Consider the following 71,188-nt stretch of genomic DNA (forward strand, 5'->3'; position numbering starts at 1 on the left):
CTGAACACCCTCAACACCCTCAAACCAGAATTTCCCTGGTTGGGATCAATAAAGTCTATCTATCTATCTATCTATCTATCTATCTATCTATCTATCTATCTATCTATCTATCTATCTATCAACTTGTATAAGAAGAAACATGCTGGTAACAGAAAAGATTCAAGTGAAGTGTAATAATGCTTTACATGTTTGAGTTGGACATACTGTGTATACAACAAACAAATTCAGAGGGCTAGTCATTGCCAAGTACAATAAATGTATAAAAATGTTGTCTTGGGGTCATAACATATCATAAGTGCTGTAACACTTCTCTCCATTTTGATATGAAACAATTGGTTGGACTGGATCTTGTCAGTGCCTCCAGAATGAGGCGATTAAGAAAACACGCCTCTGTCATTTGAAAAACAAAACTGGTCCATATCGATCAATTGGATTTTGCCTTTGTTCAGTCCACAAGGCTTTGTTGTGCATTTCTGAGTAAAGATGTAATCTAGTCTGGAAGATTCTCTCTATTCTCTGAAGCATGAATACTTCAAGCTGGGCATTGGGACAAGCCAGCAAGGAAGGGCTTACACATCAATAATTTATGCAGGGACTTCACACTACATGAGAAACACATCAGATAGGCAGGCATCCATCTGTAGATGACGCACGGAGGCAATCCATTACCAAGATCTCAGCTGCAGTATTCATCTAACTCTGTTTTTGTCTCAACGTGCTGGCAGGCTATGAAATGTTTTGCTCCTACCCTTCAATCAGCTGATGTGGACACCATGTCAAAGGCGTCCGACGACAATTACAGAAATTATTTCCGTGCAAAAAGGTTTCCTGATGCGGCGAAGTGATCTCAGACATCTTTGTAAAACATACCAAGTCAAAGCATGTGCTCTGAACATACATGTAGTTAAACACACACAATTTTCACATAAATATACTGCTGTAATGCTAAGAGCTAAAGCATGTATGAGTCAAGAGTGACATGCTCTCCGTGTTCTTTCCTTCCCTTTGCCATTTTTCTGTCTTTCATACACACAGCAGACTGATAAAACACACTTATATTCCCCTCCTACCCTTCCAGTGTGTGGGTGGTGCATGAGTCTGAATTTCTTCTGTGTGGGTGGACTGCTCAAAGTGTGAACTCAAGAGTGTGTCCTTGTGCGTGCCTGCATGTGTGTGTGCATATTGCATGCATTTCATATGCAGGTGCAAATGCATATACACTCGCTGCATGTGTGTTTGAATGTCTGCACTTACTGCACTCAGTAAATGTGTGTACGCGTGTATTCAAGTTACTTCAAGCATGTTAGTCTTGCTGTGCTTGAGAATGTTGTTTTGGAGTGTGTTTGTTCTTACGGTAGGACTAACGGTGTGTTGCTGTGGTAGCAAACAACATTATATAATGGCTGCATTGCAGATTGGTCCAGCTTTATTGATGTGTGAGAGTAAGGTGGGTGGGCTGGAAGAGGGACAGGGAGGGCTCCGTAACCCCACAGAATAGGAGGCCTGTCAAGCCCACCCTGTAAGTGGTGAGTTTAATATAAACTGGCTGTAGCAGTCACCCTGAGGCTGGCAGGGTAATCATTAGGAGCTCTGTTCAACTCTGCACAGGGAAATACAATTTTAACACTACTCATCGTCAGCCTAAAGTGCAGGTTGGCTTATTCTGCTGGGGTGTTTTCTCTCAAAACACCAAGTCACATAAAATGTTGTATCCAGTATAGCTTCATTTATGATGGTGTTCTTGTAGAAAATGTCAATTTCACTGATTATTTTTAAATTATTTGAAAAGAATGTGAAGACTTATTCTGTCAGAACCTTATGTGATATCAGTTTTAGGTGATATAGGCAAAGTTATCATAAATGGAAAAAAAAATCTTATCAAATCATATTGAAATGATATTGGAAATGTAGCCAGCATCTGATGGCAATGCTGATTTCTACAGCCTTTTATTAATTTATCAGCCCACTGGAACACAACTGAGGCACCACTGTGTTGTTTGATTTATAATTCAGCAGACTGTTCAATGTCTTTACTGGCCTAATTTCCTCAACACCTTTTTTTTTTTTTTTTTTTTTTTCCAATTTCAGTTTCTATGAAGTTAGCACTCTTGATAAATCTATTCATACATGGAATAAACATATCAGGCACAGGGGTGATTCCCTGCAAGATTAATTATTGAAATATTTGACTATTTAAAAAAAAAAATACTGAGAAATAAAACAATAAACCACTGTTTGCCTACTTCACATGCACACTCTCTCTGACAGAGGTCTTTTCCCTTTTGTTTTTGTGTGTTCGTGTCACTTAAGCATTCTGTTAAACTGATTTATTTCGACATTTCCTGCTGTGATGAAAAAGTCTACTGTAGGGTTGCCAGTGAATATTTCCTTGACGTTACAAATCCTCTCTGTGTGTGTATGTGTGTGTGCGCGCGTGCGTGCGTGCGTGCATGTGTGCGTGCATGCGCGCGAGTGTGTTGTAGAAGTCTTGTTTCCAAGGTAACCAGGAGGTTGATTCCTTTCGCATATGTAGCTGTTGGGGATGCTCCCGTTGTTACTTCAACACTCCGCTCCATCTCCTCAAACAAGGGATGGTTTGCTCTCAGTGAGATTACCCATCATCCACAATCTGATCTCCCATTGTCCATACATGCGTGATTAAATATAAAGAATGCGCATTACTCTGTGAATTAGTCACGGTTGATAAGTGATGCTGTCTCAGGCCAAGACAGGCATCGTCTACTTGTGTCGAGGTGTGTCGCCAACGCATGATTGAAGAGGCTGAAACAACGGATGGCACTGACATGGCTGAGTGATTAATTAGCTGTCTAGAGGTACAGGGGCGCTACACAACATGTCAGACCTCCAGAGTGGTAGAAAATAATTTACATCAAGGCCTGTGCCTGGTTCAGCCATGACCTGCGACCCAATAGAGCGGAATGAACAGCCAACCCCATCTGCTGTTTTCTTTACTGTAATTATTTGGGGGGGAAGTTGCACAGCGCCGTCTGGGTCACAGTGTTGTTTCTCATTCCAGCACACACATGCACACGAAAGAAGAAGAAAAAAATACCCATACATTCATGTGAATTTATTTTGTAGCCTGTATTCTCTTTGTTTTGATAACTATACCCTTTTCTTGTAGCACGTCTCGCTCTGACTTGCGCGTCTTTGTCTCCAGCACTGCTCTCCTTGATCCTGTCTTTCGCCTCCTATTATGAATGACATCGCTCTGGGGGTATTTTGAACAAGTCGGCATTTATTTTTTAAACGATCAGCTCCTTTCCTTCTGCCCCAGCAGCGGCAGAAACACGCCAACGCGCAAACCTGGGTAAAGACGGCGGGTGCGCGCAATCGCCGCGGCGCGCATGCACAGCTGTCAGCACCAAGGACAGCAGCCGCTCAGCCCGGAGCAACCAGCGACGCATCAGTGTGATCGTTTCGCGCAGAGCCCACGGAGGAGCGAGGGAGCGACACACACCGCAGAGGGGAAGCTGCCTTAAAGCTTGGATTATGCTTTAACCGCTCGCTTAAAACAGTGGAAGAAATCTGCTTGGGGCGATTATGATACAGTAGCAGAAAAAGTGGATAGAGTGCAGCTCGGGCAATCCATACGGCTGTGCATGCATGCTGCAGTTGGTGTCCTAATATGATCATGTACATTCCTCCGCATTGCACGTAAAAGCCACCGTCAGTGTTTCTGCACCCCCGCACCGTCCACTTGGATTGTGGCTGCAGTCGTGCACCAACTGGGTGAGCCGTGCTGTCCAGAGGCTGGTCGAGCCGACCCGCCACCAGGGTGAGAAGCGACCGGGCTGCACTGTGCTGTTTGGTGGTTCACACGATGCGTCTGTTTCTGCTGGCGGTGCTCTTCTCGTGCTCCTGTGCGCGGGCCGGCTGTGAGCCAAAGATTGTGAACATCGGGGCCGTCCTGAGCCAGAAGAGGTACGAGCAGGTTTTCAAAGATGCCGTGACTCAAGCCAACCAGATCTACGGGAGGGATAAGTTCAAGCTGACCGCCATCTCCGTAACGCATAAACCCAACGCCATTCAAATGGCCCTTTCTGTCTGCGAGGACCTCATCTCCAGCCAGGTAATTTGCCGTTACCTCTGCATGGGCGCTAAACGAGCAATTGCCTCTTACCATTGAATCATCATATAGTCTAATTCACAAGCTCCATGCCCACCACCACCTGCCATCTAAGGATCGTAGCCCTCTGCAAAATTCATTTGCTGTTAGACAAACCATATTAGTAATACAATCGAGAGATATCTATCAAAACTTGGGGCGTTCAGGAGCCTTTTCTCTGTTGTCATGATCAGATCTCCCGTGTGTAACAAAAAAAAAAAAAAAAAAAAAAAGTCTCTGGAATGGGTAATAGTGCATCTGTGATCATGTCATTTGCCAAAATCATCAGTCATGAACTCTGAATCACAGGCTACTCAGTGTGTAATTCTCTGTGTTGTCTAGTGTGTCCGAAGCCTTGGACTGTATCATTTTCCCTTTCTATAGCACAAACATGGGCACTATTTCCAAGAAAGACTGAACACTTTGCAAGAGCATGCATCATTAAAATATAGCCCTGCCAGTTGTCCAACTTGAAAATCCTGTTTTCATTTTCGGGCAATTCTCCTGACCACGAGTGCCCGAACAGACATGGTGCACATGTTACATGTTTGTAGAATTTCATAAATCTAAATCCCATAAACCAGTGTGCTTTATGGATATCCAGCAGGCTTTAGTTTTGGGGCATATGTCGGATGAGAGGGCAACTGTACAGTTCAGAGTGCACAGCTGCAGATCTGCTCAGCTGCAAAGGAGCCAATGAAGAGTGAAATGACTGAAGCATCCTTCAGAATTAGTGACTTGGCTATGGTTCTGCTTTCTCTGTGTGTGCGACTGCATAAAATCCAAAATCGAAAAAGAGGCTATGGCTGGACTGTTTATGCAGACATTTTCTGTTGGCTATATTATCTTCCAGGAGAGGATCACTCTCTCAATAGGATCAGTCAGTCACTGTATATGATGCAATGATGTAAAAATAGCATAGTATATATAGTGCAGAAGTGTGCAAGAACTGGGTTTTGTAATCAGGACTATATGCAGTTTTTCATGGCACAGAAGCTAATTTGTAATTCTACAACGCAAAAGGCCTGAAGATTCATACCATATGTGCTGCCGATCTGACGAACAAAACATATTTCATAAGTTATGCATAGTGTGAGCGCACATACCCCTCTGAGAGTTGTTTAAACACTGAGGCACGCTGAAACGCATAGACCATCCACTCATGTAATGCTCAACATAGCTTTTAAAAAGCACCAACATTGTGTCGCAGAGTGTTGAGGCGTGAAGTGTTTCTTTCTCTCTCTCTCTCCTATAATTACATGCCCACAAAGAAATACACACACTGCCCTCCCACTGCTTTAGTGCTGCTCTCACGTCCTTGGCCCTCTGCTTAGTGTAATGACTCTAATTGATGGAGGCTTGTAGCATATTATTGTAGCACACAGTATCTTGTCACATGCTCGCCTAATGCATTAGTGTGTAATCCAACCATCAGGCCCCAGAGATTACAACCACAACGGCTCAGTGTGTTTTACACATACACGCACATTTTTTACTTACCACCTTTACACTGTGTAAAGAAGCAATCGGTCTACGTCTGTCGAGGCATGGAAGACTTAATTAGATGAGACTGGCTCTTTGGTGATGACAGTCACTGAGAAGGAAAGTCCATGGCAGATGGAAGAGTAGATGCCTGGGAGCAGGCCTTGGATGAAAGACCTCGTTTTCGGCCCAACCATACGGGCTGCTCATACCGAACAATCCATATCTGCAAAGTCATGCCAGCTTTCATCCCTCTCATTTGGACCTGAGAGGCTTTTCCCAAGAGCTTTAAGAAAGAAATTTATGCCATCTTGTCACACAGAGAATCTTTTTTTTTTTTTTTTCCCCACAGTACTTGGCTCACATTGGTCTGCCTCATATAGGGATAAGAATAAACCAACTGGGCAGAAAATGAATATTAGTCTGCCAGCCCACACAGTTAAGAAATTTTTTGCAAGGGATAAAGATGCCTTTGCTCTTGTACTTCTATCACAGATTATTCCCCTTTTACAGACTTGCTCCTTACAAACTTGTTATTTTTAGTCTATTATACATAAATACTCTGGCAGACAGGACTATTTCTTACATTTCTTAGTCCTTACCTTATAAAACCCCGTCAAAAGGTTAATAAATTCACCACTGGGTGCATTATTCTGGTGTGCAGACTCAATGGCTCTCAGCAGATGGATGTGTGTGTGTGTGTGTGTGCACTATTGCTGATTTTTTTTTTTTTTTTTGGACAATCTAGGAATTTAATCCTGTTAAACTGTTCCACTTATTGTTAGTCATCCTGGATTAAGACAAGGAATATCACTAAGAGCAGTAATGATGCACACAGACCATCCAGTTTTTATGAGGTAACCCAGCTTTTTCTATAAGAATTAGAAAGTCATTAATTCTTAGTGTGTCGCAGTCTGTTTAAACAGCCAAACCAATAAAATATTAATATTATGATTCGTGACTGACTAACAAATCTGAAAATGCATGCTTAGATGTGGCTCTCTGATGACCTAAAAAAAAACATGGTGTGGGTGAGCATCTTTTCCTCTCCCTGTGTACCTGCATGTGTGAGGGCATCTGATCAACTCCCCCTTTCCTCTGCAGGTCTACGCTATCCTGGTGAGTCACCCTCCCCAGTCCAACGACCACCTCACTCCGACGCCTGTGTCTTACACAGCGGGTTTCTATCGCATTCCTGTGGTGGGGCTCACCACCCGCATGTCCATCTACTCAGACAAGGTGAGTGATGGATGGAGTGATGGACAGAGAGATGTAGTGAGAGAGAGAGAGAGAGAGAAAAGGAGGGGGAGTAAAAGGAAAATGAGGGAGTGAGGAATTCCCTTGGGGGGGTTTCAAAAGCTTCCTAGATTAAACAACCCATCAGCGTCCATTAGGATCGCTGTGATTAAATGGCTTTGCAGCTGGAAAGTGAAAGGACATCATTAATAATGGCTCTGACCTGCGTAATGTTTTTTTTATATTATAGCAGAGCATTCATGAGGCATTATGAATGAAACTTTACGGCAACCACAAACGTAAAACAGCAGCCAGTAAAACCGTAGAGACTCACTCCGTCGCCTGCCTGCCTTGTTCCCGTCAGAGTATCCATCTGTCCTTTCTGCGGACAGTGCCTCCCTACTCCCACCAGGCTCACGTGTGGTTCGACATGATGCGCGAGTTCCGCTGGAACCACATCATCCTGATCGTGAGCGACGACCACGAGGGGCGGGCTGCCCAAAAGAGGCTTGAGACCCTCTTGGAGGAGAGAGAAACAAAGGTGAGACACTCCACCTCTCTGGGACCCCTCCCACCCAAACCCCCACCCCACCCAGAGTGTGTGTGCGCGCGCGTGCGAGTGTAAAGGCTTGAGCATAGCCTCTGTTTTTAACCTCAAAGGTCTTCTATGTATGTAACTGTTTTCCTTTCTGTTGTGTGGCCACATCTCTTTCTCACCATTGTGTAAACACTGGCTAACATTCCTAGAGACATCGACAGCGTCTAATGTGGTCTAATCTGACAGAAGTTTGTATGTTTATTTACTCATCTTCACGTTGCTTTTCGCCATAGTCCAAATTATCCTGTGTCTATCCATATTGGGAGCCAAATAGTGGACTTTAACCTGGGGCTTTGCAAACCATCACCGACTCTTGTGTAAGGGGATTGTGTTTGTGGGGGCCATGGTGGTAGTCAGGTGTTCCTTGCCTCTCCTGGAGGCACAACATGTAATGGATGGCTGGGTTCATTATGGTACATGGAGGCTTTGTGCTTTTTGTACCCTGTTAGGTCATGTTCGTAAGATATGGGAGTTGTTTTTTCCCCTAAGAGATGCCACCACTGACGCATCCATTTTAAGTTTAGCTTTGAGCAGTGTATGTGGGTCAGCAAAATGCCGATCTACCTTGAGCCAAAACATACTTGAGACTGCGGTTATGTACACCCTTTAGGAAAGAGAAAACAATTATTATCCATTTAATAAGATGAGATATGAAGGGAGTCTTTTTTTTTTTTTTTTTTTTTTTTAACTCTGAGATGCACGTCCCTCTCTAGGGCTCTCTGCTGTAATTGTGTGGCAGGGTGAAATGAGTCCCGATTTAGAGATGTAATTAAATCAGAAGCTGATGAAAAATTTAGTATGACACACACCCATGGTAATCCACAGCAGGCTGCGTGAATAACAGCCAAGGCTGCTCTAAATTAATTAATTAGGATCAATACTGATCAGAAGTCGACAGCAGCTTTTAAAGAAAGAGGAGCATTTGAATTGACTGCATGGGATTTTTTCAATCCTGTCGACGCAATATAATCATTGATACTGAAAGGCATGTCATCTGGCAGTGACTCACGTCCTGTGCCAGATAAAAAAAACAAACTTGTATACGGAAAGTCCTTCAAATAGATGAGAGTATGGGGAGTCTTCTATGAGGCTGAATAATCAAAAATAAATAATGACTCCAGTGATGCCAAGAGAAGTTGCAATCACGCTGTCGCCTGTGAGGCTGTAATGATGACACACACTTATATATATATATATATTCATACAGAAGTCACGGCGCTCTAGACTGTCCCATAACCACAGTGTCACGACTTTGATTCACACAGTAGCCCGTGTGCGTCAAGAGCCATGTGTCGTGACACACTGTTCACTAGCAACAAAACAAAAACCTGACCTGTGCACTCAATGTTAGTGTTTTTGGATAAGGCTGCCAGATAATGCAAAGTTTTCGACTGTTTTCACTCATCTGCCACCAGTGTAACAGTAGTAGGCTAAATCACAGCTTTGTTACATTAAGCTCAAATTGAAAATCAGAGGTGTGTTTTTTCCAGCTCATTATCACATTCCATTGCATAAACACCGAATATTTTTTACTTTTTTTTTTTTTTTTTGACTCGTGGAAAATGATGAGTGAGGCCAGACACAAGACGCAGTGACAGTCACACAGGGATCACTGTCACTACCAGCCAAGAGGTTCCGGACGCAATGGACTTAGTCAGAGTGCAAACATGAGCAACGCAACATGCAATATTCATGGCTGAGTGAGGATGCAAAAATAGAGCATTCGGAGGAACTCTTGGGGAAAAAAATAACAAACCCAGGTTTCTGCAACACTGCTGGAACGTTGCTCATGAGGAGAATTTCCATTTGCCGGAGACTCATGAAAAATAGATTCTCGTTGAAGGATAAAAAAAAAAAAAGGATTTGCAACGCACCAAACGTGGTAGCTCAAGTCTTATGCGTAACTAATTAACATGAACAGACAGTTTATATTATCATGATGATGAATTAAGTACGACTCCCGCAAAAATATCAAAGTTAAATGCAGCTGTGTATTAAAATACCACTTTTCTCCTGTCAGCTGCTGGTGAATTATTTTGTCTCCAGCGCTTTTTCACTTCTTGGGCAGCGCAGTTTCACAGAATCGTCTTTTGTCATGCGACATTATACTTTAATATTTTGATTGATCTTCCTAATTTCAAAATAAAATCCCTTAAATCAAGACAGTTTGCTACACTAATGAGCCGTTCTTGAAAATAGTGGAATCATGCAACCCCCGCTAATGTTTTTCCACTTGTTTTTACCTCAATAAGACTAATTTACAGTGTTTTTGACATTATACATGTCTTGCTTAAGTGACTTGGATGAATTCAAGATTTACTATATCTTGATGACGATTTAAGATTTTGCTTTTTACCTCAACATGTCAATGCCAAACAGCCACAGAGAGCCACGATTCAGGCAAAGACCACAACAGAATAAACAGCATGACAGGTTTTCTTATCCCTGTCAGCCGATGTGAATGGAGTAGTTGTGAACGGGATTTGTTTTGAATTTGCCTGTCAGCCGGTATAATGAACCCCTGCAGAATCAGCGTCAACTTGGTGAAGGGAAGGAAACAGAGCCAGAGTGCACCGAGGTGTGTGAGCGGTGAAGCCAGGCAGCTGTGCAGGGAAGCCTGTGAGGCAGAAAGATGCTGATATTTCACTGCAAAATGGCTCCCCGTCTCAGGCAAGGCTCCCCTGTGCCTCCTCTCACAATACATAGGAGCTGACCGGAATTCAAAATGGTGACGCCTGAGGGCCTTTAGTGTGAGGCGCCTGAATGAAGTTTCGAATCGCCAGGGCAGTTAGAGAATCGCTGGGTTGCCACGTCGGCTGAGTTGTGCGGTGGGATTATGAATGACATCGTTAGACGGCACACAGGACTCCTTTAGCTGCATCGGTAGCCAGTTCTCACCTTTGATGTTCTTTGCAAGCCCCACAGTTAAAGATCCCAATTTGAAGCAGAAAAGTGGAGATTTGTTGGAATGCTTTACTGCCCTCCATTTTCAACTGTTTATAATATTTTTCTGTGTCTGCATATTTTCTCTGTGCACATTACTCATCAGAATAAAAAAAGGAACTATGAAAACCTCGACCAACTGTCCTATGACAACAAGCGAGGACCTAAGGTATATTTGCATGGTCAATGCACGCCGCCCACCAACTTTCCAAACGTAGCAACTAGAAACCAGCCCAACCAGTCACCAGCCGACCCAGAAATGTCCCACTCTTGGTAGCACGTGTTTTCTTTAATTTTTTACTTTGAGACATTTCCCTATGATTTAAATGACGAATGATTTTGTTATGAAAAAAGCTATAATTTTCGGTTATTTGAAAAAAAGAAAAAAAAAATCAGTCAACAGCGCCCGGCTTTTATCATTTTCATTTTCTCCTTCAATAAAGGAATGCATGTACTCAGAACATACACACACACACACACATACACACTCAAACACACACACTCAAACACATACACACACACACACACATACACACAGACACGCACAAAAAGAGTTTGCAAGTCCATTCCTTTGTGGAGAACCGGTAGTGTGGGACAAAGCCGTTTCCCAGATGCTACTTCCTCCTGTTCTGTAGCACTTTCCCTAGTTTTCAGCAGTTTTTTTGTTGGGGGAAAAAGTCCTCCTCACTCCCCTTCACCCGTTTTTAGTTACTGGTTGCATTGACCTTCTTCTTCCCCCTACCTAACATGCACGTCCTTCTTTGGAGCCTTGATAACCCTCAGTTTGCATGCAACAAATGCAAAAGTTTTTTTCCCTCCAAGCTTTTTCTTTTTCTTTTTTTTTCTTTTTTTTTTTTTTTTTTTAGTTCAGCCGATTCCCCTGGATCGCTTTCTTTTTTTTCTCTGTCTCTCGTTTTCAAACAAAATCAACCAAACTCAAAGCAAAGCAGGTAAAGAGGCAGCATGGTGTCTGTACGGTAGGGATAAGTAGCTGGCTTGACCTTTGCTGTGCCCCAATCACAGGCAGAGAAAGTCCTCCAGTTCAGCCAGGAGACTAACTTAACTGCCCTGCTGCTGGAGGCTAAAGAGCTGGAGGCCCGTGTCATCATCCTCTCCGCCAGGTGAGACCGCCTCAACCGGAGATTTTGTTCAGAACAAGCTCTCACATCCCGCTGCTGTCCAACCAAAACCTTGCATCTCCGTATTATCGACTCCTAAGAAGAAAAACAGTCTTGTCTTTAGGCTTGACGAATGTACATTTTTCAGTTTATATAATTACTTTTGTAAAAGGTTACATAAATCCTTGGGGTGTAGAACTCTCTGAACCCATAAAGGAGCATGAAAATACTACAATTTATTCTTACACAATGATTAATCGCAAATTATTAAAGCAATTTACAGGTTTTTGTTTTACACATAGTGTTTAGGCAGTAAAAAACACAGAGAGTTGTAAACAATATACCGAGTCCTTGACATTTTGAATTTGTTGACTGATAAAGTTAAAGAAACCCAAAATACAAAAGGAGGAAAAATATTTTTCCACTTGTCCCTGCAATCTATCAGTTTAGATCCGGTGTTTCATTTCAGTTTCAGCTTCACAGGGAACTATTTCTTGCTGAAGAACACCAACAAAATATCAAAATATCTGTCTCTCTAATTCATACTTGTTGTGGCCAGGTAGATGCAGTTTGCTGGTGTTGTTTGGCAGGAAATAGTTCTCAGGCACAGAAAGTGGGAAAATATCTTTTTTGCATTTTGGGCGAACTCCCCCCCATCGACTATATACTGCTTTTAAATGAGTTCTAAGAATAAAAATCAAAGTAAGACACAATCATTATTTCTTCTATTCTGACATATTAATAGTCCTTTGAGATTTTTACTCAGTTTTTCTAAGGATCATTTAATTTTATCATGTTTTCCTCGTACCTGCTTGAGGCTCCCTCTGAGCCCGTTCCAGATGGCTACATTTTTCAGCTTTTATTCACACCTAATGATGAATTTGCATAAAATTGCACTGGGTTAAAGAAGGCGCAAAAGATAAAGAGCATGCAGATGAGGCTGAGCCCCGCTGTGTTTAATTGAAAGCGCTCACTTTCACAATGATGCCAGCGCGCATCGTTAATGACGTGACGGACAGCATGCATGCACAAATCCAAAACAAACTGTGGGTTAATCTGCCACTCCTCAAATCCGGATTATCGTAAGCTTCACTCTTTACACTTGGAGTTAAGGTACATTATCTGGCATTATTCGCTATGCTACCTACATAGGATTTTTTTTTTTTGAAAAATAATCATTTTTTTCCCCCCAATATGGTAAATTCTAGTGAGGAGGACGCTGCTGCAGTATACAAGGCTGCCCGCTTCCTCAACATGACAGGCTCAGGCTACGTGTGGCTGGTGGGCGAGCGGGAGATGTCGGGTAAAGCCCTAAGTGAGGCACCAGACGGTACGTTTATCCAACAAAGATCAGCGGTAATAAATGAGTTAACCCCGGCTTGGCTCGGAGGCCAATCATAATACACACAGGATTTAGAGAGAGATTAACCAATAGGATGGATGCATTACATGATTAATTGTATAACTGCTTGTTGTATGTTAAGCATTTAAACGTTTAAGCATTCCATGTTTAAAGGTTTAAATGAGTCATGTACCACTCTTAGTTCCAAGTTAAAACATGTTTATCCTGGATCACTGTTTTTATTTTTATCTAAAGTGCAGATGAATATGCAGATGGATATTTATATGGAAAAAGCAACACTGGGTTATCCAAAGCTGAACTCACTGTGCTATTCTACCGTATTAATAGCTTGGTTTGTCATGAATTATAAAGGGAGTTCTTGCAACCCCACCACATTGAGGTGTAACTGAGATAGAATGGTAAGCTACAACAGTCCTTTTTCACCACTGTCCCACCCTCCGGATTTTGCACAAGTCTCACGTGGTTATTATCACTTTGTGGTCACAGCAGTCGAGCGTCTACCCGCAGGCACTCAAACACAAACTACCCCCCCCGCAGAGAGTTTGTTGTCCTGTCCGTGTCGAACGCGCACCTCCACCCGTCTCCGCAAATCACCACTGTGGCTTCTGCAACACTGACGGACCTGGTTGCAATCAGAAAACTTAGCTGAAGTTGGATTGTCGTTGTGGTCTGCTTAATTTTTAGTGTATTTTTTATTTTATTATTTTTTTATTTTAAAGTACAGGTCTGATGGTGTGTTTGTTTGGTCCTACACAAACTGTGCTTTGCTTGTGCTGATCCCTTAGCTGGTAGGGCTGGAAAAAAAAATAAAACAACAGAAAAAATCCAACTTCAAGGGACTCTTTGCTCATGCTGGGAAAAGGTCAACAGTGGCAACATCAGGAAAATGATCCATTTATTTCTGTCGCCTCATCTTTTAACCCTCCTGTTACCTTCACATTTACAAACATTTTTTTTTTTATCAGTCAGGGAGAATTTGACCCCAGTAATTTAAGCCTCCAGAAAATTGTTACCCAGGTTTATGTGTCATGTACTTTATATTTCTTGTTGACTACCTGCATAGCCCTTTAAATAAAACATGACCTCCCCCACTGAGCGCCCTTATACATCAAAGTTCTTGTGGGAATCATGTTTTTCCATCCCAAATGTCACATGAACTCGACTTTTCTCACCGTCACAGGTGTGATTGTAAAGCAGCAGGGAAGATTTTGACAATTATCAACGGCATTTTATAGTTCCTCGGTGTCATCCAAAACAACTAAAACAAATGTTCCTTTATGGTTTATACGGCTAAAAAAGCCTGGGGTCAAATAGAGCCCGAAGAAAAACACCGATGCATATAAAAGGTGTCCAGGACATCGAAAACATATCATCATGTTCATGTTCTGTTATCGCTTGTTGACATTAAATTAGGAAAAGTCATTACATTTGAAAAAAAACAAACAAAAAAAAACAATGTGTTTAGAGATAATAGATAATAGGAGGCTTAACTGACAGGATGTGGAGATTCATTTCATCCCATGAGGCATCAGACAGCAACAATAGATCAAGCAGCTGATGTGTGACCTTTGTTCAGGATGTCCAGACTGGAGGCCCTATAAGTTTTTACTGTGTGCATTGCAAAAGGATCCTGAGAGGCTGTTACCCGCTCGGGCCAGTGACTGTGTTTGTTGTCTTGTTGTTGGCCTGGTCTCAGGTCTGATTGGCCTCCAGCTCATCAACGGGAAGAATGAGTCCGCCCATATCAATGATGCGGTGGCTGTAGTGGCCCAGTCCATCCAGGAACTTTTTGAAAAGGAGAATATCACAGAGCCGCCAAGAGGCTGTGTGGGGAACACCAACATCTGGAAAACAGGGCCTCTCTTTAAAAGGTACACCCCCACGTAGACTGACACACTCTCTCTTTTTTCCTCTCCTTCATTCCCTTTGCTGATACACATAAAGATATCGATGACCCTAAGACACCAAGTCAATACCAACATTTTGAAAATGATACCAATACTAGTGTTTTTAAATAGCACAGTATTGACACAACTTGATCCCTCACTCTGAAACTCAGTGTTGTTATTCTAATGCAGTCTTAGGTTGTACGTTTAATTACTGAAACAATTAAAATTGCAGTCATGCATACAGGACTGTAAATCAAAGGGAAAGCGCATAATCACACCACTGCATTTATTTTTTACAGCAGGACCTTTATACAGTCCCTTTAATTTGAAATTAGCATTTGTCAAGGTGCTTTGTTTTCTAGTTGAAGCCTTTAGGCCAATGCATTTGTTTTCCTATCCTTGTAGCCTATATGTTTAAATACCTGAGACACATAAAGTATCTGTTTACTTGTTCATATTCAGACAGCGTTTTTAAATGAAGAACTGTGTCCTGTGTGGGATTTTTGTTTTTGCTGTGGTATTGAACCAGGTATTATTATTGGTATCAATGACCAAAACTCTGATATTGTGGCATCCCTACATGCAGATTACATATGCAGGGCTCTGCTGTGCAAGTATTTCACTCGCATTTGCCCCTAAAAATGGATATGTGCCAACTGGGAAAATAATTTACAAGCACAGTGTGCAAGTAAAAATTACTGTAATCTTTTGTTACAAATGATAAGGTATCCGTCGAATACAAAACAACTGTGATTATTAAATGACAGCAGAATGTGAAGTGGTAACATTACCTCACCTTTACAGTATAGCCATTTACACCCCGGTATGCTGACAGAGTAGCCCCAAATATCTGGTTGTTTGAAACTACCCATTTTTACTGGCATGCAAACATGTAGTATTTCCTAGAGCTACTTCACAATAAAACTCTCCTGTTGATTGACTGATGGAAAGCTTTTAATATGAAACAGCGGCCTTTGCATTTGGTTTATAAACATTCAGCCACTTAAACATTTTTCACTGTGTTTCTAAATTTTTTTGTGTGCTCCTAATTTTTTTATTATCAAGGAGCACATGTACTCCTTGGGGAAAAAGTTAGGTTAGGGCCCTGATGTGCATGCTGATACTCGCTGCATGCAGACACATGTAAGCCCGCATGAACACAAGGTGCAATCACACACACACACACACACACGATCGTCCACACTCTCATGTCCTCGCTGTGTGCTTGCTACAGGGTACTGATGTCGTCCAAGTACCCAGAGGGCCTCACAGGGCGGGTGGAGTTCAACGACGACGGAGACAGGAAGTACGCTCACTACAGCATTCTCAACTACCAGAAGAGTCGGCTCATTCAAGTCGGCATATACAATGGAACACAGGTCAGCGGAGGCACCTAAGCAACTCTTTATTATATATAAACTTTAAAGAAAAATAAAATTAAAAAAAAAAGTTGTCTTAGAAAAACAAGGGCAAAATCTTAAAGCAGAGTTAAAATGCCAGAGTAGTTGCAGCAAAGTGGGAGATCTCTAATCAGCAACAAATAAAGGTTAAACAGTTTATAAATGATACCCATGTATTAGGACATGGCGCTTAAGATCTGGTATATACTGTAATAGATTTTTCTTGTACCTATATTTAGATTTTAGTCATTTAGGTTAGTCATTCAGCAGCAAATAAAAGTGAATTCTGATGAATGTAAAAAAAAAAGAAAAAAAAAGTTGTTCACTACTGAGGAAATCATCCCATTTAAACAGTTTAAATATGATACCCATGTATTAGGACATAACACTTAAGATCTGGTATATACTGTAATAGATTTTTCTTGTATCTGTATTTAGATTTTAATCATTTAGTGTAGTTTAGAACAAACTGCTGTGAGTAAGAATAACAGCACACTCAGCTTAAATTCAGAGAGACTGCCAGAATTACAGGCAACTAATAGTCAGGACTGCAGGCGTCAGCACCGCCAGTGTCCTGGCAATAAGTGCAATATTCCCGACAAATCCTCATGTGTGAGGAAGTCAGACGTTAATAAAGTAAATAATTAAATAAAGCGCTTGTCTACGGTTATATAAACAAGCTGACTCGTTAGTGTTGTGCACCCACTGTGTTGGAGCCTCATCAGCAGCACACCTTCTGTCAGCACTCACCTAACGTGTCGCATCCGCGCAGGTGGTCATGAACAATCAGCGGAAGATCATCTGGCCTGGAGGAGAGACAGAGAAACCGCGGGGCTTCCAGATGTCCACTCGCTTAAAGGTATGGATCGTCGCCTCCCCCCGGCGCGATCATGTGACATCACACAGACATCGACCTGGATGAATACGGCCATACACTTCACGTACACATACACACACACACACCTCACAGTGGTGTCTTTAAGAGGGTGGGGGGAGGGCCGGAGGTGGGGATAATGAGCTGGTATAATGGGCACTGTGAGGCCTTTGTTGGATGATCAGGGGCTTAGGGGGTGTGAAATGAAAAATGTGTTGCATTCTTGTATTCAGAGTAACTTGCATACACGGCAAAAAAAAAAAAAAAAAAAAAAAAAATCTCTTTAACAAGTCATTTAGTCTCACCAGCAGTGTTAACATCTTGTTTCTCTTGAACCAAGTGAAACCGTGAAAAAGTTTGCCAATGCGATAAGATAATTCCACTTGTTTAATCGACTTTTCATGAACAGAATTTTTTTTTTTTTTGATACTTGTGGCTCTAATCTGCCTTATTCTGCCTTGTTTCAACATATTTATTGTATTATTCCCAGAAAAATCCATGAAACAAGTGAAACTGCACTGGAAACAAGTGGGATTATCTACATTTTTTTTCATTTGTTTTAGGACAAACAAGATTTCTAACAACTGAATTTGAGGCTAAATGACTTGTTAGATAGATATTTTTGCAGTGTAGTGGCAAATAAACAAATTTATGAAAAAAAAAACAACTTCCGCATGTATTTTTTTAGACAGGGATTGAACTTAATCTACATGCAACCAGCCATGTATTTATTATGAGCACTGTAAAGCTATGACTTGTATCTTTCAGATTTTTATAGGCCTGAACAGAATGTATTATTTTATCTCCTTGTCATTTTTTTCCACTTTCATGTGTGTGTGTTCTGTGTGTGTGTGTGTGTGTGTGTATGCTTGTACACAGGTAAGTGAATATATGCCGCGCCCTTCTGTGTTCTCGCTGCTTGTTGGCCATTTACCGGTTTCCACGGGGTCAAAATGCACTCGCTTCCCACGATGTGATAAACAGCTTTCTCTCCCGTCTATTGTAGATAGTGACGATACACCAGGAGCCATTTGTGTATGTGAAACCCACTCTACAGGATGGAACCTGTAAGGAGGAAATGACATTAAATGGAGTGCAAATTAAAAAGGTTATCTGCACTGGGCCCAATGAGACCATCCCAGGTAACACAACAGGGACGTTTAAGATATCACTGTGCTTTTACTGCACCCGCCAAATACCCACTGGAGATGCATACATATATATGCAGTAGGTATCTATATATGTATGCATGTAGCTGAGTGTGCCATTCTGTGTGTGTGATTGCTGGCAGTATCGGGTTCATGTGTGACGTTGGAGGTGTGATTGTGTGTGTGTGTGTGTGAGTGGCGAACGGGTTTGCGTGTTGGCTTCCATGTTTGCAGAAAACGCGGGCGCCTGCCTGTGCATTTTCAGCAAACGGTGCGACCGCGTGACGTCTGCAGTGCGCCGAGTGTAGCATTCTGTGCAGTGGATGTGCGCCGCCTGGCTGTGTTAGCTCCATTGAATTGTTTTACAATTAAAGTGACAAATTTCCTCCAGAGTGATTGTAACTTGCAACCTTTGCTGGTTTTGTTACAGGACGCCCAATTGTACCTCAATGTTGTTATGGATTCTGTATTGACCTTCTTATCAAGTTAGCCATGACCATGAACTTTACCTATGAGGTGCATCTGGTGGCCGATGGGAAATTTGGAACGCAAGAGCGGGTTAGTTTATTAGTTAGCTTACAAGAAATCAACTACACATGTCATATTTATGCATCAAGCACAAAATGGGAGCAATATCTCACATCCATAAATGTATGTAACTTGAATATTAACTGTGCTATTTATTATAAAACCATTAACAACTCACACAATGTGTAACTTTTTTCATCTAATCTCACTAACCTCACTAACAACCTAAAGCTGGCACAAAAAAAAATCTGAGGGCAGATGTCCATGTGGCCAGGCGTCCAAAACCTCTGGCAATATCTTGTAGAGGAGAGTTAATTCGTCCGCTATTGCTGATGTGGTGTCAGGGTTTTTATCCCCTCAAATGAAAAGGTTAAAAGGTTAAAAGGTTAAAAGCAACTGCCGTTCCACTGTGGCGGCACAAGATGGATAATGTGTCTGTGTGTCAAAGACCATTTGATCCCATTGAGCCTGTTTTGGAAGCAAAACACAAGCAGATCTTTCTTCGCATATAAGATGGAGTTACATCATGTATAGTTTATTTTTTATTTATTATTATTATTTTTTTTTTACACCACAGGGACATAGCAAGCTTATTTTTTGACATCAAAAACGTTCAAAGCCAGTTTCAAAGATCTGCTCCAAGGCTTGCTAGTCTGCTACCAGACGAAACTCAATGGAAATCCTCACTGGGTTTAAAACAGGAAATCAGGCAACAGTTTAAAACATGAATCCTGGCAATAATAGAATAGAGGAGAGGAGAACATCTTTATTGTCACTGCACAGGTACAACTCAACAGATTAACAGAGTCATAAAAGTATTAAAAAGGTACAAACCTAACACCAGATGAGATAAAATTGCAATAAAATAGTAATAAAAAGAACAAACAATATAAACAGTATGCATGCCAGTATTAATGCAGCTCAGATGTGCAATGCAGCAGCAAAAGCAAAACAAAGTGGCAACATCATGAACAGTATAGGCAGCAGAAACAGTGTATAACAGTATCAACAATATGATCAGTGTAAACAGTGACCGGTAATATTGAATACTGCAAACAGCTAGATGTGCAGTGCATCAACAAAAGTGAATGCTAGTGAGCCCCTGTGTGCCGTAGAGCTTATTTGGTGGCATAATGCAGTATGTGCATGTATGTCAAGACAGCTGTGCCAGACAATTGGGGAGGCAGTCAGACAGATTTTGGGGGGGGGACTTGGTGGACTGATCCAAAGCGGGTAGGGCTCTAGGGAAAAAGTTATTTCTCAGTCTGGAGGTGCGGGCGTAGTGGGATGACGGCATGGTTGTGTGAAGTCCTCACAGATGCTGGTAGCTTTCCTGAGGCAGCCTGAGCTGTAGATGTCCTCCAGGGGCTGGCAGCTGAGTCCCAGTGATCCTCTGAGCAGCTGAGCTACCACACAGAGATGCAGTATATGCGAGGACGCTCTCTCTGTGCTGCAGCAGTACAAGAAAGTCACCCGCAGCTGTTTGTGGGGCAGACCGGCTTTCTTCTGGCGTCCTCGATAAATGTTCGATGATTCACGCTGATTCCTGCGCTGACCTGTTTTCTTTTTGGGATTCCAGGTGAACAACAGCAACAAGAAAGAGTGGAATGGCATGATGGGAGAGCTCCTGGGGGGCCTGGCTGACATGATTGTTGCCCCGCTGACTATAAACAACGAACGAGCCCAGTACATCGAGTTCTCCAAACCTTTTAAGTACCAAGGCCTCACCATCCTCGTTAAAAAGGTATGAGCCCACCTCTTGTCCGAACGCGGGCATTTGGCTGGCAATTTACTTGCATTGTCCAGTTGTGCATGTGTTCTTATGTGGGGATGCTCTGCTATTATAGATACACATGGAAAATCTGGATACCTGCAGTATGGGCAACAGCTAAATCTATTTTTATGCTTTTATGGAGCTTCACAGGGGTTTTATTTCCGATTGATTTACAGCCCATCAGTCATCTGTCATTATATAAGATGACACGGCGAACACAATAACAGTCCAACAAAAACACAAGGATGCACACATTTGGCTCATCAGTGTCAGTCATACTTTTGTTTTTTTTTTTGCTTAGTTTTTCATGTGTATCTATAATAATATACAACTGTTGGTAATTAAAAAAAAAAAAAAAAAAAAAAAAAGCAACAACCCTGGTGTGTGTTTTCAGGAAATCCCTCGCAGTACACTGGATTCATTCATGCAGCCGTTCCAGAGCACGCTGTGGCTGCTGGTGGGTCTGTCGGTGCATGTGGTGGCGGTGATGCTTTACCTACTAGACCGGTTCAGGTACAAGGGGACCCATGCGTGTGTGTGTGTGTGTGTGTGTCTGTGTGTGCGTGAATGTTTTTTGTTTTTGTCTATTCACGACTGAATGGAGGGGCACATGAATGTCTGTGTGAGTGTTTGTGTGTTTATGTACACTCCTGACCGCTGCAGATCTTCCCTCGGTGTGGACAAGAAGGCAGAGGTGAAGATTGGCTCCAACCATCCCACCGCTCTGTCCCTGTGCCACCGTCTTTGTCTTTTTGATTTTCTTTCTGTGGGGTTTGTCTCCCTCTTGCTTTGCTTGCTCATCTCGACTCCCTTCCCCTGCCTGGGGCTACCAGGGTTTTCTCCTCTAGGTTCTCCATGATTTCTCACTTTGTCCACTGCAATCCTCCCAATTTCTCCTCTCTAGCCCGTTTGGAAGGTTTAAAGTAAACAGTGAAGAAGAAGAAGAAGACGCCCTTACCTTATCGTCCGCGATGTGGTTCTCCTGGGGAGTGCTGCTGAACTCTGGAATTGGAGAAGGTAAAAATTTTGCCCCGTTTATTGCAGAGAAGATGAGAAACTGGTCAATTTACAACATCAGCAAAGGAGAAATTCAGTAATTGTTACCACTGAGTGTTTTTGACCAAGGAATACACTGGTTACCATTTGCATAACAAGAAATGCCAATCAGTGCATTTTAGAATGAAATCACACTGATTCATTTTATGGTGTTTCAGTGTCTTTGATTTTTCAGTTGTAGACTTGTAACAATGACAAGGAGCAACTTGACAATAAGTTTATTGCATGCAGAAAATTGAATCTAAAATTGAATTGTTTTATCACCTCTGTGTAACTATATGAGTTCTGTTTATTATAATTGCATCATCATTATTATTATTATTATTATTATTATTATTATAGCACCTGTCACAGGTGAGAAAGCTTTCATCTGTGACAGGTCCATGGTGAAGACCTAATGTCAAATTGTCACATGAAGTAAATAGGGAGCACTGAAGACAATGTGCAGCATTTATTTATTTATGTTTATGTTTATTTATGTTTAATGTAAAATATGATTTTCTTTAACTTAAAATATGCCAAAAATGCATAATTTCCGTTCAACGCTCCTCTGTGCCCATCATACAGGTGCGCCGCGTAGCTTCTCAGCGAGAATCCTGGGCATGGTTTGGGCTGGCTTCGCCATGATCATTGTGGCATCGTACACTGCCAACCTGGCTGCCTTTCTGGTGTTGGACCGGCCTGAGGAGCGCATCACCGGCATCAATGACCCAAGGGTATGCTTACAATGTAATGATAATGCAATGGGTGTATTATTTTTGGAATAATATATATTTTCTAAATAATGTATATGTGCTAACTTTACATGATCAAGGATGTACTGTAGGTAACAATTCTTGGGGAGACTGTAACGCAATGTGCTTGTCCCCTTGTGCAGCTGAGGAATCCATCGGACAAGTTCATCTACGCCACGGTGAAGCAGAGCTCCGTGGACATCTACTTCCGGCGGCAGGTGGAGCTTAGCACCATGTACCGCCACATGGAGAAGCACAACTATGAGAGTGCCGCCGAGGCCATCCAGGCCGTGCGTGACAAGTGAGTCTCGGCCAGGTCGGGCCGGCTGGGGCACGTGTCGGCCGGCTGCTCAGCCCGTCAGGCAGGCACATCGGGTAGGGAGAGTCCAGTCAGCCCGGGGGGGGACATGGACCGCTGGACCAGCTGGAAGCAGCAGGACTTACTGCAGCATTCCTTCTGGTCCAGGCCCATCGCCCAGCCAAGACAGAGGTCAAGGGACAGGCGCAGGTCTGGACGTGTCAACAGCACTGACACCAGTGTGAGGTTGAGCTAACATTGAGCTGAGGAGCACCCTTTTTCAGGTCATACCAAGAGGAACATCTTTGAGATGGGGGGAATCCAATGGGGGACGCGCCCTCATCCGTCCGGCATTGGATTTCATTTGGGCCATAGCGGCGGTAGAGATTGCTGGTAAACGCTGACTGACACACACGCTCTTGTGTGCGAGATGGGGATGGGAGCCGTAAATGTGTATGTAAATCATTGTACTGTTGCACCGTAACCCCCTCCTTCCCCTCCTCCTCCTCCCTCCTCCTCCTCCCTCCCCCCTCCCCCACAGCAAGCTGCATGCTTTCATCTGGGACTCTGCGGTGCTGGAGTTTGAAGCCTCGCAGAAGTGCGACCTGGTGACCACGGGAGAGCTGTTTTTCCGTTCGGGCTTTGGCATAGGCATGCGCAAGGACAGCCCCTGGAAACAGAATGTGTCCCTGGCCATTCTCAGGTCTGTCCCAGCCGAAGCTGCATTACTCGTATGATTTTTTTCTTATCTTTATGATTTTCTGGTCATATCTTGACCATTTATAGCCATCCAATGCATTGCCTTATGTTGGCATCTTCTCTCTCTGTATATCCCCTCTCCTGCCCTCTGTGTGTTTGTCTCTGTCAAGCTTATGTTTGTGTCTGTCCATATATCTGTTGAGCTGTCTGTGTCTCTGTTTCATTTGAGTTGCAGTCTGGGAGTAAGCGGCTCAAGTATTTCACCTTTGTTGCGTGTATTAACTTTGTCACCTCTCTCCCCACTACCCCCAACCCCCTGCAGTTCTCATGAGAACGGCTTCATGGAAGACCTAGATAAAACCTGGGTGAGATACCAGGAGTGTGACTCAAGGAGCAATGCCCCAGCCACACTCACCTTTGAGAACATGGCAGGTATGGTCCCTATGGTGTCGGGAAACCGTTAAAAGTGATTGGACAAAAACTGCAGTGGTAAGGTACTGTAGCCCTTTTTTGTCCAATACCTTTTATTGATTCGGTGTTGGCGTGGGTGCTCTGTGGAAATGTGCTGTGCAGTATCACGTGCTGTGGGTTTGTAAGGCTGTGGTCTATTAATATTCATATTGTGTGGTTTACAGCTGGAGTCGTGAGTAGGAGCTGGTTGAAAAAAAAGGAGGGGCGACCGCTGACCATGACAGGCAAACCATGCGTTCATGTTCAGCGGGAGCGTGTTGTAGATCTGCATCTGACGTTCTACCTCTGTTCCGTTTGTGTCCTTCTCTCTTTTTTCCGTAGGGGTCTTCATGCTGGTGGCTGGCGGCATAGCAGCAGGGATCTTCCTCATCTTTATTGAAATCGCCTATAAGCGCCATAAAGACGCCCGCAGGAAGCAGATGCAGCTGGCCTTTGCGGCCGTCAATGTTTGGAGGAAGAACCTGCAGGTATGAATGATCCCCTCTGTCCACTCACACCCAGGGTGGAAGGGCAGAGTTGGGATGCGAGAGGCCCAGCAAAGCCCCTTCTCACGGGGGCAGATTTCCATCTCTCAGCCTCTCTGCCCGCAACGAGTTTTTAATTTTGCATCTCAGGGATGGTCAGACTGTCAGATCACCGTGTGAGAAAAAAAACGTGATCTCTGATGCCTTCACGCAAGGCATTCTCAATGGCCACCCTGTAGGTCCTAACAGTTCCCTGAGGCCAACCGCACCCATGTCTCTTGTGTGTGCCTGCAGGAGAGTAAGGAGGCCTCTGGAAGTCAAGCGGTGGCTGGGACCCCCTCATTAGTATGTAACAAATTAGCAGAGCCATCTTCACCCCACGTCCACCTCTCGCTGTTAGAGTAAGAATTGGATAATTAGCCTGGTGACCCTAACATGATGGACATCTGAGTTAAAACTTCACATTCCACATCCATGGCATGAACTAGTAGTTCTATGCTGCTGCTCTGGCGCTTATATGCTTTGTAAGGTCAGATGATGTGGACACGGAAAGCCAACAAAAAGATCAGATCACATACACTGCCGCAAATACACTGCCACAATCATGATACTAACACTATTAGCAGTGTTTACATCTCAAAGCACTTTGATAGCGCATCATGTCATCATTGATTTCCTTCACTTTGGCAGCCATACTAACAGCAGCCAGGAACTAACAGTACAAATAGAGCATAAAGATTAAAATCAATGCCCTGGCAGAATATCACTGCAGTGACCCTCCCATTAGCGTCAGCATTGCTGTAAAGTACTATGCTTCACTATATAGTGTTTCCATTCTCTTTATTTAACCTCTGCAGTGTCCATGAGGCAGACACTAAAGAGCAAAGTCAAAGATATCTTGCATGCCAGGGACTTCACGCCACACAGTGTCTGAGCAAACGGATGAGAATTCAAGCTACTACTGAGCAATGAGGTCCTAAGTTCAGTTGCTGAAGAACATGATTTGCCCTGTGCTTCAATGGCTTCCAGCATGGCTGTTAAGCATTGGAGCACCCCACTACCATCCTGACACCTGCTTCCCCTTTAGTCTTCCGTGTTTCACCTCCCCTCGTCCCCCACTGTACCACCAGCCCCTACAGTTTGGGCGCAGATTTGGGGGGTGCAGGGGTCCCACATGTGACGGCCGTTATCACTGTGATGTGGCCCTGGCGGCATGTCTGCTGCATGCTGGCTCTTTGATAGCCTTAACAAAAAAATGAGTGGTCGGCCCTGCTGGACAGAGACAGCAGGGCTGGAGGAAGGTATAGTATAAAATAGGTGCCTGTAAGCAAATCAATGTCCTTCTGAGAGCGTCTTCCATCAATCTTACTATTGTATGTAACTGTTGTGAGTGTCTTCATATGGATGTACATTCTGTAGGCACATACAGCAGGCAAACGCATGCAGGGTGGAGCCTCACTGAGAAAGGAGAGGGACACACTAAACTGCCCCGCACAAACCGTTTGCCAGTGTGTTTCAGATCCATGTCGATGTCGATCACGTTGAGTTTTCAGCACCACTGAGCAAAGATGGCTCATGCATTTGCATCTTGCACATCAACCCTAACTGTGGGCCCTAGAGCAAAAACATGGACGTTCACAATCTTCACTTGAATTACGATAACCGCTGTAATGGGGTCTCACGCAAGGACCACAGAGCCCATGGGCTGATACAATGTGTTATGCGCTATGAGAACATTATTAAGACTAATATTCATCCCCTTGAGTGCATTTATTTGATTATTCACTGCGATCTAACAGCCGCAGATATGGCTATGTAGGACACCAATGATCAGAATGGGAAATTTAAGATCACAGTTTATGTGGCCTCCTCCTTACTTAGTACAGCAGGCATTCCAACCTGGAGTCCCATTGTTGGCATCATTTTGACAGCTTGTATGTGTGTTTGTATGTAATTCTGTGTTTATACTGCATTAGGGTAGTGAATTAAGCAAAGTGTCATGCAGTAATGTGCACCTACACACGTTTCAACATGGGGAAATAACTCCTGAGACTGTGCACTTCTGAATAACCTAAATCTGTTCATGTAGTATATCCTTCATATTCTGCGATCTGCCATTATCTTTAGATGCTCATAAGCCTTTTAAATAGAGGATTAACGACCATAATGCCACCCTATGCTTTCACAATGCCTTACCAAGAGGTAGAAGTGCATGCAACATTAGTACAGCATGCCAAAGATGCTCTTTCCTCTAGCTTTACAGAGATGTAGCTACAGGGATGTAGTGGAGGGTAAACACACTTAATCTGTGATAGGAAATGTTTATTTGTGCTACAAAGTTGACCTACTTTTTTTAAGCAAGTTGCATTTTTGTGATCTAAATTCATAATCTATATTATACTAAGTAGCAGATCCAACTGATTTACGATGTAGTCAAAGTGAAATGAAAGTTTTATCTTTTATCTTTCAAATATAATTGTAAATGTAAACATCAGCACATTTTTATATTTATTTATTTAACCTTTTATAGGTCAGTCTGATGCTACTTATTATAATGAATTGTCTAAATCTCCATCATAAATATGTAAATGTGTTATTATATTGCAGAGCTGTGTGTCATAGATTTCTCCTGGTGTGATCACTAACTGGAGCTGATGGTTTACCCAACGTTTTGTTTACCACTACATCACTGAGATGCTGCGTTTGCTTTTGGCTCTCCCTGCTGAAACAGATGCTACTCAGAAGTGCACCGCCTCAACCTGAGTGAAAACGGTGTTAGTTTGCAACTGAAACCAAGGTGTCAGAAGAGCTACTGCGTGATGATGATGGTGTACAATGATGATGCACAGCGGCGGCTCGCCCCTGTTTCCGAAGTGAAACAGGCAGCTGCTGCAAACTGTGCGCGTCCCATGCCACGCTTCATCTGATGGTCCAGCATGCCTTGCATGGCCGGGACTGTGCAAACGCAGCACCTCATCAGGGCTCAGAGTGGCCAGATTTCACTCTCGATGTGTAAGAAATGGGCGAAAGTATAGATTCAAAGCACAGAGAACTGATGTCACTTGGGCATTGATTTTTTCCTGATTCAGACACTTATAGCAGGGGTTGTTGTTACGCAGGCTGACTTTGACTATTTACTAACATGAGTGTCATCTTCCAACAGGAATACGATTTTATTTATTTATTTATACCTGCACTAAAACAAAGAGTGATGTCATGCCCATCACTCCTCTGCCAGCCGTCATCCATCCTCCACATCAGCTAATAGTTGCTCACCTCCTGATACTGTCCCATCAAGAGGCTGAGAACAAGGGGGTGGTTGGCAGGGTGATGGGTGGTTGAAATGCACCCATGAAAGAGCCTAGTCATGTGACCTGATGAAAGAGGATGTACTGCGGGGCCAGTGCTGGCCGGGATTGATTTGTCATGCTGTTTGTTTTGTGTTTATTTATTCTATGTTTTCAAATCTCCCTTACCCCTCCTTCCATCCATTCCCTTTTGGCATGTTGAAATTCACACCACACTGCCCCGCCCAAAGGGCCTCCCTCCCTGCAACAAACCCACGCATCTTGCAGTTATACCTGATTTACATCTAATTTACAAAGCTTTTATTTATTTATTTATTTATTTATGTATTTATTTTTAGGAATAGCATCCTTTAGCCTCCATCCTCTCAGATAAACTCATGCAAAATCTCTCTTGATTTTTCACTTCAGCATAGCAACGCTTTTCTGCAGCGAGGCTACCATCTCTTTACAAACTTATTTTCTCACGCACTCCATTGCACACTCCATCCCATTTCCTAGTGTGTGGGGTGAATTTCCATTATACCAATTACCAGGTATAATGACTTTAAATGGGCTTTAATTGACAACTTGATTATTTGTTGTTGTTGTTTTACCTCTTTGATATGCATTTTAGTGGCTCTCCTGCCTCTGAAAGCTTCTCTACCTTTTATAAGTGCCTGGCTTTGGATGTGGATGTTTGCTTTGCTAGTTTTTATATTTGCCCTTTTTGGTTCCCTTGGCTTTTGCTTAAGGATCTTTAAAGTATAACGATCTAACAGCAAGTGGATGGATATTTATTTTATTTTTCTTTTCTCCCCCAATGCAGCCCTCTTCCTCTCTAGAGACTCAGGATGTAAGAATACCTTAATATGAGCTTTTTGCACACAAACACCCAGTTATTGTGCTCTGCTGTAGGACTGAGAGTAGCTGTGGGGCACTCTGATGGTATGAGGGAGGGAGGGCACCAAATTGACTCGCCATCTTGTAAGGATATAGTTAAAATATATATATATATTTTTTGACAGCATTTGATAATGCATTTGATGATGTTTTCTAGAGCTTTGACCCAGGTTGGAGCCGAGTACACAGTAGATTCTAGCAATTAGAGTTTTGTTATGTCATTTTTTTGGCCATACTGTTTCGTTCCTTTTTCCTCTCTGAGACCGGTTGTGTGTTGGGGCAAGGGGGTTGGAGCTGCATAGTGTGTGTGCAGGCAAGACTGTGTGTGGAGGCAGGGTACCGTGTAGTATAGTGTATGTATCACCCACTGACATCCTTACTAGTCATCACCCAAACCATTCCAATGCATTTGTAGGGGCCGAGTGTTTGGATGTGTCAGTGCATTACTAGAAGACTACTGCGCCATCTTGTACAGTCCCAGTGTGATAATATTGCACAAAAAAAAAAAAAAAAAATGTAGACAATGGATTCCCTCATGTCAGATTGTACGAACTATTTCCACTATCATCTCTAACGGGCTTTATCCCTTTCTTTCTCCCTCTTTGAGCATTTTACATTTCCAAAAGTTGTAGTCTTTCTTTCATGGACCCTCCCTCTATTTACAACCTTAGAAAAAAAAAAAGCATAAGGTAATTCACTGGGTTTTGGCGGGTGGTGGTGGTGGTGGTGGTGGTTATTGTGGTGGAAAGAGAGAATGGGTGAGACTGAAGCCAAGGTGTCACCCCAGCCCAAGAACATGAATAATGTTTCTACATATATTTATTTTAGGATAGGAAAAGTGGTAGAGCAGAGCCCGACCCCAAAAAGAAAGCCTCTTTTAGGTCCATCAGTACCACCCTGGCCTCCAGCATCAAGAGACGTAGGTCCTCCAAAGACACGGTAAGGAGACCAAGAAGCAACATCTTCCCTTGTTTACTCTTCCCTCTCTCTTCTTCTATACCTCTGTCTCCTCTTCACCTCTCTGCCCCCCCCTTTCTCTTTCTCCTCTGTCCTCTCTGCCTACATCCCCATATCCGACTACGAGAGAGACCCATATCCACTCACCCATTCCACATGGCTCAGCGGCCTCTGCCACGTGTCTGTCAGTCCACCATCGATCAGCCATCCATCCAGCATCTGTAGGTGACTATCTCCTACAGGCCAGTGGGCATCAGAGCAGGAACGCAGGTCAGGCCAGGCAGGCCAGGAGCTGGGCTCTGAAGTGGGGAGAGTGCATTGAGGGCCTTGGGTTTGATGGGATTAGGGGTTTGCTGCTGGAGGAGGGGGGCACACAGTAAGCAGTCTGCCAGTGGTGTTTGTTTTGGGCTGCTCTTCCTCCCTGCCTCTGGTTTGGACGTGGATTCTGGCAATTGTGTCCTATAGTGATATTGTGGTGTGTGTACCTGGGCGTGTTTGTGTATATTTGTGTTTGTGTCCTGTCGTTTTGATTGCTTGATCCCTTATATCCATCTTTTTTCTTTTTTTTTTTTTTGAGCACAAATCCTGCACTTCCTCCGTTTCGATTTCAGCTGTTGTTGGTTTGCTTTTGGTTTGGAAGCATGTGCCGGTGTTTTGTCCATTTCCAAATCCATTTCCAAGGTAGCCGCGACGGCCGGTCCTCCTGCGAACAAACTAATATGTGCATTCTTATCAATATGTCTATTTCAGGATTTTACTCATGGATTTCAATTAATCAATTTACTTTTTTTGCTTTGTCATATTTTGTTTGTCATAATTCTTGTTGTCCACTACAAAAGGATTTATTTTTCAATGTCCTTGTTGTCTGAACTGTGCATGCATCTTAAAGGGTCTGTTTTCAGGTGGTGAAGACAGCCTTCATTTGTCATGTTATTACTGCCATTTTTTGGGCTGTAGGATCTCCGAAGCCTCAAACTCTCACTGTGTTGCCAGGCAAAATTGAAATACAATCCATTCAGGGGGAAAAAAAAGCCTTTTAAATATTTTTTATCCACCATTTAAAACTCTGTGTCTTCGCATGACTTGTTTGTTGCAGCGCAGTAAGAGCGTGAGGTTTCCATTCCTTCACAGTCCGGTTGAAAAGCCCTACTCGTTGCTGTTGGGGAGACTGTGCTCTACAGGCGTGGAGTGCTCTGACAAACCAGTGACCCGCAATCATTTGTGCCCAGCTGCTCAGCCAGACATAGCTGGCCGGTGACCAAATCTGACAGGGGCCTCTCTAAAAAACCAGCTATAATATCTGGAGCTAGCACGAACCTTCACAGAAGATACCAAAGAGTTTCTGCACTAACATTATGTTTGGAAAAATGTTTCTCAGGGGAGATGTAGCCTATTCCAGCTAAGATTTTTGTCTTTTTTTATTTGATCTCTTGTCTTTCTCTCTTGTGTTAACTGTCTTTTTTTTTTTTTAATGGATGATTCTGCATTGAACCAAAACCACCGTTGTTCTCCCCTGGAGGTTTCTCAATAGATTTGGTCAAGTTTGAAGTGAAGAAGAGTGGGAGCACCATTGTTAATATGTCTCTATGATGGATTGGATGCTGGTTCGGGAGCCCTATAGTCTTATGGCCCTCAGTGGAAAGGAAAAAAAAAATAACATGGAAGTGGAAAAACAACATAGGACTTAGTATAAACAAAAAAAAAAGATGCTCTAATTGACAGATTTACCATCCTCAGTCTTTGACCATTATTTTGATTTTATATAAATGTTCTTCTTTTATATTAATGGATATCAATGGACTTGAGTGTCAGTGTCCCTCACCCACATGCCACACTGCTCCTCTCTCCCTCTGCAAGCATGTCAATTACTGTAACTGTTATAGATGTAGTGCCGTAGACGTAGAACTAACTTTTGTAGCTGTAGATGCCACGTATTAGGAAGCATCATCAAAGATGTACCGACTAACTAAAATGTAGCCTTATAATGGGTAACTGTGGTTGTGGTGATGACAGTGAAGTGTCTCTCTTTTGCTGGTCCACTTGACCCCAGTAGGGTGTGCTGTTAGTGGCAACACTCATAGCAGGCCCTCAAGGTACAAGATATGAGGAGACCCAAATGGGGGGTGTAAGATGCAACTCTCGGGTCAAGGGGATGAGGAACATCCACTGTAACTGTTTATTTAGCGAAAAAAAAAAAGTAAATAAATAAACATTAAGTATTCAGTCTGGATGTTGCCCCATCAGTAAGCATGTTAGTTGCATCATAACAGCTTATGAAGCTCATATGCTTGAATGCATTGGCAATATCAGCTTCAAATGAGAGGCACTTAAGTCTTAAGATCTTGCTTATTTGAGACATCAGCAGAAATAAAAACAGATATCAGATGGGTACACAGAGACATGAGTGCCCCCTGTTTGAATACCCCTATACCTAGACATGTTTTGATATTGTCGATATAATATTTCTAATATATGTCTAATGTAACACCTTAGATGTATCTGATGTAACAGCAAAAACAAAATGTTGTTTTTTTTCCAGCTATGAATATTTTAAAACAGATTTTTCTGACGTAATACTGTGAATCAGAATCCAAGCATAGAAAAAAGAATGGATTCCGATTGGCATGCTGCAAATCTCTTGGGTGAAACTGAACAAAAATGCCGAGTTTGATTCCACCCAACCACACTGTGATGAAAAACACGAGGCAGGGAATCAATACAAAGAAAAAAAAAAAAAAAAGCTTATTGCAAGATCTGTATATAGCCATATTTACAATGGATAAGGAGTGATTGTGTTATTAGATTTCAATGATTTCTATACTGTTGACCACGACTACTTAAAGCTACCTCAGCATTGTAAAAATATGGCTTATTGCTATCATACCCAAGGCAGACTACACAGTCAAAAGACTCTGGCATAGACAAAAGCAAAATCACTGTTGCCATAGTAACTGAGCACCTGCATGAAATCTGGATTTTTTTTTTTTTTTCCTTTTTCTCAGCTCTGTAGATGCCTATAACTCAATGCACTGTGCTTTATTAGAGGCATAGTGATATATAGGGACTGGATGTAAGAGTCCGATGGCGCAGCGCTTTGAACCAGCTCACGACGCTCGGTGAAGCTCAGTCATAATTCATCTTCTTCCCCTGAGCTGCTAAAATTAGAGAAGCTGTCTGCATGCATACAAATGACTGGATAAATGAGCTGTCCGTTTAATCCGCGGCTGGAAATTATCAGCCGGTCATGTTGTAAGGCGAAAGGGCTGATTCAAATTTGCTGTTGTCTAGACTCCCAGGACCTTACCTCCACTCTGTTATGGAAAAACAAAGTAGCCCACCCCAGGCACCACCGACTTGTTTTACAAAAAAAAATCAGTGATCCCGAAATAATGTGGAAGACAAAAAAAAAAAAAAAAAAAAAAACTGCATCCAAAATGATGGTGTGCCTGAGCGGGGCTAAAGAACCCATCTGCTTCTTAATTTCCACAGAAATGAAGCACAGGTGTTCTACTTTTTTATTATTTTTTTAAAAAATTAAATAATAGTAATAGTGCTAGTAAAAAAAAAAAAAAACATAAATAGTTGGCAAATCCTCCTGCAGATATTTGTCAAGAAATGACACCCTGTTATGTTTCTCCCCTCTTCCTTCCCCCCCTTTCTGTTCACTTCTGCAGCAGTACCCACCCACTGACATCACGGGCCAACTCAACTTGTCCGACCCGTCTGTCAGCACAGTGGTGTGAGAGGGAGGCACAGAGATTTGCTCCCTGAGGAGAGAGAGAGAGAGAGAGTGAGAGAGAGAGAGAGTGAGAGAAAGAGAGAGAGAGAGAGAGAAGAAGAAGAACAAGAAGAGGAAGAAGAGGAGAAGGAGAGAGCCTTCTCTTTGGTCTCTTTACTGTGCTGTGGATCCATCGTCGCCGAAGTTTCCATTTCATTGCCTGCCAATGAAGCTTTGAGGACACCATGCTGTTTGCTGAAGAACCGGGAGAACAAAGTGGACTGAGCTGAACTGAACTGAACCGAACCGGCTGAAACACTGATCTTGCACCTTTTGACGCCAGAATGATCTGGCATTAGATATTTCTAGGGGTCCCCGAGCATGCATAGACGAACCCATCTGGCACACACAACGTTTTCCTTCTGTATACTCTTAGGAAACTTATTTAACCTTGTTTTTGTCTCTTAACTCACACAAATTTACTTACAGATGACATTGTGATGTTTGATGTTACTACTTTTCGATTATACCTACCTGATCTGCTGTACTGCTTTTAGCAAGCCAGTTTATAAACCAGTTTTTGGTGCAAGTACTGTACTCAACATATCATTTCTAATTAGGGACTAGATACCATTAGTATTACCCGTTCTTTCTAAACAACATGTATTGCAATACAATATGTACTGTAAGCTTCAATGAATATCAGCCTAAGTATTTTTTATTAAGAGGTACCTGTGTTTTTATCTACATGCATTTGAAACTTTTTAGACGAAATTTCTTTAATCGGGAAGCACTATTGGTGAAGATCTGAACTTCTCTGAGAAATTTTTATCTACCAGTGAGGATGATGGAAGCATGTGTGTCCTTGTATTTGCATAGGAGAGCTTTCTGTATGCATTCTTTCTACATGATGATACTGGAAACGTTGTTTTACGTAGAAGGCTATTTTTCAGACACTGCAGTTGTTCTGTTGAAATTGAATTCTTTACCCCTGTATGCATTTCTACTTATCTACTCAAACGCATGATTTGTTCCTCCCCCCCCATTCAGCAAAGAACTAGCCTCAATTTCTTAACAATTGTCATATGGTATTAATGTGCACATGTGATTACTTCACAATTCTCACACATGGCCTGGAAGGAGAATGTGTTAATCGCTATTTATGATATGAGATAAATACATCAACATAGGAGGTAATCTATGGAAGGCTGGTATTGTATGTATAGCTATGTTGAGACGCTCTGAAGTCCTAGCTATAAGCCATATCATGTTTGGGAATACCCTCTCTCTCCCTCTCTCCTTCCGCAGTCTTTCTCATTTCCAGTCTCAAGGGGTTGCATCAAAGGGCCAGGTTTTTCACCCAACCAGCACTTGGTCTTTCATGCAAAACCTCCTTCCTGCGCAGCACCGTCTCGCTCTGGCTTGTGCTCCGGAGAGCTTTTGCATGAGGGAACCCGAGTGAATTGATAACGTAACCCAACTTTCAGCCCCTGGTGCTGTGAGTTTGTGTCCATGTCTTGGTTAGATGCAAAAACAGGCCGTTTCCCATTTTCTGGAGCTGAGAAACCACTGCCAATTTGTTGAAAGACTATCATATCCTTTCTGGTATGTGGCACTGCATAGCACTTTATGCTGAGGGGTTTCCCAAACTCAACCCATCGAGAAAGGTTACCAGTCGCCCATTTTAACATTTAAATAAAAACACAACTGCAAAGAATTATATCAGTCTGACTAAAAAGTAAAGAAATAGTGCAACACTTTTAGATAGTAATGAGTAGTTTTAATTTAACTAATCTATTTTTTATTTCAGCTCAGTTAGAAAGACAGTAGTATCTGTGAGCTATTTGCATATAGAAAGAAGATCACTTTTAAGAATAAACACACAATGCGCTAACACAAAAATTTCGTTTCTAAATGTGAATTGTTATAATAATTGAAAGGTTGCTTCTGATCATGTTCTCATTCTGGCTCATTCTAGCCTATGCATGCTTGCGTGTAATTATAATTGCTTTAATTTTGTTTTTTGTTTGTTTTTTTTTTGGATGCGAGTTTATTGACATGTATAATTTATTGATTTGTCTGAAGCACTTAACATTGAATGCCTTGTAAATATTATCTGGTTTGATCTAGATGGTTGAGGACAATGTATTGCGCTTGTATTGAGACTGCAGCAGAGAATGTCTTAGGCAGTTGTTTCACACACACACACACACACACACACACACACACACACACAGTTGTCACACCCACACACACGCACTCACACAGAAACACACACACACATGCACACACACACTCATGAAACCCCTGAATGGAGGAATCGCTTGATTTTCTTAAATCCTCAATCAGTTAATTCATTAAAGATCTTGCATTGAATCATCTTGTTTATATTTGAACAACTGTAAATAAAATGTACTTACATATTGCCAAGTCAAATCAGTCTTGTGCCTGAATTATATTAATTATTTTAGGACTTATTTTAGCAATAAGTGTTACACAGCTCACAATTCATCGTGGGCTGTTTAACAGGCTCTGATCGAATCTATGCAGCGATGTTGTACAACTGCAAAGCTTTGAACAGCCAGAATCATGCATCTTTGTTACTGTGTGAATGTTTTTATATATAAAAAAAAATAAAAAAAAAAAAAAGTGAGCCACTAAAAAAAAGAAACAGAAAACAACAAAAAAAGGGTTAAATTCAACAAACAAAGGTTACAGCTGAGTTTTAGTCACATTTGAAAGAAAGATTAAGACAAATCCCCGGTGGTTTAGAGCCTCTGTGCTGCTCTGAAATAGATTTTAAAATGCCTCTTCACTGATGATGACTCGGTCTTTGTTCCTACTTCTACTGTACAAAACGGGAGTAACTATAACAACACCATAGGCCAATAAAGTCAGAGCACTCAGTGACAACACTAACAGTGAGAATACTGTAGACCCTTTTTACTTGAGGTGTGTTACATTTTCCACATTTTGATTAACAGGATTAACCAAAAAAATAGGGCATTTATTCTGTGCACAACATCACTAACAGCAACATCCATCCCTGTGAAAGTAACCTCTGTCCTAATTTCTCCCTCTTTTAAAAATAATTTTCAAAGAAAGCTCAAGATGTGGCTTGTGTAACGTGCTATAAAAAAATACAAGAATATATTAGGTGAAAGTGAAGAACTATTCAGAATAGTCTTCTCTCTCTCTCTCTCTCTCTCTCTCCATTTTATAAATGTATGACCTGTGTGTTTCTGTAGACAGTCTTATGAATATAGTAACTAATATCTGCTCAAATAAATTATCATCATACCCACTGCGATAGGAACATCAACATTGTTTAGTTGTCCAGCATTAATAATATCAACTCCTAGAATACCTTGTTATGATTTTGTATAGTTTAGCCCTAAACAGCATAGATGACACTGATGTGCCCAAAGAGATAACTATATTTTTTTGTTTTGGAGCAAATATTCCAAACAGAAATAAGAAAACAGACAAAGTGTAAGCAGCTTTAGCAGATGCCCACGGTGGCAGACAGTGTGTAATTTCTGCTACATCATCTCCTGGACCTTTTGGCCGTTTCCTGAAGCGCATACTCCTCGGCGTGTGACAGAGAAAACAGCCCGCGGCACACTTTGCACTTCACCTTGTATTCATTGTCTCCTGCACCGACACAGCTCAGATATTTGGCTTCCCATTCATGCCAATATTTTTACAGTCTCTTGCATCTGACAGGGTGTGGGTGGGGAGGGTGGGGAGGATGGGGAGGGTGCGGGGGAGGTAGAGACCATTTTTAAAGGTCAGCCTGTCTCCTGCCACCGGTAGTGACTCAATGACATGCTAACATCCAGAGCACAAACACACACATCATCACACACACACACACACACACGCGCGCGCGCGGCGAGGAGCAGAGAGAGCTGCCTTCCTGCTCTACTTATGCTTTATAATGAGGCTGGTTACATTATTATTCATGATGTGTTATTCTCACTTTCATCGCTCGAGTGGGGAGATACAGAACATACTCCTTGGTGAATCACCAAAACAACACAGCATCTTTTTTTTTTTTTTTTTTTTTTTTTTTTTTTTTAGATATTATAAGAGATGAGTGGCAATCAAGGCTCTTTTCACACTTCTGTGCTAAAGGACGGTTCCAGTATTTCTCAACCAGGGTCTTATTTCCCTATTTTTCACCACCGCTGATGACTAATTATGTTCAAAATGACAACACTGATTTCTTCCCTGCAGAGCTTTCATACCTTTTGGTCACTGCGATCCAAAATACACCCACATACATACACCAACATGTAATCTCAGACATCTCGGTTGATATTAGAAGGCTGGAACGGAGCAGTGGAGCTCTTAGGAGGAGATGAGGTTAATGCGGGTCAGTGATGTCTGATGATGGAGTTTGCATCAGGCTAAGATGATGGTTTGGGACCCACCCCCATCCCAACCACCCCACCCCGCTGCCCTTGGAGGGACCGCCTGCCCAATCAATTACCTCTCATTTCTCTGAAAACCTCCAGGCCATCCCCCTGTCTCAGATTCCTGGCCAATCAATAACACACAATGCAATGCATACCAAAGACTACCAAGCTTTCTATAACTCATCTATAAGCCATACTTATGGATGAGTTGAATTTTCAATAATGCACTACATCAAACTCCTTCAAATTCTGGAAAACAGAATGATACCCAACGTGGCATACTGATTAGTGAAATTGTTCAGATGCACGGTGATGACCCAATTTACCAATCAAAACATTATAACCCAAAACAGATGGCTCTCTGAATCTCCTGTCGACCGCAGGATCCATCTGGTTGTTCACTAATCTCAAAACAGAGCATTTACCTGACCCGGAATACACGCAGCAGCAACGGGGCATATCAGGTTATGACGGTCCCACAGCTATCTGGATGATTTTATAACATCTCCATGCTCAGTTCAGTAATGCATCGGTTTTTTGTGCTCCATAATAAAGTCCATTTGAGAGCAACAGACATTTTCTCCATTTGTTTGATCTCAGGAGGACACCGGGACGGTATGCCCAGCACCGGAGGGGGTTCAAGGAGGGTCGATAATCTTTACTTCGGGGTCAGTTGTGCAAGTTTTTGACTGCTCTTGCCTGTTTCTTCATTAGCTGAAGAATGTCAAATTTGTTTGCTTGTTGTGACTCTCACTGGGCCGCCTGCCTAATGTGTGACCTTCCTGCTGGGTAGCGCACCCGTTGATCAGAAAGTCCTTCGATCTGGAAAAGGGGAGTTAGCAATCTTGAATGCTGATGAGGGTCTGGCCTCTAGAGTGTTTAGATGTTTATTCTCAGTGGGTTTACAGACTGCGACTAATGGATACCAGTTTGGCCTAGAGGGGGGAATAAAGATGCAAGAGACCATTTGGCTCCAAAAAGGCGAGAGAGCACCTTTTATTGGTCTCCGGCTGATAGGGAGGAATTGGCCTGATGGGGGAAGAGAGAGAGAGAGACTGCTGCACCGTGTCAGCTTCCTCCAGGATGGGGTTATCCCTACATAACTGTGTACCTGAAGGTAGAGAAAGTGTCATTCACAGAAAGCAGAGTAAAGCCTCTTAGCCTGTTTGACACATATCTAACTGCTACGGCTCCAGAGAGGTTATGTTGCTAGTTGGCTTTTGGCCATAAAAATACAAGGCGGTTCACTGTAAATGTAGGGTAACAGTAAATAGGTGTACATTTATCACACCTGGATGTAGCCCCAGGTTCGTTTTGCTATAATAAATTTGCTGAGCCGGTTCCATGTTACTGACACCAAGTATATGACCAAAACAGGAAAGCTGACACTCACAATTCACTGTAAGCCCTTTAAGCACCACTCAGGTATTTGCCAAGTGAGGACAGATTTGTCACAAAGTGTCAATCACCCCACCATTACTCTTTTTAGAAGTGCTGAATTCATGCATGTTTAATTACATTTAAATGATCAGGATGCATCATTGCAAAGCCCTGGGACATTTTGCATACCGATTTCCAAATAATAAGGTTTACTTCTGTATTTAAAAAATGCCACTGCATATACAGGATGCTCAAGTGTTGACTTAAGGATATTCATTCATTCATTCATTCATTCTGCTCACTAACTTGAACTAATAGATGCCGCAACAATGATGAATTCCCTCTTAATTCCCAATAATAAATGGAGATTCCCAGACCTGCACTGAAAAGCGTGTGTACAAAGCAGGCCCCTGTAGTGAAAAGTTATTTCCATGCTTTACTCAGGCAGGCAAATGGGGACTGCAATTTGCAAGTCAGGTTTTAAGCGAAGTCATTGACATGCAAATGTGGCATGAAAACAACATCCAAGACCCAACTCTTTGCAGCCAGCAGCCTCCATCCTGGATCTCTGCCGGCATGCACCCCTTGATTTTACATAAATGTCTGGATCATCATAGAATGTGATTTGTCCCTTATGGATAATACACTCACACAGTGGGAGCGAGAATGGGACACACACACACACACACAGTTGGGCACACAAAATGGCTCCACCCTAGCCGCTGAATGAGAATGAGCAAGCAGCAGTTTTTTCTTCTCAGCGGCCAAGGCCATAATAACATTTTTTCCTCCATGGCACTAGTAGCCTTGGAGCTGTTCTCTTTATCTGACGAGGAGGGGGGGAAAAAAAGGTTTCAAGGCAACTGTGTCCACCGGCTGATGAAGCGCACAGGAGGGACACGGCAGCGCTGAAACGCCAATTGAAGCCAAACGCGGCGACAATCTCAAGTGAAATGTAAAGCAGGAGCCCGCAGCAGGTGAAGCGTGTATAAGGCTGCTGGAGATAACACCAAACCCAAGTGAGGACTCCTCTCATTCACTCAACTTGTCGCTTCTCTTCTGGCCACTAAAAGCGACGCTCAGATTTCCACCCGCAAAAAAAAAGAGTGAGAGAGTGAGAGAGAGAGAGAGACAAGACCACTGGGTTTCAACTCATGGCTCATAGGTCCGCTCATCATGTGGCCCCAGTGGCGCTACTAGTCTTTGGACTTATTGCGATTCTCTTGCTCACGATTCCCACTGAAGACATTAAAGAGGCACCTGGGTTCATGGTAAGGTTGCTTTGGGTATTTTTGGATCCGTGCTGGTCAGCATACTATCATGTAGCCTGGCGGAGGGCTTACCCGGTGCTGAGCAGCGCCAGCGGGCTGCAGCTGCGTAACTCTGTGAATGGGAATCACCTCATTAACGTGACAAAGCAATGAAAAGTATGAAGGAGTTTCCAAGTAAATTTAATTATATTTGACTGAACAATATTGCAGCTGTAGCCTTAATAAGACTGAAGTTAGAAACATTTATTATAATTAGTAACTCTGTTGTAAGTTATAATTCAAACATGCTTAGGCTACTTATATGATTTGACATAAAAGCATTGCACAGGCTAGTAGTGGTAGTAGTCTCTCTCTCTCTCTCTCTCTCTCTCTCTCTCTCTCTCTCTCTCTCTCTCTCTCTCTCTCTCTCCCTCTCTCTCCCTCTCTTTCTCTCTCACTCTCTCTCTCTCAGTGCATGGGTCAGGCAGGGACAGAGAGTCTCTATTCCTCTTTTTCTCCCAATCTACCGTCACAATGCTGTTTATGATTGGTGTGTGTTCAGTGTGTGTCTGCTACTTGTTTACCTGTTGTGCATGTGATGTTTGTAAACACTCCATCAGTTACTGTGTTACATGCACACCCAGTAACCCAGTAACACTTGATGGTTTATACTGACATACTCTTATGAAATAGGTGATATTCAAAGCTGAGCTCTGGTGATAAGAGAGACAATCCCATATCAGCAGTGTCAGGTACATATGTGTTGGAGTGCACTTGGCACTGAAACCCTGCCTGTATCATGAGCACCACTCCTGACTGGCATTAATGAAATGTATTCATTCATTTGTGAGGGAGATATGTGACAATTACAACGTACTAATTACAGCGTGTGTAGCACAGCGATGCACAGTCCTAAGGAAGTGAGTAAATGGGCTTTGGCTTTGGTGTCAGGAGGTTTGTCTGTGCTCTTTGGGGAGGTTCAGCGCTTGGTCAACATGTTGCTGTTGCAATTATATAATTACAATTCACATTTGGCAGATGCTTTTATCCAGAGTGACAGACATATGAGATTTTTATACACCACAAGCAGAGGTCTATTCAGGAGAGAACAACGACATCAAATGCCACAAAGCTCTGTTGTTAACAGATAAATGAGAAACATTTTTTTTTATTATCATCCAGCTCATTCACCTCCTTCTGTTATAACCATACCATATGTTAAAATCATTGGACTTTAATATGGTAAAGTCATTTTTCTGCTTAGAGGGAGACAAGACTAAAAACTAAATTTCAGAGTTTGTTGTTGTGTGTGCATGCATGTGTTTGCTTGTGTATGTGTGTGTGAGTGTGTGAGAACAGGTGCATGTTTATGTACATGTCTGAGAGGCTCGCAAGTATGAGTATCTTAGCTTTTCCCAAATTAGAAGTCCAACGTGTTTACACTGCAAAAGAATTCACAGTTTGTAAGTAATTTAATCTGTGTTGAGTCTTCAAATGCTATTTATCTTCAAACAGGGAAAATGTTTCACTTGTTTCCAATGCAGCATCACTCCTTTAAATGGACTTCATTTCTTCAGCTTTTCCAGTCTGCTGTCCTCTCTAAACACTTTACAATTTACATTCACACTCTGATGGTAGAGGCTGCCATGCAAAGGGCCAAACTTAGGGGTTCAGCATCTTGCTCAAGGACACTTGGGCACACTCCCCGGAGGAGTCAGAGATCAAACCAGGAACACTCTGATTACCAGACAACCACTCTACCTTCTCCTGAGTCACACCGCGCCGCAAAGAACCTTCATGAATAAAGCCAGAATTATTGAGACAAGGCAGAATACACCATTAGATTAAATATCACATAAGTTGATTCAGTATTTTTTTCAGAAAAGATTTAAAAACAAGTAAAACACCCTACTCCCCATTCTTCCACTGACAAATCATTTTAAGTCTCTTATGAAAACCGAGATTTTACAACTTGGTACCAAATTAAACTTGGAGTTTAACTTGTTTAAACTGAACACATCATTAAGGGAGTTATTTTATACAACTGTAAAAGCCAGATACATTTTGATGCCGGAGTCAGAGTGAGACGTTTATTTGTCACATGGGTGACCTGTACTAAAAATGTGCATACTCGCCCAACTGGAAGATGCCTTGGATAAAGGATAAAAACATTTACCAACTAGCCTAAGCCACACTGAGTGTTGGGCTCATAGCAGGGCAGGTGCCTAGTTTTTTTTTTTTTTTTTTTTCATTCTACAAAATGCAAAGACATGTTTTGATTGATTGCACTGCTGAGGGAGAATTCTGTATTTAATGTTAAATACTTTAAAACAGAAGTGATATCATGATATGGCTGCGGAGCTGGATAATGTTTGAAGCGTGAACGTGGCCTTTTTTTTTACATTTGACTATTTTTGCAAATTGTTTTGACGGAGAGAACGAGCAATCCATTGCACAAGCTGGACCTGACCTTATTTTCCCAATGTTTTGAAACTCCGCTGCCTGCTATTTGGAGACAAGAAGTCATGTGGTGCTATTTTCACATTCAGAGCAGGACCCACTCAGGTCAGCTCCAATGCCTACTCAGTCTTTTTGTGTTACCAGTATCCCTAGAGTCCCCTATACGCATCAATAGTAGACTGCGGTGCTTATGTAAATTATCCTCCTTGCACACACACACACACACACACACAGTCTCATGCTGTCAGACTCATGCACACTCACCCATGTTCCACCCATGTTCATTATATTAACTGGCCTTTCACTTAAACTAGTGATGTGTAAATGACTGGTTGCACAAAATAAAATTTTCTAACATTTTGCAGGAAAACAAGTCCAAGAACTCCCACACTCTACCAAACAGAAGGGCAGAGCAGATCATTAAAGATAGTGTGTGTAATGGTAATGGTCACATTTTTGGCCAGTGTGAGAATGGGTCTTCACAACTGACTGCACAGCAATAATGAGAAAATATTATTAGAAATAATGAGAAACTCCTACACATGCTCAGTGTCATCTGACCCTCCCATACTGATTTATGTGCCTGTGTGTTTGTGTGTGTGTTTATCTATGCATAAATGTGTGTATGTGTGCCTGCATGTGTATGTGTTTGTGTGTGGGTGTCTTCATATCCATGTATCTGCAAGTGCAGTATATTTCCTGCAATCATTTGGTCACACACCCTCATGCATTTACATCATTCACAGTGCAGCTTCATCTCATTCTGTCAACTTAGTTATTCTAATAATTTCCTTTGCATTCCTAGAAAAAGATGAAGCACTTCAACCATGAAAACTTGGCTCTGCAGCTGTAGGAAAGCATTGTTTGGTTTGAGCATGTAAATCAGCATGCAAACTAACCTGAGGCTTTGCTTTGAGATTTTATACCCAACCTACATTGTGGTGAATGTGCAAGTAGGCCACTGTCAGGACAACAGGTCTTTACTGCAGTGCTGTGTGTCATAATCATGGCACTTAGATGGCGAGGGTTCATTTGGGGCCACCAGGGCCACCCATGTGAAAGCAAAATTGGGCAAAATTCCCTTTATCCGACCTATCCAGACTGAGACAGGACATTTTACACCATTTTCACCTCAGTATGTCACCTGTGTGCTGAGACAAGACGTGTATTCCTAATATACATTATACACTGTGGAAATAAGACAGCTTCGGAGTTGCTGTAAGGTTTATTTTTTCACTTTCATGGAGCTAGGCTAACGACTCCCATAGACTTCAAGTCTTTATGCTAAGATAACATGAAATGCTGCCCATAGGAACCGAACCACTGGATGTACAGAGGTGAAAATGGTGTCCAACACCTTGTCTCAGTCTGGGTAAAGAAGTTATTTTGCCAAAAATGTTGAGGCTTTACTTTTAAGGAATATTTTAATCAATTACATATTCCTTTTTCACATTTATTCCAGTGCTCTGACAAAAAAAAAGCATCTTCTAAATGCCCTAAAATGTACTTCATGTATGCTGTGGTGTATAAGTTTGAGGTAATTTGTTGTTCTCTTCAATATTTAATACTGTATTTTGTGTGGAACATGTTAGGGTTTTATTTCACTTTTCTGAGTACCTGCTCATTCAGTTTGTGGTATTTTGTTGTTGTCTATAGTACTTTGAGATAGGGAGGATAGAGTTTGGGGTACCAAGTCAATATCAAGATTGTCTCTAGTGTTTTACAAGTATGTGAGTGTGTGTGGGTGTGCTTTGCTGTTTGAAGGACAGATGAGTTAATCCATAGTCATTGTTCAGGGCAAACAAGGGCATGTTAAGACAACAGTGCCAAGATTACAGGGTGTGTAACTGTGGTGAGGGGAAAAATGGGTTTAGTGTGTACAAAACATGGTGCAAGTGTAAAGTAGCAGGTAGCTGTCCAGCATGGCACTGAGACTTATTAATTCCATCTGATCCAAAGTACAAAGTAGGGGCCGTACAAAAAGTCTCATTTTCCTCTTAATCCCAAATTGGCTGGAGACATGCTGACACACGGAGGGGACCGAGAACTCCTGTTTATCCTGCTAGGTTACCACTCAGCTAGTCCTGTGGCCTGTGCCAATCCAATTAATATTTGACAGCATTAACGAGTCCATAGCCGCACAGCAAACAACTAAAACATGAACCTGTGCTCTAAGAAACAGGATCCGTCAATTTAACGGTAGCCTGAAAAAACTACAGAGATTTGGGCATGAATTACGAAAAATTTTTAGGAATAGTGAACATTATTTTCTATTAAATTATCAAATTCAATACCTGAATTTGCTCTTAATGGGATTTGTGCATGGATGAAAACATTTTAGGTGCATTGTGTTGACTTTCTACTTAATTTAAAGCAGAATTAAGGGATTTAAATAAAGAGATCATTTCATTAAGAGCTCATTTAGGAGTGTGGTGCATGTTCAGGGGGAATGGTAAAGTATGACTAAAGACATATTAAGGGTTTTTTTTTGTTTCATACCAGCGATGTCATCAAATTGCATCTGTGACAAATCAAGCTGCTTCACAGAAAATGAATTAAAAAGGTTGTTTGATTTTTGTTTTAATACCTAATATTACCCAATCATCTTTAACAATTTGTGATTAACAAACTTCTTGCATTTTCTCTGTGGCAGCTCTAAACTGTATAATACATTTTGATAATAGTGGCTGAAGTTCAGCTGCTTTAGTTTCAACCTGAGGGAGATAGAAAAAAAATATTTTTTGGTTAACCTTTTCTTCAGCAAAATAACCCCCATATGCTGATGTAACTGGCCTTTTTTCCTCATTCCTCTTTGGATTTCAGGCTCTCAGCATATTTTCTTAAAGATGAATGTTCGGCTAAAATGGGGCATCTTGATTTTCTCCAGTTTTGCCACATAGAAGCCTGCATTTATCAAAAGTTGGGGAACAAAGGGTTTTACAGCAGTTATTTTTTCAAATGTCCCAAATCTGTTTGCCCAGGCCAGCACTGCTCAATGAAAGTAATGGATCATATCTTTATCTACCCGCCTTTCTCCCCTTTGCCCATTTCCTTTGACTCTCCATCACTTCTCCCTGCTTCTGTTTTTGCCTCTCACCTCTCCTAGTACGGGATTGTCCTGGATGCTGGGTCGTCCCACACAGCTTTGTATATATACAAGTGGCCAGCAGACAAGCAAAATGGCACAGGCGTGGTCACTCAGCACAGCGAGTGTCATGTTAAGGGTAAGTATCCCAGCTGATACTTTGCTGATCAGCCTGTTGATCGTGGGCGTAAATCAATGAATTACTGCAGCTGCAATGGAAAATGCACATTGGAGAGCCTGAAAAAAATCTTGTGAACGCAATATCTCAGGAAATCCTTGAGGGAGTGTCTTCAAATTTGGACTCAGTGTGCTGATTAGATTTTGGAGGTCAAAGGTCAAGGTTGGCGTGACCTCACAAAACACATTTCTGGCCATAACTCGACTAATAACACACCGACTATAACAAAGTTTCACTCAAATGTGAAATAGGACAGAATGATGAAGTCGTGACATTTTATATCCAAAAGGTCAACGGTCAACTCCACGGTGGCATCATGAAAAAACAAAACAAACAGTATTCTGGCCATTAGTCAGCACCATGACTCAGCATTTTCCTGTTGCTTCCTCTCCCCTGGGTGACAACCAGGACGGGGGGCCTCCTGCTCCTCTGGTCGTCCACCACAGGCTCATTGGTTTTGCTGATATTGAGCTTCAGGAGATTAATTGTTGCACCATGTGAGCGAGCTCTCTATCCGTCCTCTGCACTCCTCTGTGAAAATAATCTCTTAAGTGAAGACATCATGTTTCTCACTGGAAATTATTGAGTGGAATCATGCATGTCAATATTATGATATGAACTTCCATTTTGCCAGTAAAGACATATAATACCTTTAATCCTCCTGTTATGTTCACATTTTTGAACATCTTTTATGTTTGGGGTCAATTTGACCCCTGCAGTTTAAACTTCCACAAAATTATTATAACTAAAATTGTTATCAAAGTTTATGTGTCAAGTACTTTATGTTTCTTTGTTGATTACCTAAATAGCCCTTTGAATAAAACATAACTCCCTCCCACCCCCATTTATACATCCAGTATTCCTATTAGGCGACAATGGAAAAATATTCAAATCACCATAAAATCTCACTGATTGACCTAAAACTGCAAATAAATAGTAGTTTTTGGTGTTTTAAAGTCTTTATATTATTTCTAAGTACAGATTTTTGTTATTTATAACAGATGCGTTACAAAGTGTGTACAGGACATTGAAAACATATCATCATGTGAATTTCATCTTTACCCGGTAGTGCCCATTACATTAGGAACACTCATTAAATATGAAGCAAAAAAAAAAAAAAAAATGACATTAATCATTTATTTAGAGACGTTAAACATTGGCTGGGGTCAAATTGACCCCAAACATAATAGGAGGGTTAATTAAATTGCATAAAAAGTCTTCACTGCCAATGTTGTATGAGTCTGGATGTAAGCTGCAACCTGCCAGGCTCGCTGATGCATACAACCGTGAGGCGGTAGGTCTTGTTTTAGTGTTTTAAAAGAAAGTCCTTTTCTTTGTTGAACTTCACCACGCCATGACCCTGAATTAGTGTTTTAAGTGACTGGCTGTCTCGCTACAGAAGGTCAGCGATAGAGAAGCAATTCTTTGTCTCGGTCAGCAGCGAATCATGAATGATTCAGACATTTGGGCTCTGTGGCGTCCTCCTCCTGGGTTTCCTTTGAATCAAAAAGCAAAAACCTGAGATCACATGTTTTTTTAATCTGTTGCCCATAAACCCAGCGAGGCTTTGTTGTTCCTACATGTTCATTTCCCCAGTCGCTTCATGCAAAAAGATTTAAAATGATGTCGCCAAGAATGCAGCTTTACATGTGTACTCCCATCTTATTCAGCAGCCAGTGTTTAAAATTTACAAAATGTCCTTGAGCATCAACAGTTTCCTGACTGCTGCAGGGGCACAGCTGGTAGTCGACGCTGAACTTAATCCATGATATTTCAACATGACCTACATGTTGAAATGCCTCAACAGATTTTTGTCTGAGAGGGAAATGTGAAGAAACAACTTTCTCAATTTGAATCAGCCGATTTTAAGTGCTCTGAAATTCCTAAAATATGTATGCTGTTAGTTTTGCTCCCTCTCTGACTGTTTTTGAGGTTTATCATCAGAGACTCTATCCTGTGGCAATAGTCAAGAAGAGTTAATCTGTTGTTGTTTATTAAAAAAAAAGTACCCTTGACCTGTTTAAAAAAAAAAAATGTCGTGCAGTTTTAAAGTTGAACTATGCATGAACTTTGTTTTCTGTGTAATAACACAATGCAGTTCATGCATGATGGATGATCAGTGAATCTTTTGTTTGCGTGTTACATCAGCACTTCCCCCCAGGTAGCTGGCACCCTCTCTAGACTCTTGGGTGTAAAGCATATGCATCGTGAAGCATGTGGGTCACAACAACACATCTTGTTCTATATAAATCCAGCAAGACTCTACATGTTGGTTATGCAATCAGATTTTTGTCTTACATCCCTCGTCTTTTGTCAGGCGGCGGGATATCCAGCTACGCGGGCCAAAAGGGAGCAGCCGAGCAGAGCCTGGAGGCGTGCCTGGAGCAGGCGGTGAAGGACATCCCCAAAGCCAGACACCACCTCACGCCGGTCTACTTAGGAGCCACAGCCGGCATGAGGCTCCTGCAGTGAGTTAGTGCATTTGTGTGTGTGTTTGTGTGAGTGTCTGTCTGTTACATACGTCTATGTGCATGTGTGTGTTGCTGCTTTGTTGCTTTGTGATTATTTATCCGCTGACCTCACTTTGACTTCACTTCAAGTCAACAGTAAAAAGAAATTCTCTGCTCCTGGCTATCTTGTGTAGATGAGAAAAACAAAAACAACAGATGCAACAATACTACTACTACTACTACTACTGATAACAATAATAATAATAATAATAATAATAATAGTAATGGTAATATATTTATTTGTTTAGCATGTAAGAAAGAAGAAAAAAAAGGGCAAAAAATGAAGGAAAAAACAAAACAGAAAAAAGACAATCCACAAAACTAGCGCTAGAAATATGAAGAGGTAAAATCCAGTTTGTTGAAATGGGCTGTCAGGTGTCATTTTAAAGATGAGCCATTCAAGCTATTCATATCTTGACAGGTAAGCTATTCCAAACGTGAAGGGCCCTACAGTATCTACAAATTTTCAGGCACCTTTTGACTTTTTTAATCGCCACGGATGAAAGACTTCACCTCATTTTCAATGACATTCGAACTCTTAGTATATATACACTATGTTGTAGTAGTAGTAATAGTAGTTGTAGTAAAAGTAACTGTATTAGTAGCACTAGTAGAAGTAGAGATTATGATACTCTGGGTTAATGTTTATACAGCACGTGTACTGTACAGATTATTGTTCTGTAATGTGTGAGTACTGCTGCTACCGCTGGTTCGTTATGAGATAGACGTCATAACCATAAAGGTAATAAAGGTAGATGAGTGTGGTTGAAAAAACAAAACATCAGATGAAAAAACATGAAGCAACGAGCAAGGCAGCTCGTCTTGAAAGTGCTTTAAAGTGAACTGTAACTGTAAAGAGGAGCCGCCTTGGTCTTGACCTTATGTGTTTTTTTAAGTTAAGAAAACATCACACTGAGTAAACTCCATTTCAAGAATATACAATACATGAAAATACGTGTTCCCTTTGCACTGTGCATTCTTTTAAGACAGACAGAGTGAGACAGGGAGAGAGGCATGTCTTACTGCAAAGAACCTGCTCGCAGTGAGTCACCAACAGGTTTTAGGACAATGAATGGTTTGGAAGAGTAACTGCCACCTTGCATTTTCATCGTCATCGCGTGAACCTGCGCTGCCGAGTGAAGTGAGACTCCTCTTGCTTTTGCCAGCATCTCCAGTCCAGAGCAGGCATCTGAGATCCTGCAGGAGGTGGGCCTCAAAATCCAGTCCTATCCTTTCAACTACCAAGGAGCAGCCATACTGACCGGCCAAGAGGAGGGGGTGTACGGCTGGGTCACGGTCAACTATCTGTCAGAGAACTTCATCAAGGTACTGCAATATGTACCTTTAAAATCATAAAAAAAAAAAATCCCAATGTGTACACTTGCACAGTGAATTTTATAAGTGAGGCGATGTTTCTCAGAAATGATTATCAGGCATCATGTCGAAGATTTGTGGCCAAAACATTATTATTATAACTTTATTTATTTGTACAGCACCTTTCAGAACAACATTACAAAGGGCTTTACAATACAAAAACATGAATCCATCAAATAAAATAAAAACACTAAACACTGAAATTTCCTAGGTAAAACAAATTCTTCTTTTTTTTTTTTTTTAAATTAAGTGTGTTTTAAAAGAGGATGCTGACCTGGTCGTCCTAATTTCCTGAGGCAGGTCAGTCCACAGATTAGCGGCCGTAATCGCAAAGGCTCAGTCAGTAATCTTTAATGTCATCTTCATCAGTCATCTTCCGGCCGTCTCCCATGCACCTGTCACCACGACTGACACTCAGATGTGCAAAAGCTTCCTTTGTACTTTGCGTGTACCAAAGCAGCAGTGAAGTTTGTAGGTAGAGGCAGCAGGTCTTAGTCATCCAGCAGCTGTAAACATATCAGAAGGTTTCTATTTTACAGATCTGTAAACATATCTGAAGCTTCTTCTTTAATATAATTTTTTTTTTTTTTTAATAAATCCTCCCTAATTTTACTACCCACCAGTGAAAATATTAGATGACTGGTCATGGTTACAGCTTTAAAATTGTATTTTACAGTGAGTTGCTGCTGACACCTAGTGGCCATTTCAACAGTGATACTCCTATAATATTATTCTGTCTGTTAGTATAAGGGTGTTGGTTTGAATCCCTAGCCTATAGGTCACCTTGGTGCATTTAAGTGGGCAAAGGAAATTCGTAAAACTCCCTCTACTCTGAAAAACTACCAGTTAATTGTTTCATCAGGAATGAAAAATTAATGAATAAATGAAAAAACTCCAGACTCCTGATCGTGTTTCTCTGTTTGTGCCTGGCAGTACGGTTTTATTGGGCGCTGGCTGAGTCCTGGCAGACCGACGGTGGGAGCTCTTGATTTCGGCGGCGCGTCAACTCAGATAACATTTGTAACCACGGAGGAAGTGGAAGACGAGAGGGACATGATGAAGCTGCGGCTGTACGGTCAAGAGTACTCGCTGTACACACACAGCTTCCTCTGCTACGGCCGGGACCAGGTCCTCAAGAGGCTGCTGGCCCATATGGTCAAGGTAAGGTGGGCTCCTGTCCTCAAAGTCAAACTAAAGCAAAAGGAAACATCCTCAGCAGCAGAGAAGTCAGAGATATCAAGTCCTTAACATGTTTTGGAGGGAGAGGGGGAAAAAAACAACCAAACATATTATTAAATCATTTTTTAAATTGCACTGCATTGCACTCAATTATTAGCAACTATGTATGATAATCAGAATCAGAATCAGAAATATTTTATTGATCCCTGAGGAGGAATTGGGTGGGGGAATTAGAGTTTTCTATGATAAAGTGATAAATTTCTGGTTAATGATAAATTCTGTTAAATTAATTAGACTTAGCACAACAAACTATCCACTATTGGCTGGAAGCAAAGGAAAACCAGCAGGTTAGTCTCTGTGTTATGTGAGTTTAGCAAACATATTATCAAAAAAGCAAAAGGTTAACATGGAAAAGGTGATTTTTTAAAAGAAAGATTGGAATCGTTGTATTTTCTTCTGGGAGGTAAATGGCAAACCTGTGTGCTATGTAAATCTGTTGCATGTCTCTCTTCTGCTTTATGTAATTCTGCATTATGTGTTATTTTAATGGGCCAACATGCAATTTCTCATTGATTGTGAGGATACAAATTGATTTAAAATTTGAAATCAGAAATCCATGTGTCGACTAAAGTCATATTGACGTTAGCAAAAAATAATCTGTCTCATTTGAGCGAATGTGGTCTACTAATGTCAGTCTAACACACCTGATCTGTAACATGACAGGAGGAAGAGAATGAGTTTGTTCATTTTTCTATGCCATTTACACAACTAATAATATAGTAACTTAGGATATGTGGTGCAGACAGGCTTTTGTTGAGGTAACATGTCACGTTTGTCCCTCCCGTCCTCTGTGTTTTGTGTGTGTCTCAGTCTCAGGGTCACACAGGAACGGTGACTCACCCGTGCTTCCCTGTAGGCCACAGCGTAACAATGACTTTGAATAATGTATTCAACTCGCCCTGCACGGCGGAGCAGAGACCCAGCCCGTACGACTCCCAGGTGCCCCTGACAGTACAAGGCTCCGGACATTATGAACACTGCCTGGGCAACGTGTCGGAGATTTTCTCCTTCGACAGCTGCCCCTTCTCCCAGTGCTCCTTTGACAAAGTCTTCCAGCCGAATGTCAGCGGTAACTTCATGGTAAGAAGCACCGGCAGTAACGGATTATACTTTGTATGCCATTTAGTTGCATATACACAAGGGCCAACCCTATACACGGGATATCTGATCACTTAAAGGTGAGCTCTTATGAGATTTGTTGATTTTACATGCTCTTGCCACCATTGCTGCTATTTTTGCCATACTTCTCAGGTTCATTTGCTGCTATTATGTTCCAAACAAACATCAAACAAACAAGTCCAGACTTGTAATGTCAATAATAAAGGAAATCTGTCATTGTGAAGAAGCCAAAAATGCACAATTTGCACAATTGCATCACAACACGAGCATCAGACTATAAACTGTTAAATTTGAAAGAGGTTTGTGTCATGCTTAAAATTAATCTGAGAAAAGTATGAGAGACAAAACAAAGTGTCTTACTAATGGTTATGTTACATCCTCGGGTTCAGTCACAATTCACTCAAGCCAACAGACAAACCAAAGCAGCTGTTAGCTCTAGTCTGTAAAATGACAAGGAAATTCAAGTTGGATTTTACACCATTACACTGGAAAATTTGCTACTCTTCTTTACTAGGTGTTACTTGTAATATTTAGACAGGTTTTATTTAATAGGCATGCTATTTCTAACTCAGATAGGGCTCAAGGGAAGCTCATAGAGTTTCATCCTCTAGCCATCATCAGTGTGCATAAATTACGTATGTATGAGTATATACCCAGCTGATTATTTGTATTTTTGTGTTTAATTTTATTTTTCTATCTATCTGGCCTTGCAGTGATATAAGAATCAGTAAAACAAGTGAAATACATGAACAGAAATTTGTTTTGGTGACACTATGTCAACTTACAAAATAGAATTGAATGCCTTTATTGCCATTGCACAGCTGAAAAATTTGGTCCATTTCCTGAATAGTACATACAATAAAAAACCCAAGTAGTGCTGCTACCCAAGTAGCAGAATCTCCTCTTGTCAAACACGCACATATGCACTGGATATTAAAAATAGGTCAGAGGTTGTTCAGCGGGATGTGTTGCCCTTAGCCGAGGTTGAAAATGACCACACAGTTTCACAGTTTGCTCTGAAATGCATGGCACAGGAGCAAAACAAAGGGGAAAAAAAGATGAAGAAAAGGAAAAAATAGAAAACATGTAATGTATGTTTCATAGATAAAGTCCAATCTGTGTGTCTTGCCCTCTGCCTGTCTCACCCACCAGGCGTTCTCTGCGTTCTACTACATTCACTCGTTCCTGCAGCAGATCACCGGCATCACAGTGTCCACTCCCTCCCAGCTGGACGAGGCAGCCAAGGCAGTCTGCAAGATGACTTTCAATGAAGTAACAGTCTTCCTCACTTCCACACTTTCATCTCAGTTGTTTGTGTCTGTGCATGTGGATGAGTGCACGTGTGGTACGCGTGCATGTGGGTGGATTGCCATTAGGGGTGTAACAGTTTAATAATCCCACAGTTCAGGTTGTGTTGTGGGTTTTGGGTCATGATTTTGGCGAGGGAGAAAAAAAAAACAGCAAAACACCACCATTTCTAATGTTCTCTGTATTTTGTTTCATTTGCAAAATATTCTTTTTTGAGATTTGGGATATGAAATCAACAAATATGTGTATTGATTTTTTTTTTTTTTTTTTTTTTTTTGGTTTGGACTTGCACTGTATTTTTTACAGCTCAGTTTTAGCCCCTAATTGCCATGCATTTTTGTTTCTGCTCACCTAAATTGTTGTAACACATTTTTTACAAAATTTTTGTGGATCCTGTTTCAGATGCTGCTCCTCGCCCCGGAGCAGAAGTCCCGTCTGCAGGACTACTGCGCAACGTCCGTCTTCATCAAGGTCCTCATGCTGAGAGGGTACGGCTTTGACGAGGCCTCGTTCCCCCAGGTTTCCTTCCAGAAAAAGGTGAGAGCTTGGAAGTACAAGAAGGAGGACAAAAAAAAAAAAAAAAAGCTGACATGCCGTTTGTCTGCAGTAATAACTGTGTACTGATCCTGCAGGCTGGAGATGCCTCGGTGGGCTGGGCGCTCGGTTACATGCTGAGTTTGAGCAGCTTGCTGCCGGCGGAGAGCGTGGGACTGAGGAAGGCCCTGACACCCGGAGCTTGGGGAACGCTCCTCTTCCTCTTCATCCTCCTCCTCACCTCAGTCCTGGTCTTTGTCTTACTGCAGGTGTTTGGTGGGAAAAAGAAAGGAGGCAGCGACAGCGGCATTTAGCTTCAACAGCAGCTTATAAGTTGAAGAACTTGATGGCACTGGCACTAAGGGGCGAACTCTGAATGCAGCGCCTTTATGAGAATTTCAACCAGTTTTTGGTTGTATGGGATGTAAAAACTGCAGCAGCTCAAGAAAATCACAGCATTCTCTGTTTTACTATTTAAAACATTTACCACCAGTTTAGAATGTATGGAATCTTTTCTCATTTTTAATTTTATTATCATCATCACTATTATTACTACTGTTATCATTTTAAATGTTTTTTTTTTTTTTTTTTTTTTAAATCAAAGAGATTTTACATACACAATATCAGGTAGAATATTTAATTCACATTTTACATCACATAAGTACGGCACAATAGTTTCAGTTTCAGTCTGACTTTGATTATCATTAATCTGCTGAGCTCAAGAGGTGCAGGTGTGTTATCAGCAGCTGTTGACGGAAACTTAGAAAATCCAATTCCTGGTCACAGAAAAGCTCTTTGCTTCAATTACTGCCATCGATAGGCAAGTGTCTCTCTTTTAATGAGCCCAAGTACAACCTCTGTCATCTGGAGGAAGATTTTTTGAGGGAGTGCAATTAACAAGTACTGAGCAGCGACTCCTCCAAATGTTTTAGCAGTTATAATCAATAATCATGATCATACCTAAGGGCCAGGCAAAAACAAGCAAACAAACAAAAAAATATATAGATTATCCAAAGTGACGAAATTTTGATGATCCCACTTATTGAGCAACACAAGGGGTCATTCTGTTATTCTACATATTTATACATATAAATTGAAAGTAATAATTAATAAATTCATCCTCTGAACACATTTGTCGATGTGATATAATAACCCACGACTAAGTGAATTATTAAAAAGTACTCTTTACAGGTGGGCCAAAATACTTGTTCACTTCATTCTGATTTATTTCAATAATTTAATAGGCCTATCAGTGTCACCGTTTTTTTTTTTTTTTTTTTTTTTTTTTTTTTTTAAATCAAACCACATATGGTTGTATTCATTACTGCATCAAATGGCCTCCATGTCTGATTAAATACATGTGACCTTCAGGCTCCTGGAGGAAGTGAGAGTTAATTCTGTTTTAATTTTGTTCACAGACTAATTCACATTAACGCATGCTGATAATGATGATTTTAACACTGAACATCATTGTTGTTGCATTTTATTCTCAAGGCATTTCACACTGTCCCTGCGGCATGCGTGTTCACGTTGTGTTTTTGTAAGATAACAAAATAAATTGTGTTTTGTACAACGATCAAGTTCTGGTCTACCGGCGCCGGCAGCATGGACATCATTAAAAAAAAAAAAAAAAAAAAAAAAAAAATACAATTACCATAATGCCTTGTTGAGCGGAAGTGTGCAAGCGCAAACGTGACTTGAGGAAACCGGTGTTGGGCTGTGTGCATGTTCACGTTGCTCCATTGAAATTTCGATTAAACGGAAGCTGAATGATTTTCTGTGTCGACAGTCGCCGACTACAGAGCTTTTTGTAGGACAGTACTCGCAGCATTTTCCAGGAAATCATCCGCCTATTGCACTGAAAGGTTTGGAAATGTGCACCCAGACAAGAGCTGCGGCGCTGATGGCCAACATCCCGCAGGCGGACATCGACCCGACTGGCGTTTTTAAGTATGTGCTCATACGAGTGCACAGTAAAGAGGAGGGGGACGACTCCGAGGTGGACATTGTCCGAGGATACGCCTGGGCAGAGTATCACGGTGAGTGTGCAGCCCTCCTCTCCTCCTTCTTCTTCCTACTCTTGTTGGTTTTCTGCAGCGGTTCTTCCTCTTCTTCTTTATTTGATTTGGTGCATTACCGCCACCTTCTGCTCCGGAGTGTGAACCACAGCTCAATGCACATCCACACTTGTGATCCAACTGTGGACTGTGTGAATCAGACATACCTGTGCAGAGCGTGCGTTGAAGTGCACGCCTCAGTTGGATCAGGTGTGCAAGAGTAGACCTGAAATAGAAACATACCGGAGATTCTGTGATGCTTATCAATTCCCCGAAGGAGGAAACTCTCTCTTTGACGTCACAAGGATGCAGGGTTAGTGTGTCAATTAGTGTGTTGTGTCAGGATGCAGGTAGGGGGTTTTAAATAATGAGAGGAGTGTTGTTCAGTCGGTGTGAATGACACACAGGAGGGATAACGCTGTGGGCTGGTTTTTCTGGGGTAAACCTCGGCTCCTTGATTCCAGTGAAGGGAAATCTTAATGCTTCAGCTCACCAAGACATTTTGGATAATTCTCTGCTTCCAACTTCGCAGGAACAGTTTGGGGAAGGCCCTTTTCTGTCCCAGTATGACTGAGCCCCAGTGCAGAAAGCAAGCTCCATAATCCACAATCTTATAGAAAGCCTCCCAGAAGAGTGGAAGCTGTTCTAGCTGCAAAGGGGTGACCAACTCCATATTAATGCCTATGGATTTAGAATGGGAGGTCACAAAAGCTCCTGTAGGTGGAACGTGGAGGTGGCCCAATGCTTTTGTCCGGATAGTGTAAGTGGGATTGACACTGAATCGTGTTTTAAATAAAATACCAAGGCCGTGAGTGAAGGAGAATACCAGCTGATTGATGATAGAAACAATAAATTGCCTGTGCATAGACACATGAAACGTGACACAAATGAAACACAGCTCAGTTGTACATTCTACATTACAAGCACAGTCACAATGTTTGATTTCTATGTACAGCGATGTTTATGCTTTACAAGGCGTGGATCAAAAAGGGCTGGGGGCTGAGGGAAGACTCCTACTCTGATCTGGAATGCACTATCAAATAATAAAAATAAGATATAATTGATGTAAGAGTAAATGTTAATGATCCCCAGGTGGGAACTGGTCCTTTGCAGCAGTAGCAGCAGCGGATTATAATGGGACACAGCAAAGAAAAACAAAAATGGAGCAAAATGAGAGAGCAAAGCAAATGAATAGACGATATTAACCAGAAGAATTCCAGCAGCACAGATAGTAGTAAAAAAAAAGTCATAGAAAAAAACAAAAAAACAAAAAACGAATATGTAATATATGTAACAATTGAGAAGAACATTAGAATAAAGAAAAGAAGAGAAAGCTATGTACCAGCAATGCTATGTATTAGAATGTATTAGAAAAAGAAAAGGCTATGTACCTTTGCTATGTACCAGGGTGTGAAACCTTTGTATCATGCTTGCATCACCAGGTTTACACACTGAATTTTATAGACGTGTCCAGGTATGCAGCTGTAAAACCCGTTCACCTTCAACGATAGGCCTGTACTGATTCATTTGTGTAGTTATCTCCTATTTCATGTCACACATGTTGTACAATTGCAGCTGATATCTATGACAAGGTGGCAGAGGAGCTGGAGAAGGGCGGCCACCTCGACTGTGAGTGTGTCGGGGGAGGGAGGATCAGGCATGAGCCGCAGGCCAAGAAGATCCACGTGTATGGCTACTCCATGGTAAGAGCCTCCTATTTAAAATAAATAAATAAATAAATAAATAAATAAAGATACACAGAGGGGTGACAAATTAAAGGAATAACCAACATACAATAAGTGTCTGCCAGAATGGTTTCTCCAACAGACTCTCCAAGTCTTTGCAACTCTACTAGAGGGATGGAGCATCATTTTTCCAAAAGATATTCCCTCAATGGGTGTTTTGATGGTGGTGGTGTAGAGCATTGGGTCAAAATCTCCTGTAGGTGTTCATTTAGATTGAGATCTGGTGACTGTGAGGGCCATAGCATCACGATTCACATCATTTTCATGCTCATCAATCCATTTAGCGCCCCGTGAGCGAGGGCACTGTCGTCCTGGAGGAGACCGCTCCCATCAGGATCGAAACGTTTCATCACAGGATAACGGTGATCACTCTGAAAGACTTTGTATGAATTTGCAAATGCAGCAGAACCACGCAGCCAGTGGACTAAAACATCACTAAGAAACTTTATGTTGGGTTTTCCTTAAATTTGTTACCCCTATGTGCATTTATGTGTACATGTAAAACAGTGATACTCCTGGGGGTCAAATCAGGCCCCCATTAGGTGCTTATTGGCCCACCGACCATTTGTTATTCACAATTAAAATAAATGTATACACACTGGGAATTCCGAAAAAAAAAAAAAAAAATCACGTACACCTGAGGGATGACTGAATTTTCCACTTGCTAAAGACGAATGAGGACAGCAAACGTTACGCAGACATTAGAATAATTCTGATCCCATGAATGTGTATTTCATATATGCTTTTCGCTCTTTCCCTGGTCGGAGCAGTTTATGTTTATAGTTTTTATTTAGTTTGTGAATAAATCTGACATTCGAGTGATTATATGATGGAAGTGTTTTCAGCTGTATGTTTAATGTTGTATAAACTTTGGTTGCAAATGTACCCAAAGCCATTTAAAACTTAAATGCAGTACAATATCTGTTATGTAGGCCAACCATCAATCATTGTACCAAGTTAATTTAGTCAACAAGTCAGTTCATTTAAAAATAAAGAATTTCAAAGAATGATGAGTCGCAGGCATTTAACTGTTTTTTTTTTTTCATTTTTTACGATATATATTATTGATGTTTGCTTATTAACTGTCCCCTGGCCTCCTGTCTTTTTGCAAAAGTGGCCTCTGAGCAAAGCAAATTCACTGTCCCTGGTCTTAAATCTACCCGTATTTGATCTTGGAAAGTGTTAGATTTAAGTGGAACACACCGACATGGCATTTCTTAAAAGCTTCCTCCACTACCAGATAAATCACGTGTCACACCATGTGCCACGGAGGGCCGAGAGGCTGCAGGTTTTCATTCCAACCACAAACTCCACCAGGTGAGTTCACTGATTGCCATCATTTTCATCATGATTATCGTCATCACTTCCAAGCAGAGAGGAGGGACTAATCAGTGAAACTGCCTGGAGGAGTTTTTGGTTGGAATGAAAACCTGCAGCCTCTCGGCCCTTCATGGCACCAGTAAGACACAGCTGAGATAAAGAGTCATATGAGCTGGAGAAAAAGATCCACTCTGAAAAAGCCAGGCTTGCAGTCACCCCTTGTTTTTGTTACAGGGATTCGGAAGAGCGAACCATGCGGTGACTACAGAGAAACTGAAGGCCCGATATCCAGACTACGAGGTGACCTGGGATAATGAAGGGTACTGATCTGCACTACAACCAGCTTGGACTCAACGCCCTTCCTCCTGGACTTTTACTGCCATAGTAGTTCTCGTTTATCCGTAGAGCAACAGGCAGAGCGTAACAAAATACTCACGTAGACTCTGATGCAACTGATAACCAGGCCCATAAAGAAGCTTTTTGGACTATTGATCAGAACACACTGACACACATTGACACAACTAATATGCTTGTTTTGTGTTAATTTTGATTAAAATAATTTCAAGTTTTTCAAATGTTTTTGTTCCATTTAGACCAAAAACAAATGTTCACCATGGTGAAATGTGGATTTCAGTATTATGACATTTTTAGTAGAAATATCAGCAAACATGTTGACTAATAAAAGAAAGGAGCTGAAGTTCAGTTCCAGACAAACATGCACTCACACTGACTTATTTTAGAGTTATGTTGTCTCATTCAGTAGACCTAAACATCACTTCAAGTAACTGTAAGTCAAATTCATTTCATTTCATACACTTTTGAATTAGATCCAATTAGATTGAGCTTTACTGTCACTGTACAGAGTACAGATACAAAGCCAGTGAAATGCAGTTAGCATCCAAATAGAGTGTTATTTACAGATAAGTGTAGATAATGGACAGGTGTTTGTAGGTACAACAGTAATCTGAACAATGTGAGAGGTACATCCTGTGCAAGAATGAGCAGTGCAAATATAAAAGTACTGACACGGTGCAGTAATGAGTGCAATAATGCACTAAAGGAGCGGAAGCTCCTATAACGCCTGCCGGATGGAAGCATAGTAAAAAGTCCATGGTTCGGGTGGGATGCATCCTTGATAATCCTGTTCACCCTGGTCAATGTTCTCAGTGGTGGGCAATTGAGAATTACATTCTTCTGCTGATCTTTTATAAATAACCTCCTGGAAACTACTGTAAGCTGCCTGCATGTATTATTTTTGCTGCAGAGCAGGAATATATATACCACATTGTTTTGTTTATTTTTCAGTCACTTTTCATCCTGTTGCCGGCAGCTGCCAAACTGTAAAGTGCTGAATGTCAAGGTCTGCGTTCAGTGTGGGTATCAGATAAGATCTGGTGGACTTGGTGATCTCAGGGTTTGCCAGTGTGCTCAGGTGTTTAAAACATGACTCGAAGAGCAGTGGAAAGGTTACAGATGACTAGTTACCCTGTTAAAAATGTAATAAGTAATGCAACTATTTTAATTAATTCATCAAAGTCATGTAACTTATTACATTTGATTACTTTTGATTACTTTTCTAACTGACTGGGCAATAATGCTGCTGTGTGGATTTTTAAGCACAACCACAAAAAAGAAATCACAAGTCTGTAGGTCATAAACAACAAGCCACCTTGACGTGGTCGTGTTTAGAGCGATGGGCATTAATTTAATTGGCAGACGAGAGGCGGGTCAAATTCAAATGAGAACAAATTAAAGAACGCTCAACGTTTGAGTATGTAAGGCCAGATGGACGGGGCCTGTCTAGATGTGGAGACGTTCCCACCCTTGATGGTGTTGCACTCAAATTTGTCCCAGCAGCTTGACTGACCTGGGTTATTTGGAAATCTGCTGAGAGAGGACATTCCTGCACCAGCCAAAAGATGCAAAACAGGATGAAGGTTATATTGTACATATAAGCTTTTTACCAAAAAAAAAAAAAAAAAAACACTTATTTTTAATTACATGGAACTAGTTACTCCCCAACATTGCACACATGAAAGACAATGATTCTGTAACAAAATTAAAATCTGGTTTAATCCAGCCTCAAGCCTGGACTGAAGGAAACCACCAGTGGAAGAAAGTGTTTTTTTTATGACCAAGGTCTAGTGCAGGTGCATGCTGGGTGGATGTAAAGTCCAGGTGTTATCTCAGAGGAAAGGTGACGAGTTAAGAGTCAACCAGGAAATCTGTCAGATTGGTCAAGGTGACTGGAAGTCTACAGGCCAGCACTGGTTGAAGAGAAGAGAAAAGAGAGATGGGGCTGCACTGGGGAAGCGTGGCCCTTGTGCTGCTGTTGACTCTGCAGTGTGGTAAGGCGACATTTAGCCTGTTCATTGTCCATTAAATAACAGTAAAATGTATGTAGAATTACTGCTATGGATGTGGCTAAACTTCACTGAGGTGCTGATGGTACAGTGAAATCCACAGAGAGACGTGGAAATGAATGAATGACACTGCAAACATCATTACCATGTGTGGCCCTGCCATAAAAAGCTGAAGTGTTAAAGGTATGAGACGCGTTGTGTGTCTCTGCACCTGTTCTCTCAAGTCTCCCTGTGAGGCTCCAACCTGAGCCCCGGTTACGTCTCAGCATGCCTCCTCTAGGTGACATAATGTGAAGGTGACATGAATATTTTCAGCTGCTCCTTGTGCAACCGACAAAAGTAGTTTAGATTGTTTCCTACACTGTCTTGCTGGCATTAAGTGTGTTTATGTGTATAATAATATATATGGATGTGCTCAGTTACAAGGAAAAAAAAAAAAACACCTGTATTTCTGTTGTTTGGCTTCCAAAGCCCAAATTTAAAACAACCTTGTTCACCTGCCTGGATGGAATTACTATGTCACCACAGATTTTGTTACTGAAATTTCTTATATTTTACAGATTTGTACTTATCATTTTTATTTCCCAGCTTAAAATTGCATCAGTCAGGGGCTATAAAACATTTCTTCACTCATTTATGTTCACAAACCCTCCATAAATGATGTTTAGTCATTCCCAAAGCTACCAGAAATGTATTCACAGTTCAATCCCACATATAGTGCTCTATGCTGATAGCTTCAGTGTAGTCTGGTGGGATGGAAAGTATTAATTTTTGTAATATAATCTCAGTGCACTTAATTATCTGATGATTTGTCAATAAAATATGTAGTCAGACCTTTGGATCGATGAATGGCATTTTGGTTGGTCTAAATATGATTACTGCCCAACTGCCCTTTGAGCCTGTTGGCACCAGTTGGCATTAGTGGGCCCATAAATGTTTAATGGAAACTGTGGCTTGAGCTTTGGTGTCCAGGTATTTCATATATATATATATATACATATATATATATATATATAAAACAAAAGTTCAGTTCAACTTTATTATTCAGACTCAAAGTCCATTAGAAGAACATACAACACAGCCAAGGTACAAAAAAGACAAAAAGACAGTGAAATCAGTGTTTCCACCCAGGGTGACTGCACTAAAAGCACAGCACTAAAACTTTGATTTGATGGCAACACGTTAGTGGCATTTTGACAAACATTCAGCCAACAAATAACTAAATAAGTATGTATATCAGTAGAGCCTTAAAATGACAGACTCAAAACAACTACAAAATAAATCGCTTACACTACACCAACAAGGTTTTTAACAATATCCAGATACAGCCATTACTACTAATACTATTACCACTACTAATACTATTACTACTACTACTACTACTACTAATGATAATAGCACCTCTCGTACGCAGTTAGAAAGCTTCACCAAAATAAGATAAATAAATAAAATAAAGAAACAGCGCATGAACTAAGCAAGTGCTCCATGCTGTAAAAAAAAAAAAAAAAAAAAAAAAATATATATATATATATATATATATATATATACACATAACTTCAGAACAGTGATGTGTAATATACTGAATTGCTATTTAATGGATTAAGCCTCTGTTCAATCAGTTTTATTAGACAAAACTGATAAAATGTGTGACAGTTAAGTATTTATTTACAGTATCTTTCTTCTCACACAGCCACTGCTTCACTGCGTTGGCCCTGCTTGGCTTATGAATATAAATGCGACTTTGTGTGTGACTGCACTGACTGCATGGACGAGCTTTATTGTGGTAAGGCTTTTGAAACACTCACCGCTCCCACGAAATGTTCATTATAACCCACATGTCCCATTTTATCACCCAGTGTGACCAGACCGAGGCACACATAAGCTGCAAACTTAGTTATAGATAGATATAGATATATTTCATAAATTCAGAGTGCACGTGAATATTACACTGTTATATGCAAACAGGATATTTAATTAACTAAATATTAACACAAATAAGCAATACAGATTGGAGGATTAATTGGATTAATTGCCAAGAAGTATTAATTTTGTTTTTTTTGTATGAGACCCAGGGGAAACCCTCTGCACATTAAAAAAAAAAAAAATCCTGTTATATGATCACTGACTAGGGTTCATAGTTTATCCGCACTTTTTTTTTTTTTTTTTTTTTTTTTCTGAGCTGACAGTGTTGGTCTGTGTATCCTGTCCTACAAGCTCTTTCTCTTTGTGCTACTGCAAAACTCATAAATGCAATGCAATCAGCAAAAAATGTTATTCTATAATAACATATTCATTCATAATGTTCTTCTTCAACAACCATGATTTTAAGTTATTGTCTCTCCTGCATCAGGCGTCCCCCTTGCCCTACTTTTCTTGCTGCTGTTATCCTCGGTTGTTATCTCATGTCCCAACGCCTCACCCACATGCACTTCTTTTAGTGATACAGGCACACAGTAAGCAGCTGAGAGCCTCAGTAAAGCCAGTAGCTCTACTAAAAGTGTGTATGATGTGTTTTTGTGGCCCCTCAAGGCTGGGCAGGGAAGAACTTCATGTGTGACTTTGAGGATGAAAAAATGTGTGGATGGAGCCAGCAGTCCAAGGACCCGGCGTACGTCTGGGAGAGGCGGCAGAGAGGGGACACCCTGCCTGACAGCGGGCCCTCCTCGGACTACACCTTCGGGACGGCCACAGGTGTCGATTAATACACGGTCACTTATTTGTTTTCCATTTTAAGTCATAAGTCGGTTTATTTATACAGCACATTTGAATACAACCAGGTGCTGGCCAAAGTGCTGTACAACATCAGACAGATAAAAATATTAGAACAAAAATTAATTATGACATTAAATTTAAAACAAGTTGCACAACATTAGATAAAAATAAAATATACTGGAACTAAATAAAACAAGTTACAAACAAAATAAGCCATTAAAATGAGGTTAAAAACAAATTAAGTCATCAAATCAAGCTCAAACATCTGATAATTGCATTTATGTCTTAGAGTGAAGACATGAGTGTATTTTTTTTAACAAGGAAAAGTCAGATTTCATACAAGTCTAGAAATTTACTGTAGGTGTTTTTTGAAGATACACAGTATGCTGATTTCTGTCTTTTTTTTCTCTTCAAGAAAGTTGATGCTTGAATTAGAAGCAGTTCGCTCTTCTCTGTAATCTGGTCGAAATCACCTTAAGTCATCTTATTTTATTCCCTCGGTGTGACTGAAAGATGTATTAGTTATGTAAAAAAAAAAAAAAAAAAAAAAATCTTAATGACCATGTTAAAGCTTTTAATTCTATACTCCTCTCCACAGCAGTAAGTAGCCTAAAAATCACCTCATCTTTATCTTAACTGAGTGAAATAAGGGTTATATTTGCATTTATACTTCAGGCATCAGCTACTTCCATTGCCCAGAGCAGCAGAGCAGGTTTCTGGTCTTTGATCACCAACATTACGTGCAAGGGCCAAAGCCAAAGTGCAGATGCAACAAATATTCCCTTGAACCTGGAGCTATTATGTATGAGAAGAAAAACTAAAGAAAAACTAGAATTATTTTATTTTAAGTAAAATATTGTTGGTGATTCTTAGGACCTGCTTAAGGACAATAGCTTTAGGACAAACAGCTTTATAAAGATAGAAGAATTAATGACATTTATCAATTGTGGACTCACAGCATAGTGATATCTTGGATAAGACTGTCCACTGTATGCATGGCATAAACAAATAATGCCGTGTTATAAACAATGTGTTATAAATTTCACAGGTTGGTTTATGGGTGTGACCGAGGTGAAGTCAGATTCTCCAAAAACTGCAAGCTTAGTCTCCCCGGAAATGCAGCAGTCTTCGCCCACCTGCCGCCTTCGCCTCAGATATTTCCTCTGGGACGCAGGTACCACACAGTAATGACCATAAAAACCCAGGCTTTGGCCTCTTTGGCTCAGATTTTCTCATTTTATCTGTTTGCAGTTTTACATAACCTCTTTTGTAATTTGTTTGTCACAGTTATTCTTTATTTCTAAGGCTGTAATTTAATTTATTCCACGGCATGTGTAATTTTGTAATGACAAATGCATCAAATGTCAATGTTCCTCTTTCCAGCCATTATGAACTAGCAGAAGTTTTGAATGTTGCAGTTCCTTTTTGTACACTGAGACCAGATTTGTCCTCCCATGCAGGGATGAGCTTCCATGAAAGCCCCAACAGAGTGTTTCTCTCTTCCCCCTGTAGGTCACGAAGGGCTGGGGTCGACCCCCCTGTGGGCCACTGTGTTGCGTCCAGGCTCCCGGGAGGCCATAGTGTGGCGTCCCGAGAGCACAAGCGTACGTGGCTGGAGGGAGGCCACCATATTTTTGGGACGCATTTCATCAACCTTCCGGATCCACCTTTACTCAATGCGCTCCAGGGGTCGACGTGGAGATGTGGCCATCGACCACCTGGAATTCCTGGACTGCGCTTTGCCCTGTGAGTCCCCATAAACACCCCGTCACTGTCTAGTTGCTGCCCTGCTCTTTTGTGTTTTAGTTGAGTTCCTTCAGTTCCTTATATCAAATGTATAATTTAAGGTTGCACTTGGTAGTTTACATGGTGGTGGCACCAAGATGCACCAAAATCTACAGAGTCTGTTTAATGAATCCTAAAGCTTCATTAATTGGCAGCAAAAGATAACGCTGAATTGTGTTTGAAGGACTTCATTTACCAAAAATCATGCAACTTTACAACCCGATCAGCAAACTGCACAGTCACTGAACCTTAATGGCTAGTAGGAGATGAGATAGTGAATAAAATATTTTCACAGCAGCTTCAAAAAGTAGAGCAGGCCACACAGAACAGGTTTGAACAGGTGGTGGTGAGTCTTCTTAAAAGTAGAGGATGGAAGTTTTAATTCATCACTCGTGTGCACTGAGACATTTTCCATTTTTCTCTCAGTTCCTTGACACCACGGTGAATCTGCAGGATGTCAGTCAGTGAGCCCCATGTTGTGATTTATACAGACAGGACGGGGTTATTTTGGCATAAAAAAATCTCACCTTGTGCAGCTTTAAATTGAGATTGTTTTTGGCTCTTTCTTTGGGAGAATAAGATTCCAAGTTAAGGCATTTGAATGGCAAAGCCCTCACTTTTTAAACACATTTTTGCTGCATTTTTCATTAGTTTTTCTACATCCCAGTTATCTGTGTTGCTACATTACTACTTATTTAATGCAAATAGCATCAGTCCATTCAGTCCCTTTAGTTCAGTTTCATGCTTTGTTTGTACTGGCCTCCTAAGAGCCTTTCATGTCATATAGAGTCATATACCTCATCTGATATTTTGAAAATCGATCCATCTCAAAGTGGCACACAGATGATAGTGATGATTATGATTACTCTTTATTTTATTTTATTTTGTTGTCTCATCAACCCCCTTTTATTGTCATTAGTACCAATGCAAGGAACAGAGTGTCCTGCAGGGATGATGGAGTGTAACCGCGAGGGCTGCGTGGCACAGCAGCAGGTCTGCGACGGCACCGACGACTGTGGGGACAGGACCGACGAGCTGAACTGCGGTGAGAGATCAGAATTTGAGATAGATTCACAGTGAATGTACAACAGAACAGAACAATAAGATTTGACTTTTGTCTATAGTGCCCCAGTGTGCAATGTGAAGAATAATTAGGGCTGTATTCTTCCATTAATTTTAGTGATTATAATGACTTTAATTGCCTAAATACAATTTATTTAGCTTCATTGTATGACACAAGAAGAGCTCTCTCTGATGTAGTGCAAAGACTAGATTACAGAGCAGATTATGTGCAGGGTTTCCGCTGGGGCACTGATGAAAATAAAAAATCTCTTCAGGCTATTCAGCGTCCGTTGCTAGGCAGAATTTGGAAGAAGCAGTTGCTTGATTGGTTATGGGATAAACCAATCCCAGAGGGCCCTGTGCTTGGCAACACAATCCAGAAGGCCTCTCTTTTAAATCAGCCGAACTTGAGGCAGTTTCAGAATGAATCATGAAGTGGATAATGAAACGTTTTTTCAGCCCGAGCAGCAGGCAAAACAGTCCACCCAAGTTTCCACTACAATCGTTCTTACACCTAAATCTAATGCAATGAATCTGAAAATTGGTAAATATCTGTAACATGAGCCCTTTGTAAAATCCACTGATATTTTCTGTACTATACACAATGTATTTAGAGAGATGGGAGCCGTGATACCAGCTGACATGAGATATATGTGTTTGTGTGTGTGTGTGTGTGTGTGTGTGTCCGTGTGTATGTGTGTGTGTTGTGTGTTTAGGAGGGTACCAGACCTGTGACTTTGAGCAGGGCTCTTGTGGCTGGGATCTAAGGTCACTGTCCAATCTAAAATGGGTGCGGACAAGTCAAGAAAAAATCACCCTCACTAATCCTCTGCAGGGACCGGGACGGGACCACTCCACCAACAGCGCATCAGGTTCTCATCATTTTCTGTTAAAATCATCAGCGCCGCGTTAAACTACGGCTGCAGTGGTGCTGCTGGTGCATGGAGTACTTTAAGACTTTTAGACACCAGCATAGAAAAACAGGCATTTTCATTCTCCCCATTCGGACAGTGCGTTTTTTAAAATGTCTATTTTGTATTTAGATTGGGTTGGATGAGGTCAAAGGTCTGTTTATAAAGAGCCATGTCAACCCTCAGTTTAAGTAAAAACATAAAAAAAAAAAAAAAAAAAAAAAAAACATGGTTGCCAGGTTGTGGCTGCAATATGTGTGTATTTGATTTGTTTTATTATTATTATTTTTTTTATTCAGTATTAACGATTGTCCTTCCTTATAGGTCACTTCTTATATGTCACTGTCCCTGTTGAGGGTCTGAAGATGGACTGGGCAGCTTTCCAAAGTCCACTCCTTGAGCCGACCAATAGCTCACATCCTTGCAAGGTAAGCTCACCTTCTAAGGTGTTATTTTACCTGTGCAATTTCCCTGTGCACACTTTTACAATAATTTACAATAACTTTCAATAACTCTCAAATCAGGGCATGTGTTCACTCTCCTAACAAATTCTTTGTTTTTCAAAAGATGTGACAGTCCATTCTCTAACATTTGTACAGTGTACAATTCATGATGAAGGCCGAATGAATGTAATGACTGATCAATTTGGATCAATTGATTTGAAGCTGAAGTGACCTCCTTATAAACCTGACAAGTGTTTGTGTTTTTGTGCTGCAGATGGTGATGTACACCCACCAGTTCGGTCCTCGGTCAGGCGGTCTGACTGTGCTGGTGGCGGACCGTGCCATCTACCCTGTGTGGCAGAGAGGGGGTGCTCTCGGGGACCTTTGGGTGAAGGCAGAGGTGGAGATTGTCACCAATTCTTCCTTCTATGTGAGTCATTTATATGATCAAACTTATTTATTTATCCAAGTATATGATAATAAGACTACTACTACCAGTACTACCACCAATAAGAAGAAGAAGGAGAAGAAGAAGGATTATTTCTCAATAATAATAAATAATAACAAACAACACAATTAAATTCAAAAGAGAGTTTGATGTTACACATGTAATAATTTATTTATAATTCAAAAATATTATTTAAATACCTGACAGCATGATTACTTAGTACAGAACTGTTGTATTTCACGGTGTAACACATTGGGCTACAAGGCTGTACAGTAGTTGTTGATTTTTCAGACAAAATGATGCTTTGTGTGGTTAAATTATGTATGGAATTTAAATCTAAATGCGTGGACACCATTTAAATAGTTTATGATACTGTTAGAATAGAAGATAACTTAAGTCATTGTTTGAAAAAAAAAAAAAGAAGATGATCAGTATAAGGGCCTCTTAGATTTTAGCAATTCTGAATGATGAATTTCAGATTTTATTTCTCCAAAATTGGTGTTTGGAAAATGAAATTAATCATAGACACTTGAGAGTTTTATTTAAATATGTTGTATGAACAGCAATGTATTATTATGATATGCTACACAATTCACTCACGACCTGTTCCTCTCCTTGGATGTAATTTTCTCTCATTACAGATTGTCATAATGGCAGCCATCAGGGACGCTGCATACGGCGGCATAGCTGTCGACAGCATCACATTATCACCCGAATGCCGCAATTCAACCGGTAATCTCCTTTACAATCTGAGAGATTATGTGTTTAAAAAAAAAATGAGCACAGTGATGTGATATATCTGCTCTATCTGTAGGTAATTATTCCCTGGCGGAGTTCCCTCAGCCTCCTGAACACCCCTGCACTGATGCTGACAAGATGTGCAATTTTCACGTTGACTGTGAAGGAGGGAAGGACGAAGCCAAATGTGGTGCGTTCGCAAGTCACATTTACAGAGATTTTCGCTTTTATCCACAAGTTTTGAACACTGCAAAAGTCTGAACTTTGATTCTCACTTTATTATCTTTACAGCCTCTGTAACACTGAACAAGTTGTTGCATGTTTCTGGTTTGAGTATTAGACAAGTTTGTCAAATGCCAGACAATTTCTCTCTCTCTCTCTCTCTCTCTCTCTCTTTTTTTTTTTTAAATTTCTGCTTTCATGTTTTTTATGTGTAATGACGTCTCCATTCAATGTTTCCTCAGGTGATTTCAGTTATCCTCAGGGTAGCTCGGGCTGGACAGATGCCAGTGTTGGGAGCCAAGGTTGGGTGCTAAATAAGATGACCAATTCCACCACTAAAGGTACAACAATGTCCCCTCACTCTCCTCATTGTGTGTGTATGTGTGTGTGTGTGTGTGTGTGTATCATTGTTTCCTTGGTACAGATGTATTTGTCTTTCATGCACTGTTGCCCTCTCTCCCTCTCTCTCTCTCTCTCTCTCTCTCTCTCTCAGATGAGAGTCTGTACATAGCCGAGGCCCCGGGCCAGCAGCTGACGGAGGCCCAGACACGAACCCCCCTCCTGGGGCCCTCTGGTCCCGCTTGCACCCTCAAATTTAGTTTTGCACTAACTGGGAATCCTCCTCACATTGGTACTTAAGACACATTTTTATCCTACACATTTTAGTCTCATTTGTTTATTAGGGATGCACGATAATATCGGAATGACAACAGTGTCGGCCAATACCCGCTTTAAAAAAAGAAATGAAATATCCGTATCAGCCTGAAATGAAGATTTCTGCCAATTTGACATGCCGATATGTGAAACTGGTCGAATCTGACCTGGTTGTGGCTTTTCTCAGTGGAGAGAATCATCCAAGCCTCTTTCAGTAGGATGAACTTTACAGTTTTGTTCAAAGAAAAAGAAAATAGTTTTCTTATTTTGCCCAGTGGAATGTGTACATTTTGACAAGCAATGTTTTTTTTATGTCTGCATCTGCCAGTGGGCCTTCACAATAAGAGCAGGTATAATAAAACGTTTATTCCACTGCAGGAGAGAGTTGACATTCTCTGCAATTAGGTGGGAAAAATAATATGTGCATATATCAGCAATGGCCAAAAGAGTTGGAAAATATCGGCATATCGGATATCAGCAAAAGTTAGAAAATCGTGTATCTATATTGTTTATGTTTTTCATGCTGAGTTGTTTTCAGTGGCCCCCCACTGTGATGCATGTTGACATTTATTTCCAAGACATATGACACTGATCTGCTGGTTTGACTCTCATTATTGGCCTCTGCTCTTTCTCTACGACCCCTCACACCTGCAGGTGAGCTGTCAGTCGGCATCATCGACACCGTGATGGGCAAGGAGTCCAGACTGTGGGAATTCGCTGGCAAGACGGGAAAAGAGGAGGGGACGTGGCGGGAGGCTGAGGTGCCCATAGGAGCCCGGAAAAATCGCTTTCAGGTGTGCTTTA

The 71,188-nt window shown here is 41.4% G+C and overlaps 4 protein-coding genes across 9 annotated transcripts in view; all 4 read left to right on the forward strand.

Annotated features, from left to right (window-relative positions):
• Positions 1–3,401: 3,401 nt before the first annotated feature.
• On the forward strand, positions 3,402–35,502 carry grin1a (glutamate receptor, ionotropic, N-methyl D-aspartate 1a). 6 transcript variants are annotated; one of them, XM_030064878.1, is made up of 21 exons: positions 3,765–4,093; positions 6,716–6,850; positions 7,212–7,388; positions 10,495–10,557; positions 11,412–11,509; positions 12,715–12,836; positions 14,566–14,740; positions 15,993–16,137; positions 16,931–17,017; positions 18,039–18,174; positions 18,611–18,738; positions 20,288–20,452; positions 20,877–20,995; positions 21,387–21,499; positions 22,106–22,254; positions 22,416–22,573; positions 23,112–23,273; positions 23,592–23,701; positions 24,062–24,207; positions 29,220–29,330; positions 33,023–35,502. In XM_030064878.1, exons 1-21 carry the CDS (start codon positions 3,845–3,847, stop codon positions 33,089–33,091), a joined length of 2,817 nt encoding a protein of 938 aa, XP_029920738.1. In that variant the 5' UTR covers positions 3,765–3,844; the 3' UTR covers positions 33,092–35,502. The 6 variants fall into 6 exon arrangements, with proteins under 6 accessions (XP_029920733.1, XP_029920734.1, XP_029920736.1 ...); XM_030064873.1 differs by lacking the exon at positions 29,220–29,330 and having other exon boundaries at positions 3,402–4,093; positions 18,039–18,186; XM_030064874.1 differs by lacking the exon at positions 29,220–29,330 and having other exon boundaries at positions 3,402–4,093.
• A 4,269-nt stretch (positions 35,503–39,771) lies between these two features.
• On the forward strand, positions 39,772–55,209 carry LOC115368651 (ectonucleoside triphosphate diphosphohydrolase 2-like). The gene is made up of 9 exons (XM_030064880.1): positions 39,772–40,138; positions 45,684–45,801; positions 48,158–48,308; positions 49,517–49,676; positions 50,658–50,885; positions 51,774–52,043; positions 53,235–53,354; positions 53,793–53,927; positions 54,023–55,209. The coding sequence occupies exons 1-9, from the start codon at positions 40,022–40,024 to the stop codon at positions 54,236–54,238; spliced, it is 1,515 nt and encodes a 504-aa protein (XP_029920740.1). The 5' UTR covers positions 39,772–40,021; the 3' UTR covers positions 54,239–55,209.
• A 405-nt stretch (positions 55,210–55,614) lies between these two features.
• Positions 55,615–59,766, forward strand: phpt1 (phosphohistidine phosphatase 1). Its single transcript, XM_030064881.1, has 3 exons — positions 55,615–55,963; positions 57,557–57,684; positions 59,281–59,766. Exons 1-3 carry the CDS (start codon positions 55,798–55,800, stop codon positions 59,371–59,373), a joined length of 387 nt encoding a protein of 128 aa, XP_029920741.1. The 5' UTR covers positions 55,615–55,797; the 3' UTR covers positions 59,374–59,766.
• Positions 59,767–61,339: 1,573 nt separating this feature from the next.
• The window catches only part of mamdc4 (MAM domain containing 4), a 21,577-nt gene continuing 11,728 nt past the window's right edge, over positions 61,340–71,188 (forward strand). The window contains exons 1-14 of the mRNA XM_030065799.1: positions 61,340–61,394; positions 63,100–63,192; positions 63,939–64,100; positions 65,170–65,295; positions 65,634–65,867; positions 66,826–66,951; positions 67,685–67,840; positions 68,204–68,307; positions 68,597–68,752; positions 69,412–69,502; positions 69,585–69,698; positions 69,973–70,071; positions 70,224–70,361; positions 71,039–71,178. Of these exons, the coding sequence (XP_029921659.1) occupies positions 61,340–61,394; positions 63,100–63,192; positions 63,939–64,100; positions 65,170–65,295; positions 65,634–65,867; positions 66,826–66,951; positions 67,685–67,840; positions 68,204–68,307; positions 68,597–68,752; positions 69,412–69,502; positions 69,585–69,698; positions 69,973–70,071; positions 70,224–70,361; positions 71,039–71,178 (1,794 nt within the window). The remainder of the gene's footprint in view (positions 61,395–63,099; positions 63,193–63,938; positions 64,101–65,169; positions 65,296–65,633; positions 65,868–66,825; positions 66,952–67,684; positions 67,841–68,203; positions 68,308–68,596; positions 68,753–69,411; positions 69,503–69,584; positions 69,699–69,972; positions 70,072–70,223; positions 70,362–71,038; positions 71,179–71,188) is intronic.

The sequence above is a fragment of the Myripristis murdjan genome, chromosome 12 (assembly GCF_902150065.1).
Source record: "Myripristis murdjan chromosome 12, fMyrMur1.1, whole genome shotgun sequence".
Lineage (NCBI taxonomy): Eukaryota > Metazoa > Chordata > Actinopteri > Holocentriformes > Holocentridae > Myripristis > Myripristis murdjan.

Excerpts from the sequence above, each read along its gene's own strand:
- grin1a (XM_030064879.1), top strand. The coding sequence starts at position 3,845 with ATGCGTCTGTTTCTGCTGGCGGTGCTCTTCTCGTGCTCCTGTGCGCGG. Across the intron at positions 17,018-18,038 it reads AGATGTCCACTCGCTTAAAG|ATAGTGACGATACACCAGGA; the intron begins GTATGGATCGTC and ends CGTCTATTGTAG. Across the intron at positions 18,739-20,287 it reads AATTTGGAACGCAAGAGCGG|GTGAACAACAGCAACAAGAA; the intron begins GTTAGTTTATTA and ends TTGGGATTCCAG.
- LOC115368651 (XM_030064880.1), top strand. The coding sequence starts at position 40,022 with ATGGCTCATAGGTCCGCTCATCATGTGGCCCCAGTGGCGCTACTAGTC. Across the intron at positions 50,886-51,773 it reads TGCTGGCCCATATGGTCAAG|TCTCAGGGTCACACAGGAAC; the intron begins GTAAGGTGGGCT and ends TGTGTGTCTCAG. Across the intron at positions 53,928-54,022 it reads AGGTTTCCTTCCAGAAAAAG|GCTGGAGATGCCTCGGTGGG; the intron begins GTGAGAGCTTGG and ends CTGATCCTGCAG.
- phpt1 (XM_030064881.1), top strand. The coding sequence starts at position 55,798 with ATGTGCACCCAGACAAGAGCTGCGGCGCTGATGGCCAACATCCCGCAG. Across the intron at positions 55,964-57,556 it reads CGCCTGGGCAGAGTATCACG|CTGATATCTATGACAAGGTG; the intron begins GTGAGTGTGCAG and ends GTACAATTGCAG. Across the intron at positions 57,685-59,280 it reads ACGTGTATGGCTACTCCATG|GGATTCGGAAGAGCGAACCA; the intron begins GTAAGAGCCTCC and ends TTTTTGTTACAG.